Genomic DNA, 50,546 nt, shown 5'->3' with positions numbered 1-50,546 from the left:
CGACAAGCCGGTCAAAAATGGTCGTAAAATTGCCTTCGGACAAATGGAAAGTATGACGTAAACCAAATGCAGTCAGCCGTTCAATCTCGCTGTGCCCACACCATTTAGGACACCATGCTTTCACCCCTAATGGGTGGGCTGGACCCAGATTAAGAAACCTGCCTTTCACAAACGCTCTTCTCGCTCGTAACGCGGTCCTGTTAACACAACACCATGAACGAAATACACTATTTGACAGGCCGTGTTATTTTTGGCACATGCCAAAAATTGCTTATTTTTGGCATTTTCAAATTTTTATTTTTGGCAGTTTTGGCATCTGGCTCCTGAAATGCCAAAAATAACACGGCCTGTACATTGGTAAATCTGTAAAATGCTGTAAAAGCTGACGCCCAGTAGCACCTCAATCATCATATCACGCAAACAAAATAGAATAACACTGTTATTCATCCAGAATCTCACTTTCATAATACGAGACTGGCAGTATCCGCAAGATTATGCTTTCGGGCATGCTGGAGGAAATTCGTATTTGATGGAATACCTACAAGTGAGCTCAATTTCGGAAGCGCGTTCCATGAGACAAAACATTCGATCGGCTGTTGCGAGCGTCGACGGGTTCTTGATGCCGCATCCAGCTGCTACCGGCGATGGGGTGAACTTCTCTGGCGCTGTTAAAGGTTCAAAATACATTCTGCTTAATCTGTTTGATAGTCTGACCTGAGCAGCACCTCAAAGATTTTAACGTCTGATTAAATTATTGTACATACGATAGGACACTGACAACTCATAGGCTTCGGGTCGAGTGTCAGTCTTTAAAACGTCATAATAGTAGGTATTGCGTGGCAATTTTAGTTATGTACCTTTTGTGCGACCAGTCTAGGGCTGGGCATATTCGAGTACCAGGGTGATTCGATTCTGAATCATGTATTATGCTTCGAGTCGAGTCGAGTAATCGAGTATCACTCATTATGACCCCATAATGTAATGTAAGATGTCCAAGTTCAAATATGTATATTTTATGCCACCACAAAGAATATAATGCATGTTATGCATTACGTTAAAGATACTTTGATACCTTTCGACCATACCGATTTCGTTGCACTTCGTGATAATGTTGTGGGATGATCATAACTTTGGAAATGTGTTATTTCCAGGAACGTTCGTAGCTTTGTACTATATATGTTTCGTATGTTGCAATAGGCCAATGACGGTTTCAAGGCTTCCAGAGTGGAAAATAGTAATGAAGCTACAATTTACGTTGATAAATTACCTTGCAGTGGCGAGGAGCGCATAATTTCAGTACTCGAAAAAATCGTCTTTTACTACTCGACTCGAATGATTAAAATTATTACTCGATTCAGATTCGAGTACTCGAATCATTGTGCCCAGCCCTACCGACCACAAAGAAAATAATGCCAGTTCTATTGTATTATTCATTTCTTCTATTTCAATGCACTTTGTGACAATAATGCTGTATGGATTGATCACTACTTTACAGAAATGTTATTTCCAGGCCTTGACCAGTGTAGCTTTGTACTATACATTACATGTTCTGAATGTTATCATGCGACAAGTCCGGGTTTCAGTTCTTCCGCGGCGAGAAAAAAACAACTACATGGGAATGTGTGATGCAGGAGATAGGCCTATATAAATTGGAGATTTTTCGGGTGCGATATTCCAAGCAACCGCAGCCTCCATTTGATTCAGATATGTCGATTCAGTTTCGCGAATGCATGGACGAGCTAGCACGAAATTTATTCAATCCTTGGAGGCTGGAAAGGAATATGCTCAGCAACCAACAAATGACAGGACAACAACTTCTGTCGCTTATGAAGGTTTGTGATAACACATGTTTGACAAGATACAAATGTATGATAGTTGCGGTATATCGTTTTCCGAAGGTGTGGGAATCTATACTGAGATATCAGGTGATGAGCCGTTTTGTTTTGGAATGTAATATATCTGGTGAATGATTGCCGATTGTTTGACCTGACCCCGCATATAGATGATTATATATACGATTACTTTCTAGAATATGTTTAATAACAGAACTATCCTTCTATAATTGGTTTATAGGAATTTTCCGCAGTCTGCGATGAAAGGGAGGCTGATGATACCTACAACAACATCAAGGCCAGGATTGACCAGCTTGTTCAAGTAATGATATCGTCATAGTATAGTACAGTTCTTCTAATGACCGTTACTGAGTATGGGTATTGGGTATGTTACTAAAAGCGAATAGCAAATAATGAATGCCATCTCTCGCAGGGTGGTGGTGATGCGGGCGATTCGTTCTGCAAGCTCATTCGCGAATGTCTTCAAGGCTATAACCAGACAAACGAAGATAAGAATTGCGAATTCCATAGGCGGGTCATACTGAAATGCCAAGAATATATCCGGAAAGTGTCTGCATGGGGTGAACTACGCGTGGTAAACAAAGCTATAGTTAGCAAGTTCCAGAACAACATCTACAGTAGTACATTTTCAAATTTGAGTTGACCATAAGGCATGATGTTGTCTAAATGCACGGCACTATTGTATATCGATATAGGTGGAAGAAGATTGGGTCTGAGCCGTTTATTCAACTAATGTAACATTATTTACTTCCATGGGTTTTGAATATATCACACTCAATTTCTATTTTAGCGTCAAGCTGACAATTTATCATTGCAAGTGGTTCATAAAGCATGGGCAGGATACAAAGCGAATATGAAAAAGGTAAGGCGAATCCATAAAATTGCATGACGTGTCGATGAGTTATAATGTTAGTAATCACCATAGTGGCCCTGCTAAAGCAGCAGAGGTGTAGGGACGGGCAAAATGGAGTACATAAGTGATTCGATTTTGATATGAACCGAGTCTTCCACTCGAGACGGGTATCACTATTTATGACGTCACAATAGTATGAATGAAGTGGAAAGTTGGAATGTGTACCTTTGATGCAATTACAAAAAATTAATGACAGTTCTACCGAGGCCTACGATAACGTAGGTCGCGGTTCTACATAACATCAAATATTATTTGGTATTTTGACCTGATATCTATTTTACTTCACTGTGTGACAAGGCTGTGTGGATAATCACGACTTCACATGTACGATCAATCGAGGTTTACAGCTTTCCGCATCGACAGTGATCAATAGTATCGAAACTATAAATCTCGTTGATAAGTTAACTCTCAATGGCAACGAGCGTCGTACAGGAAAAAATCATCTCTCGCTGCTCGAATCGAATTATTTAAACCCGATGCAGATTCGAGTACTGGAATCATTGTGCACAGCCCTACACAGGAGTGTTGGATCGCAAATATCGTACCGGCAGTCCGGTACCGCGTTGATACCGCCAACGGATGAAAAACCTTATGTTGCATTATTGCTGAATACTTCCGTCCAACTTTCATGTCTACGTCTGCACTACACAGGCAGGCTAAGCGCAAATTTCTTGAGGGCAGGACAACAATCATTTTTTTGTCACACCAGCGAAAATCCGGTACGGGCCAGGACACTGCTATACTGTTTGGTTAGAAACAAGCTCCGACAGGAGTACTCTGGTAGGCATCGCACATCATTAGTATCGTCTCAAGTTGTCGAGTGAAAAAGATATAGGTGACAGGCGTTGCATTGATATGTGTTCACTGCCCGATCTAGAATATGCGGTATTGCTATATCGTTGAATACAGACTTAGTTTGTTCAAGTTCGGTTTTTCTGAAGGATATCGGAATCAACGCAATAACGGACGAAGAACTAGGGTCGATCCACGAAAAAAGCCTGCTTCGATCTGATCAGGAATATCAGATTGAAACGATATGCGAGATAGCTTGCGTCGCGGACCATGCAGAAATGCTGCGTGATTTCATCAATGAATCGTACAAAAAGTTCAAGGAGATGAACATAAGGCGGCAAGGTCTGGAGCAGCTATCCAGGGTAAGTGGAGCAGCAAGAAATAATGTAGCCCTATATCTATATTTATGCATGCCTATACTTTACAGTTACGTAAATTTACATAATGCTATTACACACCATACATTATACAATCACATTGTCACCATTTCACACTTGGTGTAAGAATCGTAGATCTATATCGGTGCTAGAATTGGGCAAAATGGTATGCAGTAATAGGCCAAATCATGCCACCAACAAGATGGCACCCTGGTACTGGTGATGCATGCCGGAAACATTGCACGCCGTAAGAATGCGTTTTTTTCTCATTTCTAGTCAGCAAGTAAGTTGTTACATCTAATATAAGCCACTGCGCTCTAAATATGATGTATGGTCTCAAATTAAAGTTGGCAATGTGAAAAACATTTTTGGCAGCAGTCAGTTTCCCCAGAAATCCACCGTATTCGAACTGCAGTCAAATATTTTCACGAGTTGTAGGCCTACCATTCCAATCTTGAGGGTTGTAACCAAGTCACAAGGCACCGAGTCACAAGTCAATCTCAGTTTTATAGTTTTGACTCGAGTCAAGTCGAGCCACTTTCAATTCAGCACCGAGTCCAAGTCAGCGAAAATAGGGTCGAGTCCGAGTCACGGTATTAGGACTCGAGTCGAGTCCAAGTCATTGTGTTGACTGCTCAGATTCCTGTTAATGTCTTGTTAAACCCATATTTTATAACTCTGTTTGGTGATATTGAATGGCTCGCATTTATAATATACTAATTTTCCTCACTTTTAGCAGTTTCTGGTTGCATTTTCAAGTACCAGTACCAATAGACGAAATCCAAATAGTGTGGTTAGGCTACTTTACTATTCTTCGAAATTACAATGAAATGTCGGTCTTGGCGGTCTGCGTCTCGAGTCATATGACTTGGATCGAGTCATGCACAATGATTCGACTTCAACTCGAGTCAATACAGAAATTGACTCGGGTCGAGTAGAGTCATTTCCGTATTTTGAGAAAATGACTCGAGTCAAGTCGAGTCATCAGAAAATCGTGTCATTACTCGAGTCATTACAACCCTGCCAATTCATCTCAGTAGTATCGAGGGCACTCTTAATCCGTTGATTCTTGGCCTTTCGCTAAATTCTGAGACGCATATCTTCACTGTCAGACTTTCTCGACGCGGTACCAGCGCTCGACAGACGATGTTAAGTTGTTCACTGCCAGGTATATTGGTGTGTGAAGCTTGTGACCATATCATATTTAGAGCGAAGTGCCCCATTAATAGACCGCGCAGTCTTGGTACTGCCTTGATCTCTCATCCAGCAATCATGGCTTTACGCTATCTCAGTACGTTTTCGCATCATCATTGTAATGAAAGTGACGACGTATATTCAGCTGGACGACGTTAAACAATACGAAGCGCAAATGTACACGAATTTCCTTGTAGAGCATTTCACGGAACAACTAGAAGAGGTAACAGAAATCTGTTGAAATGGCTGTTTGCAATTTCCATAAATCTTATTACCACCAGTTCACGGAAATATTTTTGGATGAAGAACACTTGAATGAACAGATAGGGGAGCTTCAGTCGCAGTTGGTCGACGCATTTCAACAAAACTGGGACCGAAAATGGCCGTTGATCAACAGCTTCACGACTCACGTGTTGAACGTGTGTGAAAGTGAACATGTTTACTGCGTGAAATGTAATGCAAGGAATAAGGTGGAGAAAAAAAATTTAAAATTTACATTGTCGGAGATACTGATTTCCAGGTATTCTACATTAGGTTGTTTTCTTGAACATCATCGAGGAGTATCTGACAAAAGCCAAAGTCGCCTACCGCGAGGTCATGGAAGAGGTTTGCGAAATTTTGTGTTACTGGGTTTCGAGAACTGGCACTGCAACAGCATTTTGTTACTCTGAATGCTCATTTTAATGTTCAGCTTTATGAGTTCTGATTACTTAATGAAAAAAGATCGCATCTGGTTAAGTATAATATCAGTGACAACGTTGTCATTCTGTACACCCACCGCCCATAGTCGTCCAAATTGTAAAAATAACATGCGAATGCGACACTTCACCATGCGCGTTAAAGTTAGGGCAAGGGTTTGGTTACGGTTGAAGCTAGGGCTGTAAATTCACACGATCAAATGTCCCACAACCGACTGAATTCACTTTATTATTCGCATATCCGAAACGTAATATTTTTACCCATTATAGACAAGAAACTTATAAATAGAGCATGTAGTTCATGGTTAACGTTCATTCACCATTCGATATCGACTTCGCGAAGCGATAAAAAATGTATCACAAATTCACATCTCGAATGAAAATTCAAGAGGTTGGACGCTTGTCAACTATTTAGAGAAATGGAATGGCAACTTTTCAATTTATTTAGGTATTTTAAATACGGAATGTAAGGATTCGTGGTGTAGGCATTCGTGGTCTATTCTTTGGATTTAGCGTACGTCACAAGGCTGCAAGTATTGTACGGAACGGTTTACAAGTATATCCTACAATTCGATTAAGATCTGTGGAAGATAAGAAGACTTTCTAAACTAATTCATTGTCTTACGACAGTACAATTTAGCAGCATTTGGTAGTATAGGTAGAGGCCTGCACACAGCAAAAGTCGCATTTCTCTCAAATAAGAAACCGAAGATTCAAAATCAAGTTGGTGGCTTTTTAAAAGAACTTCGTCTTGCTGAAACTTCAATATAGAACCATCTGTAACACGTCCAATGTCCAAAAGGAATAAGCATTAAATGAAATATCTTCGGCAGACATGGGGTGATTACTTCATGAATGAAATCGATTGCGATTATGACTACTTTTTAGTAGTACGATTACGATTACAGCAGAATCTGGACGTAGTCGGTTACGATTACATTGGAAAAGTAATCACGATTATTCGCGATTACATTTATTTTGCTGATTCTTAGAATCTATCCTTGAAGACATATTCGAACACAATATAACGATAGCAATGAGAAGGCCTCATGAAAGAACAATTATTATCTTTAATGTGACGCCATTTGCGTGCCACGTCACAATATGCGCATTGCTCAACTTCATCATCATCATCATTGGTTTATTAGCAATTTTATCAGTTCAATACACCACAAAAAATGCGATACAATGAAAAGAAAGGAAGATGTCGAAGCGACTAGGAGTTGTCTATGGAATCGGACACCCACCTTGGCCTAGGGCCTAGGGCCTAGGCCCTAGGCGATGTAAAGAGGAGGCATGCACACTGAATGAAAGTAAAGAAGATACTATAGAAAAAATAAGCGACAAGAAATAGGGCGGCATATCATGGGAAGCGAGATCGATAGGTCAGTCGTGGTCCGGTAATCTTGAGGATGGACTGTATTTATTCATAGCTGACGATTTACCGCACCTAACGATTTGCATTATAGCCAGTAGGGCCGTAACTGTCGCATTCCAAACCCCCTAATTCGGTGGGGGTGAGCTCGAAGGTGGCCCACCAACAATTATTTCGTAAATCAAGTCAATTATAGAGTATAGTTTTGAGAGATTTATTTTGCTGGAAAATGCTCTTCGCGCCTCGCTATTTAATGTCGCTAAATATATTGGTTTTAATGTGCATACCCCTCCTCATACTCGACGAAGTGTGCTACCAAAGAAATACCATGGCCGAAAGTTTATCTATGTCCATTGTCCGTATAGTCGCACTGAATGGGCGTGAGGCATAGTGCCGTCCTGCCAATACTAGCCCCACAGTACAAATGCTCCCGGGGGCATCACCCAGGGAGGAAATGATGCGTATATGAGGAAATGACAATTTATGTTTGCGTGTCACGAAAGTAGCTTTATTTGAGTTCAGTCTGGTATGTTTCGGCGCCTCCAAAATCCTTCGACTATATAGCAGACGGGAGGTCACGAATTAGTAACATGCAACAAAGTAATAATAACAAGGGGCACACCCGAAAATGTTGGAATTAAATATGATTACGTGCCCGAAATTTTGGCAGTCACCCCCTCCCTCAGCTGTGCCGGTAAACCTGATCAAATTTTTGAATGATCACCCCATGGGGACCCAAGACAAACGTTTGTGCGAAGGGCTGAAAAAGTGCTGTATCAGTCCTGATTCTGACTACAGTCCACGCTAATATGATGTAGTAGATGACTGTGGTCTCAGTCAGATCCGAATGTTGAGTGAAGAATTGCGAAATTGCGATGGTGTTCGATTCAAGTAGGGCGATATGAGAATAATGTTTCTGGCATTTTAACAAGGAGCATACGCATTACGGATGTATATATTGTATGCAATCCAATTAAATACTGATATTGCGAGCTGACGTTACAGGGTTACCATACGTGCTCCTTTATAAGGATTTTTCCCCTTTTTTCAGGTTTTTGAAAATGTTCTACGGGGGCTCCTAAATGTCCTCTTTTTTGGCAATTCGTCCTCCTTTACAGCTTTTAGAGCTAGTGGATAGATTCGACTGAAAATGGGCATATATGACGCTAAACAGGAAGTTCGATCGTGGTTCGAACGAAAGTGACGACCTATTGAAAAAGTGTCCCGATTCCAAAATATGGTAACTCCAAGTCGTTACGACATGCGCGGTTCTTACAATCGCAATAACTAGGCTACATGTGCATTGTACATCGAATATATGTTTACTACTTGTGGACAATTCGTTAAGCAATGACAAGCAAAGCTATTACACGTGACCCAATAACGAGCAGTGGAGTTTGAAAATCCTACGTTTCTGCGATCCTAAACCTGATATAATATCGCACTCATCCTTGTTCACGAAAGGTCAGTTGTCATAGTCGTTTTATAAGTATAAATATAAACATTCTTTCACAGAGAAATCGATTAGATAGGCTATGTGAAATAATCGATCACGATTACTTCCGATTTTTTTCGAATGTAATCGATTGCGATTACTTGAAAATGCTGTAATCGTCGTACTCGATTACGATTACTAATCACGATTACCCCATGTCTGATCTTTGGTTATTTTGATTTTTGAAGGTTGTCCGGCCCGTCAATTTTTTATTTTTATTTTACTGGTCCGCGAGCTGATAAAGGTTGAGAACCGCTAATGTAGAGAGCCGCACTTGACGTTCCACATACTTTAAAGGTTATGCAGGAAGGATATCACGTACCCGCAAAACTTCAAAAGCATCATGAACAGGCCCAAAAAATCGTCACGGACCAGTTGAAGAGTGATCTTAGTAACATCGACGATACATATACTACACCGGCGATGCAACAACTAAACGCCTACGTGGACGCAGAATATCTCAGGTGCTCCGGAGAAAACAAGACCAAGGTGAATGAAAAACCAGCCTCGAGACAAGGCACCGACGTGGTAGCAATATGGCGAAAAGTTTCGTCGTGGTTAGGACACCCGATCTCATTTATCAAACGTGCCACTGCAACGGTGCGGAAAGTACACGGGATACGCAAGGCGGTTCTAACGGTTGCTTCTACAGCAAGTTTAGTTTCGTTAACTGCGGGATTACCATACGTTATACTTGGAGTGGACATCGTCGTGGGCCTTGGTGTACTGGGCTACAGTGTGTACAAGTGGTATAAGGAGAGAAAAAAGAAACAGACGTCATTAGTAACAGATCAGTAATAATAATCCACGCCGGTGGTTGCATATATAATTATAATTTCTGATTTACCCAACGTGTCGGTCGTCATTCGATATTTGCCATCATCATAACGACAACAGTCAGTGCCTGTATGGCAATGAAATCTTTATGCATGGGAAAGGTCTTTAACGTAGTAATGCTTCCATGGTGCTGTAGCCAGTCTTCAGGATTACCGGACCACGACCTAACATCGACCTCGCCCTCCGCCACATGCCACCTCATTTTGTCGCTTGCGTCTTATATTCTCTGCATTACTTTTCATTCAGTGTACTTGTACATGCCTCTTATTTACTTCGCCTAGGCTAAGGTGGGTGTCTGATCTTAATGGCTACTCCATGTTGTTTCGACACCTTCCTATCTTTTCATTGTATCGCAGTCTTGTGATGTTTTGAAACGATGAAAATATTAATGAACCTGATTGATTGATTGAATCACGTATTATGCTTCGAGTCGAGTAATCGAGTATCACTCATTGTGACGTCACAACAGAATGTAATATTTCGAAGTTCAAATATGTACCTTTTATGCTCCCACAAAGAATATAATGCCTGTTATATCAAGAGGTGGACAGTAACGAAGTATTGCTACTTTTTCGAAGTACTCAAGTAGTTTTCCTCTACTTCTGGTACTTACTCAAGTAGATAAAATCGTCGCTACTTCTTCTTCTACTTCATAATATTTTGTAATCTACTTACTTACTCCTCGCTATTTTCAGTTTGTCAAGTAGAAAGAGAAACTGAGGAATTCTCAGGCTGTTTTCACGGAGCTCTATTTTCACCCCCCAATTAGAAAGAGAAACTGAGGAATTCTCAGGCTGTTTTCACGGAGCTCTATTTTCCATTTTAAGAAAATTTAAGTCGCGCTTCACATCAAGTAGATATAGAGTTACAAATATGTTTTCACGAAAGTGAATATTATTTAGGTTGCATTGCATTGTCGCCCATATGACATATTTCATCACAGTAAATATGGTCCATCATGACGTTTGAAACCACCGTTTTGCAATCTAGCATTTACCCATCATATCGTAATCTATAGAAGCCCATGGCGCGTTCTAATCTGGAGGAGCGGGATCTTCTTCTACTTCATAATATTTTGTAATCTACTTACTTACTCCTCGCTATTTTCAGTTTGTCAAGTAGAAGTTGTGTCACCCCCCAATTAGAAAGAGAAACTGGGGAATTCTCAGGCTGTTTTCACGGAGCTCTATTTTCCATTTTAAGAAAATTTAAGTCGCGCTTCACATCAAGTAGGGCCTAGATATAGAGTTACAAATATGTTTTCACGAAAGTGAATATTATTTAGGTTGCATTGCATTGTCGCCCATATGACATATTTCATCACAGTAAATATGGTCCATCATGACGTTTGAAACCCCCGTTTTGCAATCTAGCATTTACCCATCATATCGTAATCTATAGAAGCCCATGGCGCGTTCTAATCTGGAGGAGCGGGATCTGACTTTTTGAGCGTTAGATCTGTTTTAGCGGACCACCATTAAAAATGTCTCGACAAAAGACATAAAATACATTTTCTGTCTTTATGATGTAGTATTGGTATTTCTCGTTCAATTCGCAGTATCATTACTTAGAGTTCTAATTAGTTTCATTTTTTGTCTTGAGAACATACATGTTTAAGTTTAAAAGCAAGTGTAGCATCGCCGTATACTTTCCTAAAATACAATTACACTATATGCCGTTTTTACGTTACGCCTTTTTTTTATCGTCGTATACGAATCGCGCAAAGTGCTATCATCGTATCCATACATCTTCTCCGTATTGCTCTTCGACTGAACTAAAGGCCGTAATTTGCGTGAGGGAACATACCATGACATTTTCTAAAACAGGATGCTCGAGTAAACAAAAGATTAGTATCTCATCATTTCCATAGCAATACTATCATTTGCATATCATGATGCAGTCGAATGCTCTTGCTGTCGGACATTTCTTTGGATGCATCAATATGCATTGTGCATGAAGCTCTCTGCACCTTCCGCATAGCTCAATTTGCAGTTTTTGAAGGGCAATGCAAACGTATGATGACCGTTTTCAAAACTACTTACTTGAGTAGATTTGAAGTCAGCAAATTATAGTTCAAGTAGTCTCAGGTTGCTTATGGAAGAAGTACTTCTACTCGTTCTTGAGTAGATTTTTTTGTCGCTACTTCTACTTGAGTTGCTTTCTCGACTACTTTGACCACCTCTGGTTATATCCATCACATTTAAGTTGCTTTGGTATGTTTCCGACCATACAGGTTTCATTGCATTAGTTGGCAATGTTGTTGGATGATCATGACATCGGAAATGTGCAATTTCCAGTCACATTCGTAGCTTAGTAGGCTACTATATGTTTTATATGCTACAATACGGTCAATCACTGTTTCAAGGCTTCAGCAGGGAAAATTGGTATCGATACTATAATTCTCATTGATAAATTAACTTTCAATGGCGAGGAGCGTATGATTTCAGTACTCAAAATAATTGTATTTTACTACTCGACTCGAATCATTAAAATTAATACTCGATTCAGATTCGAGTACTCGAATCATTTTGACCAGCCCTACTTACGAGGCTACGGCCGCATTCCAGGATATAGTCGCAATGAACTAAATGGACACTCAATACTCGTTTTAAACTATCCATGTTCAATTGTTCATTTCAGGTGAACTCCGAACTAATCTACTTTTTCATATCGTCTTACTATACGTATCGAAATAATCGCTAGTGGTCATGTAATGAATGGTTACTAGGGGTGGTTTTATGGACGAGCCTGGCGCGAAAATTTTTCAGAATCACGAAAGACTTTCGTCATTAATATTAGTAGTTTCACATATTACCATCAAATATTTATCCTTTCTCGGCCCATGTGATCAGATTCACTGGTAGAGTTGATGGAGGGAGTGTTTTCGAAAATTTAGGACAAGTTATAAATGATCATGCATATACAAGTGGGCGAATTGTTATTAGTTAGGCCACTTGGTTGCATGCTGTTATTTCGTGACTTCCCATCAGGATTGTCGGTATAATGGTAAGACATTGGAATCTCCCAAACGTACCAGAAACCAATTTCTTTCGTGAGGAACACACGACGCCAAGTTGGTATTTCGATATGCCTGGGTGCATCATTTTCCTCCGCTGTTCGCATCTGCCCTCTGAGGCTATAGGGTGCTACTGTGTTAAAATCGAAAAATGAAGTCCCAATGAATCGCGCGAAAAAGATTCAAGATAAATTGATCTTTCAAAAATCCGGCAGTCAAATCGGCCGCACTTGTCCACGGCCGCACAAATCCCCTTCTACGGCCGCAGGTTGCCCACCCCCGGAGCAGGGTGTTAATGCTAGTTCCGCGATTCTTAACTGAAATACTGATACGCATGAAACCTAGCAGTAATGCACCCTGACTTCATCAGCTGCTCATGCGAAAAACAATAAAGAGCGGGCAATTTTTAATGCAAATCTCGAAAAGGCGGAACAAATGCAACTGCAAGGGCACAGGACTACCAAAAGCATGTACAAAACGTGGGCATGATTTTCAAAGGAAGTCACTTCGTCACGCGTGGCTTCCCAGTCACCGGGAAAGATAAAGTGCAAAAATGTACGAAACATAATTTTCTTGTAGTACAACGGAAGGTATGATTAACGAAACACGAGACGTTCAACGAACACCCGGAAAATGCGGCTCATTCTCTTGGTTTAATCGAACCGCGCTGCAGAACGACGATAATATTTGACGTAACAATGCAAAGAATGTAAAACAGGAGAAAGCCCGTTGCGCACAGCAGATACGCACGCACAAACAGAATCACAGCATATATCACTAACCTACGGATGGATGCGAAACACGTGACTGTATGATTGGGCGACGGGATTAAACCATTTTCGGAATCAGTGCGACAGTAGCATTTCCTGAAAGGGCTACATGAGAGCTGTATAGTGCAAAACAAGTCGAGCTTGTTGTACAGACATTTGCTATTCTTATGCTTGCGATAACGAACTCTCATGTGGTGTGTACTGAACGTATTAATGGAATTTTGAGGTTTTCGCGAATTCAGTAATTTTAATTTGATTTGGACAAAAATGCCTAGCTGTAATTCAAATTCCTGTCTAATTTCAAAAAGCGTCCAACTCTGTAAAGGATAGGGTTACCATACATCCTCCTTTAGGATTTGTCTTCTTTTTCAGCTTTTAGATCTAAGATAATGGACAGATTCGACTGAAAATGGGGCATAAATGACGCTAAATAGGAAATTCGTGGTTCGAACTAAAGTGACCTTTTTTTTCTTAGTCAACCAACGTAAAGTGTGGAACAAAAACTGCATTTCTAGTGTGGAGCCGGAGAGTTGACCTTTTTTAGGCAGCCAACCACGAATTGGGGAAAATTTACCATTTTTCCGGATTCTACTCGACAATTTCCAAGTCTGAAAATGTCGAAAAAGTGTCCTCTTTTCCATTTCCAAAATATGGTAACTCCAGTGTAACTGAACAGTGTGAAACAAGCCAAGATTGGTGAACAGATATTTGCCATTCTCGTGCGTAGGCATATGAGCATGATCCCCGATTCGATATCGACTGAATTTGATTTTTGTCGTACACGTGCATAGCTATGATTCTAACAAAATTCCAAGAAACTGAAAATTTGCTGGTTGTCAAACTCTGTGCGTGCGGTCACCTGTTTCGCATCCACCCGCAGGTTGGTTATCTATAATAAGTCCCCAGACACACCAAAACAGGGAAAATCATCACCTAATCTCGTCCCTAATCTCTAATCCTGTATGGAATAACCGAACTGACGGTTTCCGCGCTTGTTCCTGCAGTGGGAGAACACAGCTCCCAAAATAAATCCCAAGACGATCATGCCGATACTGATAGCCGCCACGGCGCCTTTGGAGAAGACCGCTGACGAGGCGGGGGCTGGAGCCGGGGCGGGCGCCGCGGGCGAATACAGGGACTTGCGCTCCTTGAAATAATCCGAGTAAGCCGTCATGCGCACTTCATCGCCCTGAACACAAAAACACACACGCCATCATACAAAGGTGACATCGATATATTAATCAAGTATTCATCCCCTATACAAGGAACAAATAGTAACAATAGTGCAAAGCATAGAGACCGAAACAGTATTTAATGAATCATTTACCCTAATTTACTTCATTAGCTGTTAAAGTCAACCAGACATCTGTGGTTGATCAAAGTTTTCAACAGGATTTTTGAACTCTGGCCGGAGTTATTGGAACGCAGCCTTGTCTTACTAAAGTCCATGGTCGAATATGTTTATGTAGACCCGAACAGAATAAGTAGGCTAGTTTCATGACCTTCTTTCTCAGGTTGGCAAACTCGGAATGACTCTATGGCGCATAAAATCTGTCGATACTTTCCGATAATAATTTCACTTTCAGGGTAGAAACTTTCTGCGGGCCTCTATTGCAGATAGTAAGCGTAATTTGTCAAAATTATGCGGCACAGACACCACAAAAAACGACAAATGCGTTATGTCATGTGATAGCGAAGTTTGACGAGTATCTTCGGGTTTTTTGAAGTTTTTAGACGCAAAAATATATGTCAAACTTAAATATGTCCGATGCAGAATTTTTATTCAATTCGCCAGTTTTTGCGAATTCGGCATTCCCAACTCAAATCTAATCACGAAAAGCTGAAAATTTTCGAACAGAGCCACTACCGATCAACACTTACGCTGGGCAGCGTGAACGCGACGTAGAATAGATTTTGAGTCACGTTCCTTCTCAAGTTTTCCATAGCAGTAGTCAAGTTGATACTGGGTTCGTACTCTCCGGTGTCACCTGGAAGGAGAATTAAAACAGCTGAACAAAACACAACGCACGCGGGTACACAAAAGCTACAAGAGATACACGAATGAATGAAATGATACCGGGCTGGATGTGGCTCAGTAGAGGATAATGACAACTTCTCGACATGACGGGGAATGATTCGGCAACTCACAAGCGATAAAGTAAGTGCCACCTAGTACAGATGCCGCAAAACCGTTTGTTGACAAAGAATTTTTTGACTGGAGGAATATTTTCTGTGTATAAGGTACAGTAAGTGTCCATAACTGGCAGCCTAAGTCGACGGTTCCCAACACCCAATATCAAAGTCAAGGCGTGGATATCATACGAAGCAACACAGCTTCGTTTCGAATTAATTAAATTCAATTATTCATTAAAATTTAATTATTAGAATTTATTTAATCTAATTAATTAAAATCCACAGAGTCACGGCTTGTTACAACTCATACCAGTATAAAGTCTTACCAGGGTTGTAACCAAGTCACAAAGCTCCGAGTCACAAGTCAATCTCACTTTTAGAGTTTTGACTTGAGTCAAGTCGAGTCATTTTCGATTCATCACCGAGTCAAGTCCGAGTCCAAGTCGTCGAGCAGAGGGTCGAGTCCGAGTCATGGTATTATGACTCGAGTCCGATTCATTGTGTTGACTGCTCAGTGCGCAGTTTCCAGTTAAAGTCTTGTTTAACCCACTTTTATAACTCCGTTTGGTGATATCGAATGGTTAGCATTTATAATATACTAATTTTCCTCACTTTTAACAGTTTCTGGTCGCATTTTCAAGTAACAGTGGCAATAGACGAAATTCCAATAGGGTGGTTACTTTACTGTTTTTCGAAATTACGATGAAATGTCGGTCTTGGCCGTCTGAATCTCGAGTTATATGACTCGGTGCGAGTCATGCGCAATGACTCGAGTCCAAGTCGAGTCAACACACAGATTGACTCGAGTCGAGTCATTTCTGTATGTTGAGAAAATGACTCAAGTCAAGTCGAGTCATCAGAAAATCGTCACTCGAGTCCTTACAACACTGAGTATTACCGTGAATCATCGGATGATCCGTTATCGAAGTAGAGACAAAGAGACTGTTGTCGGCGTCTGCATTTCCATTGTCTGCCGCCGTGTCCATCGCCGACCAGGAAGCGACGCGAAGCTGTCGCACTTTAGCTGCTTCCGCGACTGATTTCCGAATGGCAGCTGTAAGTAAAATGTCAAAAAAGTTCGGTCACAGCAATGGTCGGCATAACGAAACTTCCAATATGATTCCAATTCTACTTCTACACATAAAACAGCATGTTCCTAGCTTCATTAGAACTCGCTTATCACGCTTGGATAAAAGCTCGACCTTTACTCATCCCCAGAAGGCTGATTCAGAACAGGCAAAGGCCATGAATTCTGACATTGGCTTTTGTCGGATAATTCTGTCAAAGAGCTTCTTGGAGGTACAGAAGTTCCATATATTGGTAATTTCATGCCGGTGACGTCATATTTTGTGATACGATTATTGATATACAATGTTCTTCCCAATTCTCCACTGGTTGCTGACGATTACCCCTGACGGGTGTCAGCCGAAAATATTCGGGTTCATTTCAATACGAATATACGATTCAATTGTATAATTCTGTTGGCGGGAAAAATGATTGAGACGACAAATTTCACGTAAATCGGGAGAGCCCGTTCACACTTTCAATTGTGTGCCTTGGAGTCGGCTTCTATGAAAATACGTCAACCTAGTTTGTACCAACATGAGTTTGTGCGCCATTTAAAATAGTACATTAGGCTTACGCGATCATTACAACCCTGATACAATCAATTCCATTCTGTATTTTTTCCTTTGGAAATGTCTTTAGACATTGAAAATTTCCATCAAAAATAGCACTCTATATTTACCGGTCATCAGTCCAGAGTGTTGTTCGATATACTGCCCATAATTCCCTGGGAATTTCAGTACGATGTGGACTTTTTCGTCGCTGCCGTAACACGGGCTTACGTCAAACAGGTGATCGCTGTGGAATTGCGTAGAGTATCCCGATATATGCAACATGATATCTCTGACAGTCGTGTTTGGGCCGTTCTGAAGTAACAAACGCGCTCATAGCCTGATAGTTGCTTAGAAAGTATGGAACCATTACCGTTGTGACCATGTGATACATCTCGCCAATTAAAACAGGCGACGTCTCGCAGTTGGTCCAGTCGGGCGCCGTGTACAGAACTGTCTCGTCCGCACTGACCTGTCCCCCTTTCGAGTCATTCCACTAAAACATAATGCAGAGTTCCGGTTTTTCGTCTCACAATAACATTACGTTTCATCAACTAAGCATACATCAGGGTTGCAACCAAGTCAGAAGACTCCAAGTCACAAGTCAATTTCACTTTAATAGTTTTGACTGGAGTCAAGTCGAGTCATTTTCAATTCACCACCGAGTCCAAGTCATTGTGTTGATTGCTCACTTTCCAGTTGAAGTCTTGTTAAACCCACTTTTTATAACTCTGTCTGGTGATTTCGAATGGTTTGGATTCATAATATACTAATTTTCCTCGCTTTTAGCAGTTTCAGGTCGCATTTTCAAGTAACAGTACCAATAGACGAAATCCTAATAGTGTGGTGACTTTACTATTCTTCGAAATTACAATGAAACGTCGGCTTTGGCCGTCTGAGTCTCGAGTCATACGACTAGGTTCGAGTCATGCGCAATGACCTGAGTCCAAGTCGAATCAATACACAGATTGACTGGAGTCGTGTCATTTCCGGTATTTTGAGAAAATGACTCGAGTCAAGACAAGTCACCAGAAAATCATGACTCGAGTCATTACAAACCTGGCACACATGTACTGTACAATACACTGTTAAATCTATCATCTAAAATATCAATGGTTTTTATACATTCATGTTACAATTGAATGGTATATTCGTGATATAAGCCCGTAAATTTACGGCTGACACTCGTCAGGGGTAATCGTCAGCAACTAGCAAAGAGTTGAAAAGAACATCTGTTCACCTCGATTACTATGATTTTCATGCCAGTGGCGTCATATTTGGCGATACAATTGTTGGTATACAATGACCTTTTCAATTCTCTACTAATTGCTGACGATTACCCCTGACGAGTGCCAGCCAAAAATATTCGGATTTATTTCAATATGAATATACTATACAATTGTACACTGAAGCTATTCTTGTATTTATGTGATTAGGAAAATAAACTTTCTCTCCCTTCCCTTTTTCCAGCATCCCTCTGCAATTAATTTGAAATGACAAAAAATGATCATATAAAAACGGGAACCAAATGAAACCAATTGGTCAAACCAGGGTTGTAACCAAGTCACAAGGTTCCGAGTCAGAAGAGAATTAGACGCGTCAGGTTTCTGTCTTATTCAATTCACGACCAAATCAAGTCCGAGTCCAAGTCAGGCTACAGAGGGTCGAGTCCGAGTCACAGCGTTCTGACTCAAGTCCGAATCCAAGTCAGATTCAGATTGGAGTTTGAGTCCTGTTCAACCCAAATTGACGCAAGTCGAGTCGAGTCAATTACCGTGTGCAAGAAAATGACTCAAGTCATTACAACCCTGAGTCACTGACAAAAAACACAAGCATGACAAACAGACGCACCCTAGCCGGTACGGTGGAGGTCCACGAGTCGACTGTCATATTTCTCATGCGGTGTCTTCCGGTGTAGGTGAAATTGCGTTCCTCCATATATCTCGCGTGGCTCAACATCATCAGCTAAAAATAAGATCTTCACGATTGGGAGTTTCGCGCAATTCATAAGTCTGCGCCAAAGCAAGATGGCAGATAGCTGAAAGCTGTTGCATAAAATAGATGGAGCAGAAAAGACAATGCAGCAGAAGTAAAACGTCGCAATGCAGATTAATATTACTGAAAATAAATCAACCTTTACTGCAAGGGCTCCCAACCTGGGAATGAAGCCATGAAAATATATGAGATAGAATATTTTTTAAATTTATCATCTCTGAATACACTTCAGACTTCACTACAGCAGTACAGTAGGGGTCTTCAAAAATGAATTTTTTTCTCAATTCGTACTGGCTACTTGATAAAATTGTTAGGTTACCTAATTTAAGCCTACACACAAAATTTGGTTCAATTCCAACCAGTAGCCACATTGCTACAGGAGAAGAAAGTTAAAAATTTTTGTTGACCCCGTGAAAGCGTTAGGTTGTCTATAGAAACGATGTACACCAAATTTGGTTCAATTCCAACCGGTGGAAGCGGAGTTATTGCCGTCGAAAAATTTGGATTATGAATAAAATAGTATTTACAGTGACCCACCCATTCTTCAATTATTTATTATAGTGGTGCCCACCGTGAATACTATTTTATTCAAATCCAAATTTTTCGATGGCAATAACTCCGCTTCCACCGGTTGAAATTGAACCAAATTTGGTGAACATCGTTTCTACAGACAACCTAACACTTTCATGGGGTGAACAGAAAATTTTCAGATTTTTTGTTATTTATTTTTTATATAATAAATAGAAACTTTATTTTCTTGTAGCAATGCGACTACTGGTTGGAATTGAACCGAATTTGGTGTGTAGGCTTAAATTAGGTAACCTAACAATTTTATCAAGTAGCCAGTACAATTTCAGAAAAGAAGTCATTTTTGAAGACCCCTACTGTACTGACCAGTTTTTTTTTCAATAAAAATGATGTTTCTTACCTTGTGCAAAGGATTGAAAAAAAATGGGAGCCATGGATTTATTAAAATTTGCAAAGGGGCTCATGGTGTAAAACAGGCTAGAAAGCCATGCTTTAAAGGTTATTCGTGCAATGAGCTGCCCAGACAAAGATCGGAATCGGAAAGGTACCTTGTTTCGCGAACTGCACATTATTTGGCATCTGCTAATTTATACTTACGTGCTCGTTCTCGACGTGACCGTCCCACAAAACCTTCATATTTTTTAAAGTCAAATTCTGAATTGTGCAATTCCCCGACTCTCTGTTCATCCAGTACTGAACCCCGGCTTTGAAGTCCTGGATCCTAAACCGACAAATATGTTCCACTTGCTAATACCACACGCCTCGCCAATACAAGGGCTTCACAGCCAGACTTGAGCGACGAGATAATTCTGGTTGTCCAATTAGAGTAATTACGGCAACATGCCCGTAATCTAATTATGATCTAATTTGTTAAATTTTTCTATGGTCTTATTTAAATTCTAATCTGATTTCCAAAAAAATATGCTGGAACTGTATAGTGTGAACCGGCAAGACACTTGCCATTCTCATCTTTATGAGAATGATTTTTTATCATGTTTTTGCGATTTCAGTAATTCTGATGTAATTTGGAAAATAAAATGCGTGTCGCCATAATTCTAATACTAGTTTAATTTGAAAAAACGTGTAGCTCTAGCTACAATTCCAATTCTAATCTGCTTTGGACCAGCTGAAAACTTTCTATGAGCTGGAAAAACACTGCAATGTATTCAATGACAAGCAAAATACCAAAACAGTTGTTCAATCATTGTGTTTGATTCGTTAATTTCACCAATACATTCAACTCGGCCAATCGGAATCGCTTGACAAAAAAGCAAGTTATGAATGTTCATGAAAGCTCAGAGGGGTAGAAGCGCTAAAAATGTTAAGTAACGCTGGCTTAAAAGAACACAAAGTTACTCACAGAGTAAAATGGTGATTGGGAGCGTGCCATCTGGACGAGTTCTTGGGCGCGACAAAATCGGCACGCGCCATTTTCTCGTCAAAGTTGAAATGCTTTCGAGCCGAGTGGATCATCTTATTCTGCGCGTCGTGCATTTCTTCGGTCTGCGCGTAGTTCGACGGCGCCTTTGGTAACGGTATCGCGTCTTTTCTGCCTGCGTAGACAAAAATACTGATCGGCCATCGAGGAACGTTAAAAATGACGATTGCGAACTTGAATTGAAGGTGGCTGCGTGTAGCAGCAGCCCTGAAATGCTGCAGTCGGCTACATGACTAATAGTGATGAGGCCATGAATAGCAAAATGGTTGGCCACCCCTGCTATATTCTGATGAGTGGCATTCTTGTCTTGAGTACAATGCCACCAGTGAATAATTTGCTTTCATCCCGGAAATAGTCAATTTGTGTAGGATTAATGTGAAGCAATATTCATGGGTACATGTTTTCCAACCCAATTCTCAAATGTCTCTTGAGTGAGTCAAGTTGGCAATCCTATGATTTCATAAATAAAAAAAGCGCAACTGTATTCTCGCCATTCCTATTCCTTGGCTGCGAGACAGGGGCTTCCCTTTTGTGGAGCACAGTGGTGGTTGCTGATGGTTTGGTGATGGCCTGTTTTCAATTTTGGTAATAATATCATACCCATTAGGGCTCTTCATAAATGACTTTTTTTCTCAAATCGTACTGGCTACTTGATAAAAAGCCTACAAACAAAATTTGGTTTAATTCCGGCCGGTAACCGCTTTGCTACAGGAGAAGAAATTTTCTATTTATTAATTAAATATAAATAATTAAAAATTGAAAATTTTCTGTTCACCCCATGAAAGTGTTAGGCAGTACAATTTGCAATTATATTGGCCATTCACAGTTCCAATTACCTATACAATGAACAATTCAAACCAAGACCGTCACCAAAGCATCGGTGACTAGCACTGCGCTCCACAAAGGGGAAGCCCCTGTCTCGCTGCCAAAGAATCAGAATAGCGGGAATACAGTTTCGCTTTTGCAAATCTATGTAATCATAGGATTGCCATCTTGACTCACTCAAGAGACATTTGAGAATCTGGTTGGAAAACATGTATTCATGGGAATATTGCTTTACATCAATCCTACACACGTTGACTATTTCCGGGAGAAAAGCAAAGTTTTCACTGGTGGCATTGAACTCAAGATCAGAATGCCACTCATCAGAATATAGAATCCCCGAAAAGTCTATTCAGCAAATCCCGAATGTGTGGTCCTAACTTTTAATAAAGCTCAGGAAGTACACAAAGACAAAGTAACGCTGCATTGACACAGTGTCTTAACAAAAAAAAGCCAGACCCGGAATGCAAGGAATTGAATGAATAGATCCGGAAACTTCAAAAGATAGACAGCTGGAAAATCTGGATCAAACACTGTTACATTGTGCATTGATACTCAATAGACAAAGGCGTACGTTTGATGGATAGACCGGAATTGACTGTTTCAACATCCTCATTGCATTGCATTGTGTATTTGAGCGGATGACAATATTAACAAAACAGATGATATGATTACAAGCAGGGTTGTAACCAAGTCACAAAGCTCCGAGTCACAAGTCAATCTAACTATTATAGTCTTGACTCGAGTCAAGTCGAGACATTTTCAATTCACTACCGAGTTAGGTCCGAGTCCCAAGTCAGCGAGCAGAGGGTCGAGTCAGAGTCATGTTATTATGACTCGAGTCCGAGTCCAAGTCATTGTGTTGACTGCTCAGTTTTCGGTTAAGGTCTTGTTTAACCCACTATCATAACTCTGTTTGGTGATATCGAACGGTCCGCATTTATATTATACTCATTTCCTCATTTTTAGCAGTTTCTGGTCGTATTTTAAAGTGCCAGTACCAATAGACGAAATCCCAATAGTGTGGTCACTTTACTGTTCGTAGAAATTACAATGAAATATCGGTCTCGGCCGTCTGAGTCTGAGTCTCAGGTCATATGACTTGGTTAGAGTCCACGTCGAGTCAATACACAGATTAACTCGAGTCGAGTCATTTCCGTATTTTGAGAAAATGACTCGAGTCAAGTCGAGTCATCAGAAATCGTGACTCGAATCTTGAGTCATGACTCAAGTCATGACAATACGGTACTGGAATATACCGAGGTCCTAATTTATAGTCCTCCCTTTTTACCACCTACCTTCACATTTGACATTCCACAGAGGATTTCTCGAGCCTGGGTTCCATCCGCCCTTGTTGTCGTGTCGATAAGACGTGAAAGTGTACACATACTCATCAAAGTCAAAAGTGCTTCCGTCTTCTGTACGATTCACCTGCGAAGGACATGTACCAACTGGGACAAGAGTACTCGCGGACACACCATCATGGTCATGAGCAAATGCTCGGTTAGTTGCTCAACAAACAATTAGTTTACACTCAAATTGGCAAGCTATCAAACTTGTAAAAAATACTCATTTTTCAAAATTCGCCACTAGAACTAGAACTAGACCTAACTACGGTACCTTTGACTAACCACAACACACTAACTAGTAACTGACGATACAAATAATGTAATTGCAAATGAGCTAAGAAATATTGGAGATAGAAACGGCATTTTAAAAGGATGGGGTTTCGTGTTGGAAATCGATACGGGTTACGACCACAAAACCCACCCCCTGACTAAGATTCTGTTTAAAGTGATGACTCTGAGCTTGCAACGGCAGGCAAAAACTTCACACAATAGAACACCAGCATCACTACGACAAGTTGTTCCACAACTAAATTATTTTTAAAATGCGCAGCTAGAACTCTTTCCGAAATCCGTAACTAGGACTATAACAATCTAAAAGCTAGTTGATCGTCAATTGACTAGATTGTTAGTCGGTGATTAATGTGCAATGTATTTGTGATCAACGCTGAACTTCCAGCATAAACTAAACCTCACATGTTAACTGATATCACATGTACATCATAACCATCTTTTTTGAGGTGTGACTGTTTTACATGGAGCTAGAACTACCTTTATCCCGAAAACGGGCAATTACTCACTCATTTTCCAAAGAGTTTTGATGGTTCATGTACAATTGATTTTATAACGCTACCTTGCATTACGTGACCATGAAGATAATTCTAACAAGCTCGTATTTACACTCAAGATATTTGGCTTCAAATAAGAATTGATTAAAAAATTGAAATCGTAGTAGGCTAAAATCAAAACCACATCAAGTAGCCTATTACGTATCGAGGTGGTTCACTTGAGCAGCCAGAAAAAAGTATAAACGCTCATTACTCCGGATACAGCAAGTAGGGATATGGCGATAATGTAGATTCAAAATCAGTGCCCGTTTCAGTGCTTACCACGGATTGCGCGCACTACTTCAATGGGGAATTGAGGATACTGTTTCACCTATCACATCAAAAAATTATGAGTCAAATGAATTCAAACCTATTTCGCTTCCCTTCAGGGAGACAGGAAACTTCTGTCTGGATTCGACAGAGTCCCGTTTCAAGCCAGCAAGTGTTTCTCGTTTTTCTCAGTACCAAGAAGATGCAGTTACTCTCTTGGTAGTGAAATGATTACGCACTGGTCAATTATTATCTGTACATTATGCGCCGTTATATGTGTCTCAGAATTTGCCGGATATGATAGGGCAGATTGGCAGCAGTGTTAATTACGGTTGACATGGACATTCTGAATCATTGCCCGCTGTTCATTCCTTTCGCCCGACGCAAATCATTCTGTCAGTGTCAGACATGATTTGCTATTTCGAGATGCATTTCTTAAGGACTAACGCAGTGATCAATATCTGTAATTTCTGTCAAAACTAGCAGAAAATCACATATTACTAAATGATAGGTGTTGATAGTTTGATGTAATACCTTCGTGTAATGACAAAACACCTTTGTAAGCATCCATATTCTTTTGTCAATAGACTATGGCACAATATAAGTATATTACCGTATGCAAATTGATTGACGGTCACTACACGACTACACGATTTGCTATTTAATGATTTCACTGAGCTAGAAGGTTGTTTTGCGACACACGTTCATGAACTGAGAAAACACGGATCAATATTAATATTTTATATCAATATGTAGCAGAAATCATTGGGGATACTGATCATCCCATCATACAGTGTCAGTCTACGTACAATAGAATAGTGAATTGCAATACAAGCACATCCTATCAGTACTATCACTAACAGTAGGCTACAGCAGACCTACATGATCGCAACACCTACTAGCCGATTGATTGATATGCTAGTACAAGTGCTCAAGCTCAGTGCTTCACACTACCATTACCAATGTTTGAGATAGTTATCATAATGAGCCTTCAATATATCACAAACAATATGCAAGTCGGTTTTTATGGGCCTTGAAAGATGAGACTAAAAATGTGACACTTTGGCAGTTACTAGTTGATACAGAATACATGTTAATACAGTTCATAATCCTACCAATGTATTCGCTCTACATTATAATTTGAGGAATGGCGGTCACTCGGCTGGAATACTAGGTTATAATAATATAAATTACTTGCTAAAATACTGATATTTGTGTACGGTAATATAGTTCAAGATAGGCAAGTGATTGTGTATGAATTTAAATGCAAAATTGATGCTGAATTCTATTAAGAAATGTTTTTTACTCAAAACTGCTTCACATAGGTGTTTACAATGACTTCGGATCGCTGTAACAATGCCTCAAGGCGTTCGATACTTACCAATACTATGAATGCTGAAAGCTACACATGTAACACTGGCATAGCGGTACTTACTTTGAGTACAAGCTTCAACGGGACATTGCTGCCGGCTTTGTTGTTCCACTCGTCCACCGAAAACACCAAAAACACGTCGTACTTGATGTGGCTGTTGTTGAAAAGGAGACAGGTGGAATACTTGTCGCCTGGTACGCCGTTGACGAGGTATGTTCCCTGGAAATGCGGATTCATTAGCAAACACAAGTAGCAGTCATTTAACATGATATCAAGGACAATATTATACAGGGATTCGATTCCCAACATGACTTGTTGTCATGAAGGTTATGATATTTATACAATGGAGGCTACATTACATTCATTTTGCTATGCAGTCAAAATACTGCTTAAACATTTTATGATATGTAGACCTGGGCTTACATTTTCCAGAGTGTAGTTGTAGTCTCCCGTCCAATAGAACGGAAACTTGATATCTTTAAATCCATTTTCGACGCCAAGTCCGAAAATACTGACGGGTTCCCGATCGACCAAGTCATCGACATCGCACTTTTTTGAGTCCACTGCAAAATAAAACTCATCGTTTAAACTTGTAAAAGGAAGACAATACCATGCCACCAATAACAAACAAATGACATATTGATACCGGTATGTGAAATTGATCAGAGGAACTTACTGTCAATGGTGAGGCTTTGATTGTGATTGTAATCGTATTGTATCCATTCAGTCTTCCAGGGACTCGTGTCGGAATCATTATCAGGAAAATGTACGACCATGTTGATGATACCTCTATCCATGTCATACGTCTCGTACGCATCGACAGTCAGATTTTTACCTGAAAGTTGGGGTGGATATAATTTACATTCAACACAACGCCAAAGCAGATTGTCTCTACCTGTGAGATTTCAATTTCTACAAAGATACGATGCATGGACTGTATCAATGGTGCAGCGATAGTTTTGTGACTGTTGTGACGCAAATTATCACAATTGACAGGTAGTAGTGATTATTTAGCATGAAAATGAGCTTGAGACTCCACATTGCAGGGCCATAACGGTTTCCTGTCAGCAACAGAAGTGGTCCATAACGAAGTAGGCTACTACCGTTTCGTTGAGAGCACCGAAGTACACTTCTGCTTAATGGTGCTACGTAGTCCGTACTAAAGTGGATGTTTTTGCCTACCTCATCTTCTACTTGACAGTTGGTAAGGAGAAAGTACTTACTTTTCAACTTTTTGGATTTTGTTAAGCAGAAAGTAGGTTCACCACCCTTTTATGAGTGAAATTGACATGGCAAACGAGTGAAAGAAATAGAACATATCATATTTTTGTCCTGATGTTTTAGCGGAATATACACTGACCCATGATATATACCACGAGTGTATGATGTGCATATGCCGATGGATAAGGAAGGTGCAGGCATAGCCTTGTAAGGCTCTTCAAGTCTTGCACCTACCATCCATGCTATAGCGCCTGTAGGCCTACCAAGCGAGATAGTGTAATGGTTATGCGTCCGGCTTCACGAGCGGTAGGTCGTGGGTTCGATCCCCGGCCGGGTCATACCAAAGACTCGAAAATTGGTATCCGCAGCTCTCCTGCTAGGCGCTCAGCAATCACGGATAGCGTGGAGGAGAAAAAACGGGGGCGCAGACTAGATGACCTCATGGGGCCGTATCGCAACTCCGTCGTCAAAGCATCTCGATGGTGCAGGCGAAAAAGAATACCATATCTCTCTCTCTCTCTATCATGAGAACTGAATATTTCTTCGACACTTGAACCTATCTTCATTATCATAAGTCTTTTGGATTATCCGTGATGATGCATCTTTAAATTCGCCACCTTCAATTGATTAGTAGTGTAAGTATGCGACACCTTATTGACCAAATCAACTTTTCGAAAGTACTCAAATCATAGCCTACTTTCGACTTTTATTTGAACCTGTATGGAATCGGTGTCATGTGCTCACACTATATTTTATTTTTTAATTATTTTTCATTAAATCACTTCAACTTGCTCACCTGATATATCAGGCAAAAAGGCCAGCAATCCAATCAGGTATTTGAAACAGTTTTAGTAAGTCTTGAAAATTGCTGTTTACAGTAGTAATTGAGCAGAAATTCATGGTATTACTTTTACTTCTATACTCGAGTACCAATGAAGGCTACTTCGACCACCTTTGGTCTGCACTAATGCAGAGTCATGCTGAAACTTCGACGTCGACACTGGCCAAACTGCTGACATCATCTGTGACATATCATTCAATTATTGACCTCAGCAAGTCTATTTACACAAACTACTGCCTCTTCTACTTCAAATTGTTTATAATATCCTTGTGAAACTGCACAGCTTATATACATACTCCAGCATAATATAATCATTCATCATCATTGATAGCGAATGCAGGAATTCACACAAAAGATCGGTTTCTAACAATGCAATCAAACTTACTTATCACACTAATCGTTGCCTTGTAGCTGTACACCGAAGAGTTGACCACAGGAGGTTGCGCAGACTCCACAACATCTTGGCAAGTGAAGGGAGGATCGGAAGCCAAAACATTCGGAACCGTTATGCACAGTAAAATGCACAGTGACGCTTCTAATGGAATCATTACGAGTTTATATTTGTAAAGTGACAACACGCTCTATTTAGCGAATGTGCTACCTGAAAATTGCATTACAAGAAATAGAACAGATCAATTAATTTCAACAGCAAAGATAACTTCACGATGAAATGGCATGACTTGAAGTCTAAATTTGCGATGACTCTAAGTTCCCAACGCTGCCGTGTTGTAATATCAGTAAATGTATGGATTGCAAATGATGGTATCTCTCCTGTAAAATACTAGAGGCTGTCTTTCTTTCCATTCAAGTCAAGTCTAGACACCACCTATACAGCGCGGCCACTTGGTTTGAAATATTGAAATAGTGCAGTGGAGTGAGTGGACTTCATAATCAAAACAAAAATATTTGTACTCAACTCCATAGTGACACCTAACGAGTATTTGACGGATTTCGATTCAGGGAGGATCCCAATCAGGAATATTTTTGTGCCTCATTGTCACAGGAAACTCTTTTCTTGGTAAAGGGATCTTCCTTTCCTTCTATATGAATTTGTTTCAACATCTTCCTATCTTTTCATTGTATCGCAGTCTTGTGACGTTTTGAAATGATGAAAATAAAACTGATTGACTGATTTATTTATGTGCTACATCTTTCAGGCAAATTTAGCTTAGGCAGAGCTCCCACTTTGAATTGCTTTCTGGTTTTGAGCTGAATGATATCATATTCCTTACTTACGTCTCTTTATGGAGCAACGTATTGATACGATCCCCATTTGAGGGATCCCTGATAGAAAGAATAGGAGGCTGGCCATTGCGGCTTGCTGCTTCATTCCGTAACAACTCTGGTCTTCGTACTGCGTGAACAAGGACCTTTTACATGATTGATCGTCACGCAGATTATTCACATAGCTACATCCAGGGATAGCGCCGTTGTTGACCAGGGGCAGGGGCGGTATTATTATTTTTATCTGCCTAAGACGCGAAATGTACAACGGGATATAAGACAATGCGATGTAACCTAGTTCTTGTAAACAGCAAGGAGGATGTCAAAACGAATAAATACAGTCTTCCAATAAAACATCCACCTAGGCCTAATGCCCGATGAAACAGCGTACGATATTGATCTTTCGGATGTAGTGATAACCCTTTCTTAGCGGGCAACTCGAAACGGCGGAATGAGCGGACTGCGGAACTGGCATTCTAAACGGCCGTGAGGAAATACCAATAAAACACCGTGTGCGTCTTTTAGTTTAGTACGTTTGGGCGATTTCGATATCTTTTAACATAGCAAACACTCAGACAGGAGATCACGAAACAAACATCATGTAATGAAGTTATTTTATCGCCCGAATATATTTAATTACTATTTACGGACCCTACAGTTTCCAAGACCCTTCATGCAGGTCTACCGGGAAATCTGGTTACGTGATCTGGGAGGATAAAAAAAATTAATAGCAACATATATCATATAAGCAATTACGGAACATATTGACCGATTCAATCATGAATTGTAGAAATTTTTGGCGCTACACACGTTTAGGCGATGCAACGCGCCCCACTAGAAAGTAGGCTACAATAAACGTCGGTGAAAAGTTGCGGCAAAACGACTAACGATGGGGGTATAGGGGCGGAGCCCCCCCAGAAGTTTGAGATATCACCCTCTGGGGGGCCCAAGACCCACGTTTGAGGGGGGCTGACGAAGTGCTGTTACGGTCCTGGATCTCGCCTTCCGTGACATGCCTGTGTTCACTGTTCATGCCTCCTTTTTACATCGCCTAGGCCAGGTGGGTGTCTGATTTCGAAGTGTCGGCTACTCCAAGTCGTTTCGACACCTTCATCTTGTGGTGTATCGAAATCATGATATTTTTAGCAAGAAGTTGAATTTTACAAAAATGAATTCATATTTAACCGCTCAAGACACACCATGCGCGATGGCATGCAGAAGACATAATGCAGTAGAATGTGCATGTGCATTGTGCACTCAGTGCAGATGTAAAAACGACCAAGTACACGGTCTTTCAATGTAATTTCCAGCTCGGCTTAATGCCTCATATAAAGGTGTTTGATGTTATCTATTCGTCTGTCTTTTAAACGCATTTCCTCGCTATTTTTCATCCTTCCTTTGTCACTTGCTAGGTCTTTTCGGTGGGCTCTTTTCCTGAAGACGCCAGAGGAGCAGCGATGTAGGGAAGCAGCCCAGATAAACCTCCTACACTTCGAAACGTGCTACTATATCTACCAATTACGTCGACTGTCCTGCCTAACAGCGACCGCTCAAAAAGTGCTGAAACCACGGGGGCGAGAAATACAGATAATTTTCTTCTGTACCATCAAGGTACTCGGAGGATGGAGATGCGACGTAGTCACAGGGTTATCGAGACAGCACCTGTGTGTCTCTCTCCAGCAACCAACCGGCCAAAAAGTAGTGGACCAAGTATCCCATGTTGAATATCGAACCGTCGTGGAAATATCGTGGAGCGCATTTCATTATCTATTATGAACCACTGATCACAGCTTGATGGAAACATGTCTCACATACCTCATTCCTTACCCAGTTGCTTTTGTAAAACTGTCATAACACCCAGCCATATCCCCTTCCATTCTTGAACCAACTGGCGGCACTGCACTATTATTATTACGACAGTTGCACCCTTGTCCACGTAATAGAACACAAAGATGCAGATAATATTTTCATTTGTTAATATCATATTGACATATTAAAAAAGAACACAAATATCGAGTATTTGCGCAAAATAAAAGTTACAAGCCAAAGAGAAGGTCAAACATGGTCGCTGCGCCGAGAGATACCATCAGTGAAAGAAATATGACAAGACATCGTTGTAGTGCATGGTACAAAATGACTGTAATTCACAACATTCCCAAAACTATGATAGAAGAACCACCAATGTCATGACAAATGCCTTGATATAGCTATATATATATATACATCGGGATGTACCGCATGTAGTGGATCAGGTACGATGCGCGACAGAATGGTGCTTCAATTTCAACAACACATGTCGAGAATCAATACTAGGCAAATCTGAAGACGAAATACGAGCATGTTCCAGATATTACCCACCATTGACTACACTAGCGATAATGTCAGGGAATGAAACAGCTCAACATGCACAATAACAGGATTCATCATTTGCTTGACATAAAAACACAATACCGACTGGCTTACCATTCGCAATAGATGAAGTACGGGCTCAAAACCGATTTCCAACCTTCATGATAAATAACAAATATGCATATTCAAAGACTACGTCGAACACAATGCAATAAACCTATTGAGCGCGGAAATATATCATTATTCAAGTATCACGAAATGTCTACCTGCATGGCACTACACGCGTATGCTGACTGCTCAGGCAACATATGCCGAGTACGGTAACAGTTATGCAACAAAAAATAATATCACATTGTTGCCAGCATTGGGACCAAGGCACACAAGCTCGCTAACGGCTTTAGGTTTCAAATCATGGGATTTACAGCTAGTCCGACCAAGTAGCAATATTTGCTTCGAGTAGTAAGAACTAAGCAGATTTTCGATTGTAGAATTTCAACTTGATGCAATCGCAGCACGGTAGGCACCAATGGAATATAGTCCGCAATGACTCAAACGCCCGAACGTCTCATTAAAACACCATATGACTTAAGTTTGAGTAGGAAGCAATTTCTGATCTGTTCAACCACTACGACTGAGTCACAAATCATTGAAAAAAAACGCAAATTATCAAAAGTTGGATATCACCGGGGTACTCGCACCCTACTTGCAACAGAGTCGAAATTTAACGGCAAAAAGAGCACGATTTCAATACTTTGTCGCACTCCGCGCAGCTACCAGCGAGACAGCGTTTCCACGATAGAGCTGCCGTACATCTGAACAACGACACAAAAAAAACGCAAAGCATTTGGCAATTCTATAACGCGGGGGTAGTAACAGTCAATTCATAGACCCGGAAATTCGTCGCTGGGCCGTGTAACTTGAAAACTGATATGAATACTTACGAAACAGGAATGAAAACAATAAAATGGTAATCGACTGCCGCAATCGGCCGGAAAAGCGTGGCAATGCGACCAATCTAGATATTCGTCGCAATGATAACTGACCCTACAGCTGGGATAATGCCCCATAGCAAAAATCGCAGAGAAACGAACATCTCAAAGGTTTTTCTTCTAAACTACAAACATATGCGGTCAGGTGAGAAAATAACATTGAATTTCAATCATAGGCAAATGGAGAAACGTGTAAATAACGAGATAGATCTTTATCCTAACAAACATCGTGCGCAGACAACAACTCCAGTCCACTGGTGTGACAAGTGAAAACGTGTGTGGACGTAAACCAAAACAAATTGACCGCTGTGCTTCAGACGGGGGTGATTAGCGGGTACTGATGAAAAAAATTGCGCGAATACTTTGGGGGGTGACTATCGGATTGTTAGGAGTGCTTGAATTAATGTGGGGTTACTGGTAGCACGATTTGTTCGTGGAGAAATTCCCACAACGGACAGCAGTCAGCTATTTTTTTTTATGAAAAACCAGATTCGTTTCAAAACATTATGATCGAAACTCCATTCGGATGCAGCAACTAATGGTGCACAAGACACATGAGTTCCATGATATTTGTTATGATGGTCAGTTCAAATTTCGAATACCTTGTCTCGCATAGACACCTGCTTTGTTCAATTGGGTGCAGAAGCTGATCGTCGTCTTGATAAGTGGGAGGCATTTAGGTGTAAATCTATGTTCGCTATCATCATCGAAACAGGAATTTCACGATTAAAATCCATGCGCTACTAAAGATGACACAATTAACAATACCTGATAAAATTTCGAGCGACGGTGAGGAGTCACTTTACGCGGGATCCATATTTAGAGCAAACGGAGACTTGTAAGTGCAACGAAAAAGTTACAATGGAAGCGATGGGAACGCAAAGGAGAACGTGTTTGTCATTATTTTAGAACGGGAAATTTGTACCACGTGCACACGAGAGATCGCTGATTGAAAATGGCTTCGGAATAAAGCAAGACTCCTCCCGGTATTGCCAATGACTCTGCCATAAAATACTTCAAGGCAAAGTTCTGATGTACAAGCGTTCTCAGGCCGCTAGTTACAGTTCTTTCTCGGTACAAGTTAGCTACGGACGGGAGGTCCACCATCATATTACAAGACATCTCCGTAGCGGACCTGAAAAAAGTCAATATAAGACACCACTCACCAAAACGTTTGCATTGAATATTTTCTATGAATCCTAGCTACAGTAGGCCTATCATGTATCGCGTAATATCTTCTCCTCTAGGAGTGGTCAGACCATTCACGATTTCAAGGGTGGTAGGAAACACTGGAATCTCAAATCTCAGTACGCAGATGGGATAATACACCATACCAATTACATACCCCCTTGTAAGTTCGTTTCGCCACAACATTATACCACAGGACGCAAGCTACTATCGAGTTACAATGCCATCCATCCTAGTAATCAATATTACGATACAACACACTCGATATACCGACATGATTACCTGTTGACTGTGATAAAGTATAGAATTATGCATGTAAAATCAGGCCCGCTATGTTCAACTAGGACAAATTGACCAGGTGACCAGAACCAAATGACATAGTATACCTGCTTGTTTACAAGATGATAGAGATATTAGTTAGTCAAGTTAGTACTGTACTGCTTTGTGCTTTACTGTGCATAGAGTTAGTAAATAGAGTTAGTGATAATATGCAACACTACTAAAAACTATAGACGGCTTGAAAGCAAACATTGAAAGTGATATGCAGTGCACGGTGTGTGCTACGTCTCAGATGTGCCGTAAATAATATGGTATTATGTAACATACAGTCCGTGTACATAACACAGGAATATACTTTTTCACAAGCCATAGGCGTAGGCCATAGTGTTATAGCCTTGTAATCAATTTAGAGGTGTGTTAACGACAAGTTACTTGGTGATTGCATGGAACTAAACTGCTGTTAGGACTAAATACAACACCACAAAGTATGCTAAAAGAGGCACAGATTTCAACCGCAATGCAATTAGCAGCCTGTCACATTCACCAAGGGAACAATACGCCAGTACACTTCTAGCCAGGAACCACCGTGATATATTCATTTCATAGAAAGAAAGGCCACTAGACATGATGTTACACGTAATGAATTACACCAGGCACCACTGTCTGGCCATTCCAAATCCTATAGTTATTACTCGATACAATTAAATGTAAGATATACTTAATCCTAATAGCGAAGGCTGCCACTGCATAGCCTGGGGTAACGAAACGAAGATATAATTGAAGTGAATATCTGGAGAGTGCACCTTAGCAATATTCTTCACGCCAGGCTAAAGTCAGTAGGCAGACAGTGCCGTCTGTAGGACTCCATTTCACGGTGACAGAATACATAAAGCACTTATGATTCACTGTCCAAATACATTGGGCGTTTTCAAAGGGAGATATAAGATCAGAAACAATACCACATCTTTGTAACAACACAAAAGGGAAATGAAACACAATAACGGTGTTCAAGACCATTTATTACAACTTTTCCGGCTATCCACGATTAGCTAATGCCTTGCTTCCTGACAGAATAGTGAACAAGTCACCACTTTCATGGTAAACCAAACTGTGGTATTTATGTGAATCAGAAGTTACCACACCGTGTACTGCAGCATGGAATAAAATGTCAATCAATGACAGTTTTCATGTCTGTTGGAGTTTAGCTAGTTTGGTATAGGCTACTGGCAACTATGACTGCACGCACACTGCACAGTCCATATGACTAAGCATAGTCATGTTTTCTTTCATTTGCAAGCCAAACTAAATGGAAATAGCAATGTTTCAAGAAAATTACCTCCATAAAGTGAAATATAAGCTGCTTACCTCATAGGATGGCAGGTTGAAATATCACAATTTTCGATTACTAATTTTTACGTTTAACTAGAATTTCCAAGTTACAAATTTGCTTCTCAGTGAGAATTTGTTTCCCCTGTTTAAATGTAGCTCGTGATTCAGACAACCTCACAACATCCCCCGAATAGTACGAAGCAGAGTTACTAAACTGACACACCGCAGTTCGAACACGGACCTTGTCAGTGTTGGATCCGAACTTCATCTGTGCCAGTATTAAGGCTACTCGATTTTTTAAACAAAACCAAATCCATCATCGTTGATTTAAAAACTACAATTCGGTCATTTCTTTCGCCAATACTGCTTTACCGGATTTTGCATATATAGTTTATAGTTATATAAAATATCGTTATGTCATATTACACTTTTTTCACTATAAATTATCTCACGAGAGAACGGACACAAAAAAATTTAAACTTTTGTAACTGGACTGGACATTTGCTAAAACTAGTTAAGTATTCCTCGTATAGCCTGTACTAGACTGAACCGCATCTGCTATACCTTTCGAAGTAGATAAAGGGATGGATCATCACCGATGGCGGACAAAGAAAACAATCACGTACCCGACTTCAATCTTGGTTGTGTTGGAGCTCGGCCGACGGCTACAATATGGCGCAGCACGGCCCGCTACTTTGCGGCTGCGCCATGAAGTTCATTTCCCGTACAATTTCCGTAAAAAGTTCGTCGACGTTCTTTTTGCTCTTTGCCGACGTTTCGAGAAACGGGCAGCCCCAGTTATTTGCGAGCGTCGCCCCCTCTGGCGTTCGTACTTCTCGTTCCGATTCAAGATCGACCTGGACGAAGAAATCGAAAATGACAAATACCATATATACTCTTTTAGAGCATTAGCAGTAGGGCTGGGCAAAATGATTCCAATACTCGAATCTGAATCGCGTATTAATTTTAATGATTCGAGTCGAATGGTAAATGACTATTTTTTCGAGTACTCAAGTTATACGCTCCTTGTAACTAAAAGTTGATTTACTAACGAGAATTTTAGTTTCGATTCTATTTTCCACTGGGAAAGCTTTGAAACCTTGATTGGCCGTGTCGCAGCATACGAGATCTAGCACAAAAGCTACGAACGTTACAGGAAATAACACATTTACGAAGTAATGATCATCCCACAACATTGTCAAGAAGTGCAATGAAATTGGTATGGTCGAAAATATACCTAAGTATCTCTAATGTGACGGATAACAGGGATTATGTTCTTTGTGGTGCCATAAAACGTACATATCTGAACGTTGACATTGACATGTACATTCTGTTGTGACCTCATAATGAGTGATACTCGAATACTCGAAGCGTAATACGTGATTCAGAATCGAATCACTCAGGTACTCGATTTTGCCCAGCCCTAATTAGCGGAGGTGAGTGTGCAATGTACATACATTGACTTGAACAATTAGATATTAATTTCAGTTGTCTAACTAAAGCGCAACGGTAATCTGATTTGCGACATAGTTCTATTCTCAAATTTCAATTTTAATTCTAATTCTAATTTCCGGTTTTCCTGAAAATGTTACAGGAGAACTGCATAGTTTGAAATCACCCAAGCATGGCGTACAGACAGTTGGCATTCTCATCCTTTGATTCCATATGAACTTGATTGTTGTTGTATTCTTTTGCGAATTCAGTAATTCTAATTCTAATTCGGAAAACCAGCTATAATTCTAAACCAAGTTTATAAAGCTGGAAATTCTCTAGTTTTTCAACTCTGTATGCATAATCCTTTGCGCGACTTGAGCGAAGGACTAGTCCAGACAGATCAGGTGCATTTGGATAAAGCAGCAATTCAAATGATAATTCGAAGAAAAGGCAACTTCACCGGTATTGATAACCTATGCGCAATTGCACATGGACTGAAAACCCCAGCTAGCAGGCTATTACAGATCCCTGTAATCCCTGTATATCTACCTACTGGTCTACGTATCAACAAGTCAGTAGGACTTAATAGTCCCAAACACCCGAAATGGTTCATACATCGGAATCTTTGTTGGCCGGAACAAACAGAATAGTATGTGAAATGTTTGACAACGAAGACATGTAGTACCAGTACTAGTGAGTAGTGTTGCCCTTATCCGGGAAAACAGATTCAATATATACGTCTCAAACGATTATTCCTTAGCATGTGTATTAATTTCCAACGGAATTCGCGCGTCTCATGATGTTGTCGCATGGGCCTTCCGATGTAGGCTTGAGTAAATACACATTAAAGTGCTTGAGAAAACGTTACGCCATTAAACATTTTAAAATTCACTTATCTACCGAAGGCAAACATCTTCCAGAATACTACGAGAAAAAAACATTAGCCACGGGTATTGACATGATAAATTTCATTATCAAGCCAGTGCCGCATTCCGTTTGGTGACATTGAGATTATCTAATTTCATTAGTGTGTCGTTGTATCTTGTATCATACCAATATCTTGGTGGTCAACCAGCCAAACATAACACACTTGAGACTAACAGCCATCTGTTATTGAAGTACTATCATGATCAAGGACATAATGATGGCCCAATTGGTGTACCGTTGCAAGTTGTATCTTAGGAAGTTAATGAAATTACTATTACTCAATTAGATCCATTGTTAACACGGGGAAGTTGGTAACTGCGTTTGAAAGCCACAGGTCTAGCAAAAATCTACACAACAAAAATTCTGCCAAAATCAATCATTCACTCGAAAGCTGCTGTGACTGCGAAAATAATTACCATCTTGCATATCCAGTCTGACTGCAATCCAATAAGAAACAGAAAATGTTGTTGTCTGTGTGCGAAAACTGAGGAAAACATTTTTCTAATCTTATGCATATCCTATGCATAATGCAAGATAGGCAATGTATTAATTTGATCATAACTGGCCTACATGCATCTACAATCATGTCAACGCTAGCAGTTTCACACAACCAGTTTCCAATAACACGCCAATAAGCAATTTTAAAAGTCATTATACTTTGCACAGTAGATCAGCAGCAGTAAATGAGTATAGCCTACTATTCAATTATATATATCTTCAAGTAAACATGTGCAAATAAAATTTGTTTACATAACATTCCAGTATGATCCATCATTAAGGAGTTTGAGGCCTATTTTCCCCAGAATATTTGAAGTGAAATATTGTACTGCGATTTTCAGTGACACAAATATTAACATCATTTCAGTCACAAAACTGTAACATGATGGAAGAAATGTTAACGAGGATGAAACCAATAAATGTCAAGTTTAACCAGTATTATTAAAACAACAGACTTTTGGGCACAGCACATTACATAAATCCCAGATACAAACCTATAAATAACAACGAAACATATGATATATTGACCAATTGTTCATATGTTTTCAATTAATTGTCTACAACATCCAAATGCTGCACATCCGGTTTATCTCCAAGACAGATTTATCACCGCCTAATACAGTAGTGTAGTCTTGATTTGCACACATACAAAAGATGACTTGTGTTCAATTTCTAATCTAGGGAACTGGCAATGTTAAGTATTCTTTTACCAATAACAAGATCCTATCTGCAGATTAACCAGACACTTGATACCTCAAGAATACATCGGCAGCAATTTGAAACTATTCAATACCATACATGATTCCCACTGGCAAGTTTTTCAACACAAATACCAACAACCCCGATCCACCATGGCTTATTCTTTTTAATGTACATAGATGTTCGGTAAGAAATCTAAACTAGAATCTGAGTTGCGTTCTAAATTTCTAACATTCCACATCAGCTATCACCACGCACCATGCCATTGGCGCTTCAGGTGATACATTTACATTTCCTCTATGGTATATCTTCACTTAATAACTGCCGACTATGAAAGGATATAGGAAGCACACCTTGTACATTATTATGTTAATAAGAACAATTACACCAATCAAAATGACGATGACAATGAATTTGTCTCAAGACAAGGCCAATCAAGAACAAAACTTGGTGAAAATTACACGTCCTAAAGCATATTATGCAATTCTGATTTTGTAACAAATCAACGGAAAGGAAGAATGAATCAATCGTCCAATCAACACATTCGCAGACCAAACAAAAATCTTCTCGTATGTGACAATGAAACAAGTTATATAGCCAAGTCATGGAGAATCAGCACTGAAATCTCGTATCAAAGAACATACTATACCATGGTTATATGATATTCACACAAATTATCTACGAATTTACATCAGCTGTGGTTTCAAAATGCTGCTCGTAAAAGACAGTGCCTTGCTCATACGTTAACATTGCAACCAATAGCCGGTATTCAGAACATCAAGAATGGACTTATCAAATCGCAAGGACTTGAATTGCGTCATAAGTTTTGCCATAAATGAGACGAAACCTGGAATTTTGCCACAGTAAGGAAGTTATTAAATCATTTTGATACTCTCAATAAAAGTGGAATTTATTGCTACAGGTTAGCGTGACTACTATAATCATCAATGATAACTACAGAAGGTAGAATGTTGTTGTTGAAGTAAAATTCAAATAATGGAACTTAATCAAGAGCCAGATGACTCGGCCTGTGTACACATGTAATTGAGAGAAAATGCCAACCAGAGACCACGCACTACCTGGGAGTTAACCAAAAAAGTTCTGCTCCGCCTACGTCTGTTTGGTTTCAAGCCACAAACATAATGCAAACACAAAGCAGCTAAACTCATGGGGGATAGGCATTCTTAACAAAGCAGTTCCTGATTCAGAGGGAAGTAATCTTTCATTTCTCATCATTAGAAGACTAAGATTGAAACAAAGCGACCACCAAACACATGCCCCTTTCATACACGAGTCCCAATATCATCCATTCAAAGATATGATAGCAATCAAATTATAAAGAGCTAGGCTACACTGCGCTGTTTACTATGCCAATATCATGTGCCCAGAATAAATGAAGGCATAATTCTCAAGAAAAATTGGATTATTAATCATCAGAGATCGCATCTGTCCTTTGAATTTCGGCTTACGGCATTGAACTAACAAAAATGACTTGCTACTATGCTAATCATAAGCCTTATAATAATAATAATAATAATAATAGACGTTATAAGTAGGCAAACACTTCTCTTCATTTGGATCTTAGACTACTGAATGCAACTTATAAATACAATCCCAGTGAGTAACAATCACCCCATTGTAAAGGTTGCAAGAGCACATTGAACATACCTTCATGTGTAAAGTTATACTTTTAAATGTGATAATATTGACCAGTCACAGATGTATCAAATCTCATTTTTACATGATAGCCTTAGACCAGGGGTTCTTAAACTGAAGTGACCCGCGAAATAGTTCCAGGGGGTTTGAGAACGAGCAATGATGAAATACACACATCATCAGGAAACTACACAACCAAATTATCCTTTGGGAATGACTTCGTGACTGTGACCGCCTTGTTAGTCATCATTCAGCTTATTTTAGGCATGGAATAACGGTTAGACTTGATGTGCCGACCTTTTTACAGTCATCAATCCAACAGCCTAAATTGAGGTTGAGACACAAAGTGACGACCTATTTTTTAGTCATCAACTTCTGAAATTTCGGAGCGACACGAAACAGGGTCAGCAATCAAAAAAGCCAAAGAACCTCTGCCCCGGGAAGTGCATCCAATGTGTTTCAGCAACTATACACGAACCACAAAATGGGTTTTGTGGTAAAAACTCCTAATTTATCGACCCACACTTTGACAACTTAACTACAAAATTCTTGTTAAATTAGATTAATTATAGCGAAATGCCAGAAATCTAACTCTAATGTATGGTTTTCCAAAAATGCTACAGGAGAACTCTGTATACTACGAAACGGGCCAAGTTTGGCGTACAGACTTGGCATTTTTATACTTATATATGAGGATGAGCCCAGATTTGATAGGAACTGAACTTCATTTTTGTTGTATTTCTTTCCAATTCAGAACAACATCCACCTTCAGAGTTTCTGCAAACTCAGCAATTTCAATTCTAATCTCATTTGGAAATGCTGAAAATTTTCCAGTCATTCAACACTGATCAGACCGAGCCAAACGAAACATCAGTAGAGGGCCTAGTGCAGCATACGAACAACATGTCTCACCTTATTGCCTACTAAAATAATTGGTACCCGATCCGTCCCCTTCACCCTGCAGATCTGCTCGCGCATTGGCTTGATGTCGTGGAATGATTGCGCGTTGACAAGCGAATACACTAATATGAAACCTTGGCCGTTTTTGATGTAGAGATCGCGCATCGACGCAAACTGTTCCGTGCCCGCCGTGTCCAGGATTTCCAGGATTGAAGGGGCACCGTCGACTTCGATTTCTTTCCTGAAACGGTATTTGAAACAATCTCATCGTCGCTGGGAGAATCGCACAATGAAGATTTTTCTGTATTCAAACAACTAGCTCCTCTGCACAATCAACCATTTGAAGTAGAGTCTCTCAGAACATACGTGTATATTGTACAAGCTACCAATCAGGTTAGTTGTCAGTCAACTAAATACCGTACTTTGTCACTAGTTCTAATTTTAATTTTTAGATTTCAAAACCGAGTGGTTCTAGTCCAGTTGCGAGATATGAAAAGTCAGCAGTTCTAGTTCTACTTCTAGTTGTACAGTTCGAGAATCCGGTAATTTGTACAAATCCATTTGAGGTACAAAAGTTCAATATACATTAAACAATTGGTGATATCATTTGTTGATATACAGTTAGTTGAAATCTCTGCTAGTTGCTGACGATTACCCCTAACGATTGTCCGAAAACATTCAGTTTTATTTCAATATACTTATATTTGTTCAATCTCAAGCAACCATCTAGAAAACTTGCAACAAAAAATTTTCTCTTCGCATCAAAATCTTTTCGACAATACCCAAAGCATCCATTGAATGAAATTGAATATAGGACACTTAATTGTAATCGGGAAAATACTCAGTCCAGGAATGTTTAATGATCAATTGGATCTCAAGGCATACTACATCACGAGCGTATTTTCTGAAATTACTTCAACTTTGAAAAACAACTCAATTCCACGTACATTCAACGACGACAAACATAAATATGGGGCCTAAAAACATACCTGTAAAAGTCTTCAATGGTTGGATCATATTTTTCGGCAAACGTGCCAGTGACAAATTGCACAGTGAGAGCACTTTTCCCGACCCCGCCCGAGCCGAGTACCACTACCTTAAATTCCCTCATGATGGCAGATCTATTCTGCTAATGCTGGATTGAACGTTCTCAGGTAGAAGACGACAGTTATCAACTGGTCAGTATCTACATAAAACAGTAACGAAGGTTTCTGGTAAAGAAAAGACAGTTTCTATTAAATGGACAGATGTAGTAGGAAAATATATTCGCCATGATGGGAAGCAACGTTCCGAATACCCTTAAAAGGGGGAAACTGTTGCCATTAACATTGAAAATAGTAGTCAAAGCCTGTGCTTTAACAATGTACTACACCATAACACCACCATACTATGCAATAAAAAATAGGACACCACATTTGCACAATGATAGAAGCATAATTAAAAGTCGTAAAGTTACATTCGCTTGTAATTCTATTGTTACTTATATGCCTGGCAGCGATCAGCTCAATCACTAAATCCACACATTACTATCTGCCTAGTTATATATCATCATTTTGTAATACCATCACAGTCTAAATTTTACAAACTCTGGTACAGACACTATTACGATCATCGATAGACAGAGCCAGCCAATATATGGACTCTTGAGAATTTCATCAAAACTTGTTTTCGTGGCATGAGACAAAGACTTTAATAGCAGCTTCACAGATAACTACATATGACAAAGAATATTTTCAATGGTTCATACAGAATGATATAGCAAGGGAATAACAAAGGGTACATAACACTGCCTTTTGCGTACTGCATGAAACCAACCTAGTTATGTCTTATAAATTTAGTATTCCATATTCGAATTATTCACGATGATATATCCTGTCTCTCCTTGATGATCCAGCCTACATGACTGTATGGGGTATGCAACCACTAAACAGTTATAACATGTACTTTGTCAAGTTATGCAATGTCAACTTATCTGCTTGCTATCTACCACAAAATATCTCAGAGGCAGCATTTAATTCCCTGCAGGTGGGCATGGCAGACTGCTAATTAGAAGTTCAAGGTTCAGATTGCTGTGAAACCTGCCTACCTTCAATTACAACTAACTAGATGTCTGTTTCAATGAACATACAGGTACGAAATAGAACTACCAATTACAATATCCAGTATCTATATCTTAGTTTTATCAACGAGGGACGTCATTAATTGTAGTGCACCAACGTAAAGATAGATAATATTCTGAATTAGTACTGAGCATCACAATTCCAAGACTGCAAAAGCTGTTTAGTGGATTAGCTGTATATTGTATAATCTTCAATACCCAGCACATCACAGAAGAAATTTGATAGCGAGAGCAAAATGGTCAAATGAAAGAGAGAGAGTCCTTCTATACATGGATTCTCCTGTGATAATAAGCGATGGAGCACACCACGGAACTTGAGATGCACATAATAATAGGGCCACCACTAAAATTTCTCAATGGAGTCCATACAAGCGATATACCCATCATTGTGTGCAGAAAAGAGAAACATGCCGCTGTATTGTGCGTAACATTATTCCATTCGGGTAAATATCAGAATTGACACTGTCGAACCCCTGCATCTAGTCTGCCAACACAGAAACTACTACTAGCTTGGGGTATGGTCGCTGCACATAAAAACTAAATCAAAATGTTTTCTGGTAATGATTTTGGCACAAGACATTCGACTAATCTTGTTAGCACACATAAAGTCATAAGCATTATTCACTATTCACATCGAACAGTGTGAAATATAATAAAAATGAGTAGCTCCGCAACGAAATTTTGAATTCATTAATATACAAAAATTGATTCCTCTGTCAATACAAAAAACAGTATAACGGAAAAAGCATGCTCCAACGATGACGACGCTAATAAAATATTTATGACTTGGATCAAACACTTAGGATACTGGTGACTAAAATCTATTGCCAGAGGCATACTTACAGTAAATAGATAATACTGATAAACGCAGATAAGAAATGGGTGGTAACAATAACAATACAGACTGCAGAAGTAAGCATGAAATTGATGGGCACGAATGGTGACTTATTCACAAAAATTGATGTGTCTGAAACCTTTAGCTTTTGGGATAGGTTTAGATTCATCTTATTGGTCATCAAGTATAATATGCATCAATGTACAATTTATCTTTATATAGAGCATTTCTTTATTTCAGAAATGGATTCATTATGCTTCACATTAAAATAAACCAAAGACTAGCGAAGAAATCACATTTTACAAAAAGTAGTGGCTAATACTGTAGCATTACCATGCTGCTAAGAAGAGTAGCCTAGCCTGTGACCTGCCATTGCAATCAATGTTTCAGTCATTGTCAAGTAGTTGGACCGGATATTTGTGATAATTTTATCCATACAATCATTGTTGATCCACGATAGCTTTAGACTACTATAAAAAGCGGACATTGCTCTAATTCCATTGAACACTTCGAATTGTGGTACAGGCAATTTACAAGCACTAAGCTATCGTACTCATACGTTACATATCTTACAAACTTTCCAAGATATTTACCGTTAATGTTGGATGCTTAATGTGTAAGTAAACGTGAACTTGTCTAAATGTGTAATGTATCTAAGTAAACGTGAACTTAGATACATTACACATTTGACATGTACCTTGCAGGCTTATGGAGAGCATTGAGATCCCAAGAGAGGTTAGCAATATTCTGACCTCAACGCCCCTGTTGGACCTGGCATGATCTATAATGTGTGAAAATTTTCTGACAAATATTGCTAGTTGTAATATTTTTAGGGGCAGCATATGACAAGACTACGCAGTTTCAGTGTTTATTCATCAGACAAAAGGTAAATTTCCTAGCCCTTGCTCTGCATCCCCACCAAAGGGGGTCGCAGCCTCGGAAAATGACAAGAGATTACAACCTCGAATCGGTTAATGCACGCGTGTACGCTCGCGCGCTTCATCTCAGATGCCAGTTCAGTGCGTGCCTATTCCATAATAGACTTTCATAACGAATTGCGGTACTACCCTTGTAATTGAGTGCCCATCTCTGTAAAGTTGAAACAGTTTTGTACCATAGGCTACCAAATTTAGACATCTGCCTAATGTTTTCCATGCTATTTCCTGATTTCCCATAGTGAGGGTAATCCCTAGTCAGTAGCCATCCACCAATTATTTGGTGATTAAAGGACTATATACTCCATCTATGTCATTTCGAAACCCTCCTTTATTTTCATTATATTGCAGTGTTGTGGTGTTTCTGAATGAATAAAATTTTCCATAAATGATGGACTGATCATAGTCCATACCTACAGACAGCAATAAAATATAAGTATTGTCATTATGATACAAACATCAGCTTTCAAGTAGAAACAACTAATACTACAGGGAATAGTTAGATACACAGTTGTATCAGCAATATGCATATACAAAACTGATAACTTTCAACACGGTAATGCAAGGCACGCCAATCTAGCTGTTGTTGGCACTGACAAAATGAGGTAGGAAAGGAATTCAGCGGGTTAATTCCTGATGGATCATAACGAGCTCTCACAATATTCTGCTTCCTACCTACACAAGCTAAGAAATGTGCACAAGTCCGGCACAGCATGGAGCTGTTGACGGCCGATAACGTGCTGACTCGCCATAAATATGCAACACAGATAGCAAATGAGGTAGGAAATGAATTCAACGGGTTAACTCCCGATGGATCATAAGCCATTTTATTTAAACAAATTCCGAGCTCTCCTAATATTCTGCTTTCTAACTACGCAAGCAAAGAAATGTGGAACACAAGTCCGGCACAGCATGAAACTGTTGAAGTCCGATAACGTGCTGACTCGCCATAAATGCGCAACAACAGAGATAAGTAAGATGACAAATGGGAATCTTCGACCATAAATCAAAATCTGTATTACAGAAACCTCCCAACGCACGGTGCAGACATTAACTAACTGTCACGGTGGTTTATTTCGTTATGGCTCACCCTTCGCCACCTCGAGCACTTTGCGGTGCACGTGCATTTATATGTGGAGTGACGCGATGGAGGTCGTCTGTTTTGATGTTGTTGTAATACTGGTTTGCTGATATTTGTTGTTCTATTATGTTGTCAGGGTTTCGAGAGATTTTTTAACGTCATCAAATAATAGATTCATCCATTTGGAGTTCTTGTTTGGTGTCAGTTGGGAAACAGAAGAAAGCCAGCTTAATACAATCGTCGACATTTTTGGAGAAGACAAAGGTTAAAAAATCTAGTGTTGCCTACATTACAAATGCTCCAATCGAGAGTCAAAGACTTCGATGCGCAAGTCAATAACATTACTATTGGTCCAAGAAAAGACCTTGATGCCGATTTCACTCAGTGGCTTCGATATGCCAGCCACTGACAATATTTTGGCCGGTCTAGCAAGAGACTTCCACGCTGCCGATGCCTATTTTACTGAATGTTTGAGCGGAGCTACTCCCCGAACTGTTCTATCTGCAAAAGATAGTCTCGACGAGACATTCTATCGAGTAAATACCCAGTTGAACAAACTTACTACCGGTATCAAAGAAAAGATAACCGAGGGCAGTGTCCATGCCGAATTAATATTAGAAAGAATTTTGTCATTTCATGACCTATGTCTATATACCAAGAATATTGCTGATGACACATTCCGTAAACTTATTACTGCTGAAAGTGTAAGTATGTCACTTGACAACTTACAGATATTGTGGACGCAAGAAGAAGACAATTTGAAAAGGTTGGAATGGGAACTTTTCAGTGCTCAGTCAAAACTTGAACGGTATAAAGCAACAGTTTCGTCACAATTTGGATCATTAGCTTCTGTGACCAGTCATAAAGGTTTCTGCGGCTTGGATAGTAATGACGCCCATAACAAAAAACTGCCAGTTGGCAATACTATTGATGATCCACTCACAGAAGACTTTCTCAATACTCTGGCTATTCCAACGCAATGTCAAACCTTTGCAACTTGCCCTACTACGTGTGTTGAAGAATGTTCGTTATCAGAAGAAAAGACATCCTATTACCGGTACTCAGCCCCCTGTAATGGGCCGGCTGTGCAACCAGATTTGCCATTCAGTTGCCAGTACTCAGAAGCCTATAATGGGCCGGCTGTGCAACCAAAATGGTGTTCTACTTCTCAATACTCGACCACCAGTAATGGGCTGGCTTCGCAGCCACTTATATCACATACTTGGTTCGGTCAGCCTCCAAGGATCCCTCGTAATGGGGCGGCTGATGCGACCAGCTTTAATCGAGGCTTTCGCACTTGTGAAATGTCCATTGATAGTACTCCGCACCCTGCAACAGTTAACACTCACAATTGTGAGCTGCTGCAGCCTGCTCAATGTCCTGTTATTCCACCTTCATCTCCTGTAATTCACCAGGAAGAAGCCAGTGTTAATCCAAATCGCAACGATTTCGTTGAATTTGTCAAGAAGAAGACAACATTGACTCGGTCACCATTTGGTCCGGTCAACAATGAATCTGATTGTTCACTTGAACCCGAAGATGTTGATCTAAACGTACTGCACAAGATGTACTCGAAGAATCCGCGCAAAACTGCAATAGAGGTGAATTCTACATCTATGGATTCAAGCTCGGTGCATCGATATGTTGCTGAAAAGCTACGTTCATCATGTATCCTGTTTCAAGACCTTCATCCTCTCTTCAAATTTGAAGACTTCAAAAAGATGCAAGTTCAGCAACCTCATGGGCTCGTAAAAGAGAGTCTGTTACGCCGTAATTGTTTATTCTGTGATCATGATCACAATTATTACCCATCTACATGTCATTGCAAAATTCATGAATGTGACTGTGCTCAAGGCACTTTATTACGTGACGCATACAAATGTTCGGTATATTCTAAATCGATTGTTGTGGCCAGTAACAACACAATTACGGCTCTATCTCCTGCAATTGCCGAGATAAATTGTCCGGTACATCTGTCCACACCCTTGGCGATAATCACCTGTCTGGTAGTTTCTACCAGTTTTATCACGCATGCATTCCTTATTTCTGGGGCTACCAACTGCATGTGTACTTTGTTTTTCCTAAACCAATTGGTTATCAGTGGTGAACCTCTGACTTGTTTGATAAATACCGCTGCCATTCTTCCCGGTCAGCCTAAATTTGTGCCCATATCCGTTGAAGGAATCGGGTAAAGCACTGGCAGCAACTTGAATGATGTACTTGTCACTTTCATGATATTGTAACTCTTACCCCAAGTGCAGATATTGTTGCACAATGACACCTGAGGCCGTGTCTAATTTCCACCCATTTATTGATGTAAATGATTTTCACCTTATTATTAGTAACAAGTTCTTATGCGTTTCCTGGATTAAAAAGCCAACAGTTAATTTATGATAACTTGGCTGTTTTATGGGTTGCGACAAAACCCTTCGAACAAATTGTGTGTATTCTACTGACGTTAATTTTCCTTGGCTGCAATAACAAGACTTATGTTATTGCGGAAAATTTCATGAGCCGATATTTTTCTGCATTTAATGCCAATTTTGCTAATCTTTATTGTTAATTCAAATTCATACCCAATTCGTCGCTCACTGAGGCATTATGTCGATTTTGAATGTTTTAAATGTCAACGGGCAGCAGCTTTGACTTCAGATGACTTCTCGCATCTTTGGAGACGCCTGTGCTCCTGATATTGCACAATTTTGTGTTCGTAAAATAATTGGCTGCTACGGTACTCATGTCAATAAGGCAATCTCTTGATTGTATCCTAATCATGTCACCTGACTGCAATGGCTTAGTCAGGAGGGTTAGGGCTCGTTCTGCATGTGGAACCTACGAACGTAACATTTGTAAGTTGTGTTGCTTAGAACTGTCCTGATGTATTATTCGCAATATGATTTATTTCTTTACACAACCACCTCTCATCAATTTGTTGTGACCTTCTGTGGTTGACCATGACGGTTTCCAGTTGGTCACAGGGCCGGCAATGTCACGGTGGTTTATTTCGTTATGGCTCACCCTTCGCCACCTCGAGCACTTTGCGGTGCACGTGCATTTATATGTGGAGTGACGCGATGGAGGTCGTCTGTTTTGATGTTGTTGTAATACTGGTTTGCTGATATTTGTTGTTCTATTATGTTGTCAGGGTTTCGAGAGATTTTTTAACGTCATCAAATAATAGATTCATCCATTTGGTGTTCTTGTTTGGTGTCAGTTGGGAAACAGAAGAAAGCCAGCTTAATACAATCGTCGACATTTTTGGAGACGACACTAACCATACACGCGTTGACCATCCTAACGAAAACGCCCACAGACCGCTTTGCTTTGCCGTGTGAAGAGTCGAAATTTAACAAAAAAATTCAAGTGACGTCATGCCGCAGCGGTTACTCGTGGATATCAAAATGTTGCTATGCGGCGTCTCGTCATGGCTGTTTGCATGAAAGCTGTCTCGTAGCTGACAAGATTAGGTTGGAAATTGGACTTTCCTGCTTGTTCTATTGTTACATGCAGTGACGCCTCCCTGTAATTAATCTCGCCGGATTTCCGCTCGACTTCTCTATCTGTAATTGCTTCGGGATTAGTTATGGTCGAGAATCAAGAACAGCTGCAGTCTTCTAGATCTCTCGACTTTCGGGAAAAGGCCGTCCTTATTATATCTACTTTGTGCGTTTTGTATCGCATATATAATTCACCAAGTAACGAAGAGAACGCAAGAAATGCTCTGGCTCTCGGCGTATTGACCCTGCTAACGACCGTGGTGGGAGAACCGGAAATTCCCCAGACTCTGACTCGCCGTGGGTCGCCGGGATTATTTTACGGGCTGGTACTAGGTCCGGCCGTCTGTCTTGGAATTTCACAGCGGCATGCCGAAACTAGTAACTCTTCGGAGATCACCCAAGCGTTGGCTGATGAACAAGTGAAAGTGTCTGCTTGGCTTGCCTTACTGCTCTACTTACCACGCATGAAGTTCAAATCAGTTCTAGGTCAATCTATGCAATCGTTGGCCGTTTTTGTGATCAGCTTTTTAATTATGCAATATGTTTTTCACTTTTGGATATCAATACCAGTGGTGATACATGTATTCTCGTCCATATTTATAGCAAAAATTGTTCATTCATATTTACCCTATTGTTTTACCTGTGGCGAATTATTTATAGTGCTGAAGCTATTTTTGTGTCTACTTCTAAATTATCCATCATTTACTTCAACAATCCAAGTTTGTTTGGTTGGAAACTATGTGCTAGCTTCTGTATCCTTTTTTGTGCTGAGTCTAATCCCACTTTTGCTAATTGGAATTTTGTCCCCGTGGTTGTTTTATTCGACCGGCATGATTCTCCTGCTCGGCTTGCTGTGCAAGCTTTCAGAGTCCTTGCAT

General features: G+C 40.0%; 4 protein-coding genes and 1 long non-coding RNA gene across 6 annotated transcripts in view; 2 read left to right on the top strand and 3 right to left on the bottom strand.

Annotated features, from left to right (window-relative positions):
* The first annotated feature begins 441 nt into the window (after positions 1 to 441).
* Positions 442 to 9,940, top strand: LOC145437547 (uncharacterized). Its single transcript, XM_080314815.1, has 10 exons — positions 442 to 674; positions 1,705 to 1,832; positions 2,074 to 2,154; positions 2,266 to 2,427; positions 2,644 to 2,715; positions 3,708 to 3,920; positions 5,275 to 5,352; positions 5,411 to 5,599; positions 5,664 to 5,735; positions 8,995 to 9,940. Exons 1-10 carry the CDS (start codon positions 530 to 532, stop codon positions 9,493 to 9,495), a joined length of 1,641 nt encoding a protein of 546 aa, XP_080170941.1. The 5' UTR covers positions 442 to 529; the 3' UTR covers positions 9,496 to 9,940.
* A 2,999-nt stretch (positions 9,941 to 12,939) lies between these two features.
* Positions 12,940 to 28,353, bottom strand: LOC145437537 (uncharacterized). 2 transcript variants are annotated; one of them, XM_080314799.1, is made up of 13 exons: positions 28,115 to 28,353; positions 26,344 to 26,502; positions 26,091 to 26,230; positions 25,731 to 25,886; positions 23,147 to 23,283; positions 20,953 to 21,141; positions 20,190 to 20,313; positions 18,921 to 19,034; positions 17,443 to 17,565; positions 17,201 to 17,384; positions 16,352 to 16,507; positions 15,202 to 15,308; positions 12,940 to 14,509 (listed from the first exon to the last, which is right to left on the bottom strand). In XM_080314799.1, the coding sequence occupies exons 1-13, from the start codon at positions 28,275 to 28,277 to the stop codon at positions 14,273 to 14,275; spliced, it is 1,989 nt and encodes a 662-aa protein (XP_080170925.1). In that variant the 5' UTR covers positions 28,278 to 28,353; the 3' UTR covers positions 12,940 to 14,272. The 2 variants fall into 2 exon arrangements, with proteins under 2 accessions (XP_080170925.1, XP_080170924.1); XM_080314798.1 differs by having other exon boundaries at positions 20,953 to 21,145; positions 23,151 to 23,283.
* A 4,254-nt stretch (positions 28,354 to 32,607) lies between these two features.
* LOC145437558 (ras-related protein Rap-2a-like) lies at positions 32,608 to 42,412 on the bottom strand. Its single transcript, XM_080314826.1, has 4 exons — positions 42,191 to 42,412; positions 41,214 to 41,442; positions 35,714 to 35,944; positions 32,608 to 33,426 (listed from the first exon to the last, which is right to left on the bottom strand). Exons 1-3 carry the CDS (start codon positions 42,310 to 42,312, stop codon positions 35,753 to 35,755), a joined length of 543 nt encoding a protein of 180 aa, XP_080170952.1. The 5' UTR covers positions 42,313 to 42,412; the 3' UTR covers positions 32,608 to 33,426; positions 35,714 to 35,752.
* A 554-nt stretch (positions 42,413 to 42,966) lies between these two features.
* LOC145437562 (uncharacterized) lies at positions 42,967 to 46,143 on the bottom strand. The gene is made up of 2 exons (XR_013914685.1): positions 45,966 to 46,143; positions 42,967 to 45,765 (listed from the first exon to the last, which is right to left on the bottom strand). It is a non-coding gene; the product is annotated as an uncharacterized LOC145437562 (long non-coding RNA).
* Positions 46,144 to 49,529: 3,386 nt separating this feature from the next.
* The window catches only part of LOC145437536 (uncharacterized), a 1,891-nt gene continuing 874 nt past the window's right edge, over positions 49,530 to 50,546 (top strand). The window contains exon 1 of the mRNA XM_080314797.1: positions 49,530 to 50,546. This exon is cut by the window's right edge and continues 874 nt beyond it. Coding sequence (XP_080170923.1) covers positions 49,755 to 50,546 — 792 coding nt within the window. The 5' untranslated portion in view covers positions 49,530 to 49,754.

This window comes from Botryllus schlosseri, chromosome 4 (genome assembly GCF_051294905.1).
Source record: "Botryllus schlosseri isolate E-star chromosome 4, Bs_hap1, whole genome shotgun sequence".
NCBI lineage: Eukaryota > Metazoa > Chordata > Ascidiacea > Stolidobranchia > Styelidae > Botryllus > Botryllus schlosseri.
This window is presented reverse-complemented; position numbering and strand designations above follow the sequence as displayed.

Bases quoted from the DNA above. Each gene is read 5' to 3' on its own strand.
- LOC145437547 (XM_080314815.1), top strand. From the start codon at position 530: ATGGAATACCTACAAGTGAGCTCAATTTCGGAAGCGCGTTCCATGAGA. The intron at 1,833-2,073 runs GTTTGTGATAAC...ATTGGTTTATAG, and splicing joins AACTTCTGTCGCTTATGAAG to GAATTTTCCGCAGTCTGCGA. The intron at 5,600-5,663 runs GTGGAGAAAAAA...ATTCTACATTAG, and splicing joins AATGTAATGCAAGGAATAAG to GTTGTTTTCTTGAACATCAT.
- LOC145437537 (XM_080314799.1), bottom strand. From the start codon at position 28,277: ATGATTCCATTAGAAGCGTCACTGTGCATTTTACTGTGCATAACGGTT. The intron at 21,142-23,146 runs GTGGTAAAAAGG...CTACGCAGGCAG, and splicing joins AATGTCAAATGTGAAGGTAG to AAAAGACGCGATACCGTTAC. The intron at 16,508-17,200 runs GTAAATATAGAG...TTTTACTTACAG, and splicing joins ACACTCTGGACTGATGACCG to CTGCCATTCGGAAATCAGTC.
- LOC145437558 (XM_080314826.1), bottom strand. From the start codon at position 42,312: ATGAGGGAATTTAAGGTAGTGGTACTCGGCTCGGGCGGGGTCGGGAAA. The intron at 41,443-42,190 runs GTATGTTTTTAG...ATACCGTTTCAG, and splicing joins ACCATTGAAGACTTTTACAG to GAAAGAAATCGAAGTCGACG. The intron at 35,945-41,213 runs GTGAGACATGTT...TTCTTCGTCCAG, and splicing joins TTATTTTAGTAGGCAATAAG to GTCGATCTTGAATCGGAACG.